Raw genomic sequence first — 60948 nt, forward strand, 5'->3', positions numbered from 1 at the left:
AGAATAGAATAGAATAGAATAGAATAGGAATAGAATAGAATAGGAATAGGAATAGGAATAGGAATAGAATATAAATACTTTACATCTTATTAAACAGTAGTGTGAAGTTTTATAATTCAAAGACAATCCTAATTAATTCATGAAAAAAGTGTTTTATATAAGTCTTACATTTCTTTCCTGGTGCACAAATATTCAGCTCCAGTGTTATTAAGGTGTCACTTTTTGGCTGGACAGACTGCAAAAACTTTACTTAAGGCGGAAGAAAATAGACTTAGCAACAGCTCTCTTAGGTTTTTGCACGTGCATTTCATTCAGTGTAAAAAGATGGGCTTGATGAGCAATTTTGAGACTAATTCTACACCCAAGAAACTTCCAATATTTTGTCCTATTGCAGAAAGCAATCTAATGACGAAGCATCTGTGACATATTAAAACCTATTTGTATTAAAGCCATTATTGATGCAGTGGAATTTGTGCTGTTCTATAGTGTATTATGTCGTTATAAAGTTGCCTATTGAAGTACATGGAAAAAAAACATCAAAAAGATATTTTCTCATAAGTAACCAAAATTGTTCTAGACAATCACAAGTCATCCAATAAACCACTCTCTCAACAAAATTCAACAATGTCTGAGTATTTCTTTCATAAACATGAATAATTATGAAGAAAGACAAAAAAAATCTTCTCACACTACACTTTAATTCACATTGACATAAAAACAATAACAGAGTGGTTGTTTCACAAACAAATGGAAAACACAAATGTGGGCTTTCCCCATATTTTTGTTTGTGGAAAAGCCTGTTTGTCCTCAATATGTCACATTCTTTGCCATCAGTGGTCCAACACACCACATGGCCTTGACCTAATGTTGTGGGTTGTCAAGCATATTTGACAAATACACATTTCACACAAACCAGTCACACTGATACATTTCTGCAAGCAATTTCCAGGGAACGTTGAGATAGTCTTGAGAATTTCAGCTTTAATCATATTGTGATGTTGTGCAACACTTACGCACGCACACACACACAGAATCTCATATGAACACAAAAATGCAACCAAATATACCATTTCCCACCCTTAAGGAAGTAAGTACCACATAAGACAATAATGCAGTAAACAGGAAGCATGGGCGTAAGAAAATGCATTCTGCAGCAGCTCCAGTCTGTCCTCAGCACGGCGTCTATTTCTGGTAAGACTGTGAAAACAGTCGGCAGGCTATCGCTGCGTAAAAAGAAAAACAAGAAAGAAATGTGAGAAATCCCCGGAAAAATTTGACTTCTGGTTTTGCAGTTGGATAAAATTGCATTATACATTCAAAGAAATGAAAAGTCTAATGAGTGACAGTAGATATGTAAATGGGTTGTTTCTTAGCTCAGTAAAGGCCATAATGAAAGACGCTTTCCTCTTTATTGTCCACAGCTGTCTTGTTGAGTCACTGGCACTAGAGATTGGTGGAGTGTGCAGCTTTTTCTATCTTTCTTTCATTTTTTTTTTTTTTGTTGTTAATTTCAGACATGGCACTTTGCCCGCTTTTGGTTCCTGTCATTATCTGTGCTTTGTGTCTCAGTAAAGGCCACATGGATATAATGAAAAGGCAACTCTTTTCCATTAAATTAATACCCTCATCAAGTGGGCTCCTGTCAGCAAAGCTGAATCCGTACCCAACTCGTCTCTGTGTTTCGAGACGGGCTGGAATTTTAATTGTTTCACGGGAATCGGCTAGTTAGGCATCCGAACAGGACAGCGTTCCCTGGAAGATGATGAGCAGATAGAAGCAGAGGAGTTTGGAAATGTTGGTCAATAATCCTGGACAGACCCCGGCTTTGGAAAGTTTTGCTTTGTTGTAGATGAACTACAAAGGACGGATATATAGGGGCCAGGACTTGAAAGAAGAGGTTAAAATGAGAATGAGAAGGGGGTTGGTTCCTACTTGGGAAGTTTGTTAAAGGAAAGATGCATCCTTTTCAGTCTCAGGGAGATTAGACATTTTCTTCAAGTGACAAAACACCTTATTAACCTCCACCTGACCTCTGGGGATTGACCTTTGACTTGTGACCTCGACACCGCTGCGCTTTGCTCCTTTTGGGAGTCATCGGCATGAGACTTTTCATCCCAAGCAACATTTGTAAGCAAAAGAGAGAGAGAATGTGACGATTTTCTGGGTGGATATGGGCCAGGAGATTCGGGGGGCATATGAGTGATGGGGCTGTTCAACCAAGAGAAGAGTTTAATTAGAGACACAGCACCTCTGATAATCCACTCTCTACCATTCATAAAAAGAATGAGGCGGGAGGGATGGGCAAAGAGAGATGAGAAGTTTTAACAAGAGGTCAGAGAAACTTTGGCTTGGAACATGGGCCTTCATCAAATCCACTGGTAAATCCGCAGATTAGTCAGTTCTATTGTTTTCAGGAAGTCTGCTCCCACCAACCCAGAATGCAGCAGGAGGATTTAGGAACTTTGCAAGAGATCCAAGCCACTGCACCGCATGGCAGAGTGTGTGTGTGTGTGTGTGTGTGTGTGTGTGTGTGTGTGTGTGTGTGTGTGTGTGTGTGTGTGTGTGTGTGTGTGTGTGTGTGTGTGTGTGTGTGTGTGTGTGTGTGTGTGTGTGTGTGTGTGTTCACGTGTAGCCATGTGTGCAAGCGGTGGCTGCACGTGTGCATTGGGGGATGATACGGCGAGGAAGGCGCTGTCAGGAAGACTTGAGCTCAAACACGACGCTCTCGCCAAAGAATTCCAACGATGGCTCATGACTTTCTGGCCACTAGAAGAAATGCAGGGCCACTTTCCCACTGTGACCCCTCCATAGATAATATGTACTTTGGAAACTGTCATCCCTCAAGTTTTTATTAAACCATATTTGATATTTACATGGCCTGCTGAGCTGTTTCTTACTGAGTCAATTTGGTCAAAATGTGAAATTCTCCCCTTTGAATAAACACCACGTTTCTTCCCTGCAGAGTCACTTTACCACAACCAAAGTCACTGGCATTTGATTCAGAGCTCTGGTCAAAACACTTGTGGACGGCAACAGAAGTCAATAGACTGTGAATCAAACATTCAGCTCGTGCGATCTGACAGCGGCCTTTTCTCCATCCTTTCTCTTCATCTCCATTACCTGTTACTTTCACAGAGTGCCTCCTCTGCTATTCAACCTGGGTGTGGGGGGGGGGCATTGGAGTGATGACAAGGAAAGCGAATCATTGAGTGTGCAACGACAACACTGAATCTGTCTTAGCACACCCCTGCGCCGATTTAAAGCAGTCCTCTTTCAACTCTGAACGCAGGATGTAGACGAGAAAACGCGTTAGGAAAATAGACAGGGAGCAGAGGAACAAAAGGCAAATGATTTATTATAGCTTTCAGCAGAAATACCAGCACCGGAGTGCACGCCCTCAGGTGCTTTTCTGGCAGGGTAGAGACGAGGGTAAGAGCGTCGGTGCTGAGAGACGCACTGGAATGAGGAGCCTGGGAGTCTTCGGCTGCTGGTAAGCAGAGAAGATGTTGGTTGGCTCTCCCTGCAGGTGGGGATTTCAAGGAAAACTGAAGGAAAGGTGCTCCAGCTAATGAGGAGGAGCTGGAAAATGCGTTCTGCCAAAGGTGCCTCAGTGGTTTTCTTAAAAACCACGACCCGCCGGCTGGTGGCTTCAGCTTCTGTCTGCTGTCACTGAGAACTGGAAAGTACAAGAAAAACCTTGACACCTGCGGAGAAGAACAAGACTGAAGTAGAGACAGAGGTTGATTTTTCCAGCGAGGAAACTTCACCAAGATGAATGAAGCAAATTCAAGTGTTTTCTTTTTTTATTTCCACATATTGTTTTACAGTAATAGTGAAAACGTGACTGTGTCATATGCAGATGAACAAAAACTAGTCCAAATAGTCAAAAGGACAACGATTGTTGCGTTCACTCAAACTATATTATGAAAGATACTATATAATACTGACATTTTATCCATCGGCTGTCATCTTATTGATAACAGAAATTCAATTTTTATCACCTGCATACAAAATCTACTTACATAGCATTTTTTTTGAAAAGCAATAAGGTATGTGTTAAAAACAAAAGTCTAATTTGTTTTGTATGCAAACATAAGAGAGGATGAACTGGATTTGTAAAAAAAAATAAACAAAAAAACAACATCTAAAAATGTGAGGGGCTTATATATATATGTAAACCAATCACATTGTATTTTATCTTTACATATTTTACTCTTTGACGCCAGAAGCAACGTATTTCAATCCAAACTCATTTCAGTAGATGAATGAATGAATTAATAAATAGACTTACGTATGTTTACGCAACTAAATCATGTTTATTCTTTCTTTTTTTTTTTTAAACATCTAGTGTTGACAAGAATGTGTTGTTTAAATATAAAACCAGGATTGAGGTTAGTGTTCGTGCTCACAGCTACATGTTTAGCACTGAGGTGATACCAAAGACTTGAGTTTTCTTCAGTGATATATAAACTGTTTGTTGCATTTTTTTGTTTTTGCACACAAAGTGCTCCTATCCGTGCCTCCTTCCCACAGGTTTTTAAACTTTCCATCCACCCCGCCACGCTCTCATCCGTCTCATGCGTCGCATTTCCTCACGGAGCTTTGTTGCCTGACGTCTGATTCATTGATATGATCGCAACTCTTAGGAACTCTTACAGGTGCCCAAACATTCTATGTTGGAGTGTAAAATTAAAGCACAATTAAATTTGGAATTTTCTTTCTAATGTGCTGTTTTCCACAGTTCCAGCCTTAATATGTCAATCAAAGGGTTTGAATAATAATTGATATGGCAGCAGCAGATAAAAATGATTTTAATGGAGAAAGATTGTGGGACGTAAAATGTCACATGACATGTTTTAGAAAAAATACTCATGAGCCCAATTACCACAACATACTCTCTATTACAGTAATACAAGTGTAATCTGATATTCCCACCCATACTGATGTGCTGTTGGCGTCATGTCTGTGAGAACCTGGGCCAGTCGCGATCCTGATGTGCATGGTTTATATATTTAGTCCGATCTTAAAATTTGTGTCCCGTTTGCACAAAATAAGTATTTGAAACTAATTGATAGATACTGAACTGCTTTGATTAGCTACTATTATACAAATGACAACAACTTTACAGGGACTGAGGTTTTCACAAGCTTGTCGCCCCGTGTTGTCATAACTAAGGACTGTCTCACTCTGTCTTACTAACTCTTTAGAGCAACATGAAAAATATCAAACTCTTAAGTGTTAACTTTCACATAGTTTTTTTCCAAAATGCCTGAGATGGCAATCCTCAGTAAACATTAGAGTACCTTTCTTAGAGTTGTCTACATGTTAGTAGTTTATCATAGCTGCTCTTTGTTGTCAGTAGGTTAAAAATGTGTTTCTTTCAACAACTGGCCTCCTAAATTCTGCATGACTGCCCAGACGTTGTCTTTGCCTCATTTAAACTTGTGCAGTGGAGCACTTAGACTTGAAAATATCAGACTTGATTAATGACAGATAAACTTAAACAGACCAAAATAACATGCATGTTGTGGGCGCTCCTGGTCCTGGAAAACCACTGCCCGGGATGTTTTCAATAGCTTCCTGCTCCAACACGTGAAAAAAGAAAAAAAAAGGTTTTGTCAAAGGCTCTGCAGGACATCTGATATCAACCTCTGACAATCAGGTGTGTTAGAGAGGAACAACATGTAACACAGCATCGCTCAGGTGGCCACCTCTGCTGAATAACACAATGACGTTAATATTGCCTTGCGGCCCTGTTTTGGGAGTTTTCCTTGCTTCTTCATCTGGGTGGAATTTCTATTTTCTATCTCTGCCCAATAGTTCTGTACATTTTATAATGATTGAAATCAAGAAAAAAAATGTTGAGTAACTTGCACAATACCGCAATTAAATGCAGCCCTATTATGCTGTCAACCACTGTTCTCTCAGGAGAGGGCTTGTAGTCATTCACACATCATCACACTATGGGCCTGATTTACTATGAGCCTATATAAAGCCTGCTAAATTCAATACTCACGCAGATAGATTGCATTTTCGGTTTCCTTGTGTTTTGCGGCTGATCAGCTAAGAGTCACACAATGAGTAACATCGTGAGTATTCAAAATGAGAACTTTGCATGCATTAGGCCCTGTTCTCATGAAAACAATCAGATGCGAACAGTATCAGTTTTGTGTTTGTTTGCTTGAGTACACCATGGAGTGATTAGATAGAGTTGAACGTGTTGGTGCAGGAAGTTATTGGAGCGTTGCAGCAAATAAATCTGATAAAGACAAAGTCGAAGCAATGAAGAGGAAAGAAAACCAGATTAGGAAAATAGTACCAACCTAATTAGGGGTGCAGCATTGAAAATATCTTGAAATAAAATATGCAAATGGGAGTCTTGTGAGCGAGCTGAAAAACATGCTACAATAACAGCAGGATCATTGCCAAAGGGTGAGTCAATTTGCACCTCCCTTTCACATGCAAACATACAATAGTCTATTAGTATAAACTCCTCCAACAATTTTGGACGATCTGGTACACATGTACAATAGTCAATATTTATGAAGGCAAGGGCGTTAAATCAAGAATGTTTGTGAATTTTTGCTCATACATTTGCATTTGTACACCTGGGCCAGGCCCTATAGGTGCAGAAAAATAAAAGTCATTTCTTCTCTTTGCTGTCTACTATCAATGCGACAATTTGAACAAAACAAACAAACAAAAAAAACATGTTTCTTTTCTAAACCTTCACAAAGGCTGTGTTCAACCTGCTACAAATCCACAAAATTATTTGATTGTCCATTTTGTGGTCATGGTAGATGATCTCTAACAATGGAGAAACCAGGGTGATTCAGAAACCGCTTTCTGAGTAAAGTGTCCATGATTAACTTTGAACTGAGTTGTGAAAAAGGAATGGGTGAACTAAATGTGGGGTTACCAAAAAAAAAAAAAACTTACTTCTGGTATTTATATAACTTATTTAATAGTTTGTTCTACCAAAGGGAGAGCTGAGCATCGAGAGTCGATACGATGGGAATGCAAGATTATACCTAATGTTCGTGCGTTGTGATTTATTACGAAATGAATTATTCTGTAAATATTACAGGGCAGCATGATGGAGCAGTGGTTCGCGCTGTTGCCTCGCACCATCAAGGTCTGGGTTTCTCTCCCATCAGCAATAGTCCAATGACATGTATGATAATATATGATCTGTTAATAAATGATGCTAAACCTGCTACCACTGAATGTGGTAACCACATGTGATGGACTGCTGACTTTTCCAAAGGGGAACCATCACAACACAGTCCAACACAGGATAAACTGAGTAGAAAAGATGGATGAATGGAAAACGGTGTTATTAAATCAGTGGCGTTTATCAATTTATTTGGCACTGACTTTATGAAGATCAATTCATCGGAATAAATGTTATTGTAATTGTGACAATAATACATTCATTTGAGATATGTAGATTATAATGCATTTACATATACACAATTAAACATTTACTCACTCAAGCACACACACACACACACACACACAACACAAAATGAAGTTGCAGTCTGGTAATAACCAACTTCATACAAAGAAAATCTATCAATTTTCACTAAATATAGTAATGCAACTGTGTAAAAACACACCGCAAGCCAAAAATATCATCTTGTACTAAAGAATAAGAAAATATAGCAGTTGAGAAATACCTCTCAGCCATTATTCAACATGAATCAAATCCCATAAGAAACTTTCCGTATATATCATTTTCCCCCCATTTTGCTCATATTTTTTCTGCTAACTTTCTTAGTCATAACCCAAACCCCAACCAACCCCTGAACACAAATTGACAAAAGCACCATAATGGTTTAAAACAAGAATAGTTTGGAGTGTAGCTGATCCATTCGCTTGCTAAAACATGTAATATTCTGAACAAGTTCTTTTGTGTGCACTTTTATAGTAAAAACTGATGGCTGTGAAGACAGTTAACATTTTTGGAAACAGCAAACAATCTGAAGGAAATGTTTCAGCTGGTGGGAAACAAGTAACCCTTGTTGATATTATAATGACATATACTACTTACAGTTAGGTAGGAGGACAGTCATCACCCCTGCTCCCAGTTGTTCCCCCCTTACCTCCCCAAACACACACACACACACACACACACACACACACACACACACACACACACACACACACACACACACACACACACACACACACACACACACACACACACACAAAGCATCTTCATCTAAATCGAAATGTAGGTGCGGAGGTGGCTTATGAGGTCAGTCTCCACCTGGAAGGTTCTAGGACATTGTGAACAGGACCGTGGCGCCAGATCAGCTGATTCGCTGCTCGTAGAATGGTGCTTATGTGCTGTGCACTTTATCCTGGCTGTGTCGATGTGCGGGACTTAGTAGGTTCTAGCTCCCTTGTGGACTGCTCCACACCAGGATGTTCGGTAATGGGCCAGTGTTTCCCAAGAGGTGTGGTCGATACCAAAGTCCTTCAGGGAGGCTTTCAGAGTGTCCATTAATCTCTTCTTCTGGCCACCTTGTGAGAGAGCGCCTGTCTGCAATTTTCCATAGAAGTAGTGCTTTGAAAGGTGCTCGTCTTGCATTCTGCTGACATGGCATAAGCATAATGCAAAGCATTGTGAAGATACTGCAAATGTCTGTCCAATCTCTGTGTCGAAAACTCTATCCTGCCATTTCACCTTGAGTAGCCTGCGAAGGCAGTTGATGTGGAAACAGTTCAGCTTCTTTGCGTGCCTTTGGTACACAGTCCAGGTTTCAGTTGCTTACAGCAGTGTGGTGAGGACTATAGCTCTGTGGACCTTTAGTTTCGTTGATGGACTCATCCCCTTACATTCCCACACCAACGAGCGCGCCCGGCCAAAGGCAGAACTGACTTTAGCAATTAATACGCTGTCCCTGGATGTGGCTGATACAACACTTCGGTCTTTTTGGTACTGATCATTAGTCCGAAGTTGCAGGCAGTGGAGAACAAGTCCATTGAACTCTGCATGTCGTCAGCGCTACCCGTGTTAAGGGCCCAATCATCGGCAAACATGAGGTCTCAAGGTTTGTCAACATGAACATTGGTCTTGGCCTGGAGATGTAACAAGTTGAAAAGTCTTCCATCTGTTCTGTACCTTAAACCAATTCCCGGGTCGGAGTCCTGGTAAGGATCTGTTAGCATCGCCGTAAACAGCATGCTGAACAGTGTTGGGGCCGTTTGGGACTGGGAAGGCACTGGATGCCTCTCCGTCATGGAGGACTTCGGCCTGCATTCCACCATGGAATTGGTGGACCTGTGGGTGCCTGTGAGCCTGGTCACAGGGCAGCAAAACCCAAGCTTTACAACTTCGAATCCTTCAGATGGCAGAAGTGTTGTAAAAGTCATGTGTGCAACAATGCTTCTCACGTTGCTAGCAGAGAGGGGCTGGCTGTTTCACTGGAGCCGGTCCGGCGACTAGTCGTAGAGTTTTTGTTATGCTGGCCCCGCTCTGGACTGCATGAGCGTGGATGCCAAGAGCACACAGCCTGGATATTCACTTCTTCACCAGAGAAATTATATCTTCAAGACCAAGGAACACCCCAGACAGGTCAGGGAGAAAGTTGTGGAGTCACGGAGCACCGTGCAATTCATCATCTGAAACTAGAAATGAAATGGCACAACTCCAAACCGACCAAGATATAACTGTTCATATACTGTTCATCCCCATCCAATTTCAGCTTGAGCTGTTTTGGAAAGACAAAAATTGCACACCAAAAAATTAATCTCTAAATGCGCAAAGCTGGTAAGAATATACCCCAAACATATTGACTCAGGGGTATGAATACCTTTGCACGCCACATTTTGAAAACAAGGTATAATTTTCCTTCCAATTCACAATTGTGCATCATATTGTCTTGGTCTATCAAAAACAATCCCAATGAAATACATTTACATTTGTGCTTTTAATGTGGCAAACTGTGGAAAAGTTCAACGGGAATGAATACTTTTGAAAGCCACTGAGAAATGGGACCTTTCCCAATAGTCACTATACCAGTTCCCTGCTGCACAGCAGGGCATTAATGACATAAGAACAAAAGGGTTCAATCTCTTGTCGGTTGCTCACCATGAAAAAGATTAAGTATGAAACTGTCAATTAAAAACACACACATTAAGAATAATAAGAATAAGAAGTCCAGTTCTGATCAATGACAAGTTACTTTTCTTACTTTCTTGCATTGTTTATTACGGCAAGCTGAGATTTGTTGATGACCCTGCCGTGTTTCATGAGTACTCGTACTTTATTTATAGCTTTCATTGAGGCGAGCTGCAAGAACATCTTCCTTAAAAGGCTGGAAAACTAAATGTACTGCAGTTAACTAAGCCAAACAGAGGTGCCCACAATACAAAGAATTGGTCAGGTTGACTAAACAAACCAGGGTTTTTTGTTTGGGTTTTTTTCATAATGTCACAGATGCCAAGTTACTCATTTGTGATGTCTGCAGTTGTGTCTGTGTATTTTTCAGTGTAAATCTGAGATGAAGAAAGACTCAAAACACTTCCTGCAAAGGAAATAAACACCATTTTAATTGCCTGCAATTTGTTGTCCTCTCATGCACTGAAGCAGGAGCAAAAGTACCAAGAGCTTCGCTTTAATTCATTCATTCATTCATCGAGTCACAAGTTAACATCCACTCTCTGTATTCATTTTCACACACATCTCACCAGTGTCAAGTCCTGCTGCAGTTCTAAAAACGTCATTGGCAACTTGAAGGAAAAGCAAATATTTAACCAAAACTTAAAAATAATTTTCCACCTCACTAAGAGGACCACACACACATACACACAGACACGCTCACACCAACACATGTGCATGCATGCGTGTTAAACTCTCCTCTCTTCCCCTCGCAGACACACGCACACACACACACACACACGCACACACACACACACACACACACACACACACACACACACACACACACACACACACACAGGTTTCTACTTTCCATCAAAGCCACATCCTGAATGTCCTTCCTCAGGAGAGAAGATTTACACTGTGGTCGTCCTTCAGGTAAACCATGAGAGCCCTGCGCTGAAGCTTCAACTCTCTAAAACCCCTGATTTTTGACTCATTTTATAGTAAAATGGAAAGAATGAAAAAGTTGAATATCAACGCTTGAATATGAAATCGAGTAGTTTTCCTGAAAGTTTACACTCGTGTCCACAACGCTGCGAGCCATTAATTTCACACATTGAAAATACACTCTGATTAATGGTTATAAGAGGCATTCAAAAAGCACTGTAGTCCATATCATGTGATTTACATACTGTATATTCTTTGGTCGAACTCCCTCAATGTCTCCGAGGAAAGTTGATTGGGGTTTGAAAAGGGCAGCCAAGGCCAGGCCGGTGGAGGAAGCACTGCATATGATCCAGGTTACTTGGCCTCTGTCGTTGTGGCTTGACTCAGCTGTGCAAGCGAAACGCACAAAGTGGAAAAATATTTTCCATAGGCTGGGTTGTTTCAAGAGTTCGAGGAAAAAAAGAAATCTGTGTCAGCAGAGAATTCTACTTTCTATAGGAGAGTTCAATGTGTTAGAAAGCTACTCAACCCCGTAAAACCGCTAATCTCAGCACGATAGAGTCAATAAATTATTTTGAAATCCGTGTTACAGTCGCTGTTACGTGGGTTTAAGTTATATGTTACTTTGCTGCATAACATAGACAGAGATGCTCTCTTTCTTTTGTGTTAGAAAAGGTAAAGACCATCTCTTCTCCCCGAATTCCTGTTTTCTGGTCAGGAGGTCCCATCAACAAAACAGGAAGTGACTCGGTTGTGTTAACAAAAACCTGAAAGCCAGCATTAAGCAAATATTAGTTTCTTAGCTTGCCAGCTGCTTCAAATGTTTAATTGATGTGCTTTGATCGTTTGTACTGATTTGTCAATCTAACTTTTTGATATGGAAAAATTTGTATTTCTTTCATAGTTTATTCAGGAAAAACTTTGTGTTAATTGCGGTCATACCAAGAAATAGAAACAATATTTTCACACCAGTTCAATTTGTAAAATTCAAACAATCAATAAGACAGACAGAGAGAAAATAAGTATAAAACATAAAAGCAGACGCGCTATGCGCAATGATTGGCAAATGCCTTTGAAGATAGAAAAATTGACAATTGAGCTCTTGTGTATTTTGTTTCATCCATTTTTTTTTCAATTTCAACCTTGTCATTAAACTCAACTCATGCTGACAGTGATGCAATTTTTCCGATCACACAGTGACAGTTTGTTGGAATGATTGGCACTCAATAAACACCCCGTACCTATCGCAGGGTACACCAGTCCACGACACATGATGCTGTAGCTTCGTGCAGCCAGTCCAGTGTCAGCTTACACATCATCAGCATTCCTGAAGTCTTGCCCAGTGCAAAGGTCTATTTACACTGCCATAATAACACAATTGTTCAAATGGGCTGTATGAAATATGAAATGAAACGAGAGAGGAATGGAATCCGGTCTGATATGCTTGGTTTCAGAGAGGAAAGAATCGGCTGTCTCGCCTTGTTTACCATACGCCGGCAAAATAAATCATAATGCTGACAAATGTACATTTCTTTCCAATCTATGAACATACAATGCGTTTGTGTGGTTTCTTGTCATTGGGCACCTTGTCAGATCCAATTATGTAGAGCAGACGTTCCTCTTACAAATAAACAATACTGAACAGACGGAGCAACGGATTCATGGTGAAACTGTTGCACTTTGGGCAGCATTTAATGTTGTTTACTTTGTAATGTAGTGAGTGTGAGTACAGCATGTTACCATAACATGTCCAATATCTGGCAGTTCTCCTAACCTTGGAAATAATACATGGGCTAACGAGCCAGCATGTCTGTGTCTCATGCTCATTGTAGGACTTCATGATTAGAGTTCATACAGTAAAGGCACGTTCCTTTACAGTGGATATTAGATCTAGTTACATAACGCTCCACCGTGGTATCTGGCAGATTTGTCCTCGATTTTCTTTCGCACTTTCCTTTCAGAAGAAAGGCAAAATACATTATTGGCAAAAACAATAAGGGCCAAAGCGCCAAACACACACACTACTTAGGTTTTGAATACTTTTTTTCCCAAACTGATATGCCTTTGTAAAACATTATCAACACATAAAGTATACTAGTAAGAACGCATTGAGCATCAAGGCTTCCAGACATCATCCATCTACAGTGCAGTTCTCCAAGAAACTCCATCTGAGAGCAAAAGGCAGGGGGAAGTGTTTTAGTTTGTGGCATTTCTTTTAAGCAGGAGATAAAAATCAGAGCTTTATTGGAGCAGAATAGTGACTGGCTGTTTCCTGCAGTAACATACTAAGAATTTAAAACTCACATTAATATAAATGTCTCTTAAACTTATTCCTTCACTAATAGACGATGTCATTATTTTACAATATCAATATTAAGTTATGTGGTGTACTGTGAGGATAGTCAGAACCAGTGGTGGTTTACATTTAAGCTCCATTTATTTTCTTGTAATATTTTTTCATTGTATTACCCTAAAAAACTTCTGTAAATGTCACTCTAAATCCTTATTACGCCTGCCATTACTCAACATCTTCCTACGAGGCTGAATGATTACAGATAGTTTTACAATAGGTGATGCTAAGCCAAGCAATATGTCACGTAATATACAAAACAGCAGCGTGCGCCAAGCAAAAACCATGTTATTGTCCATCTGTGGTGAGAGTGCCGGCTTCCCATGAAACAAGGCTCCAGGGGCCAAATGTTGCTGGATTTGTGGCCAGGGCCACACTGCAGTTTGGCCATCACGTGTCATAGATCTGCTTGGTCCCCTGATGGTGGAACAGCGTGTCCTGAGCTGGACTGAAAGGGAAAGCTTCCTGAGGTCAGAGGAATATAATGCACTAGCTGGCTCTCAAATAAAACTGGTTTGTTTTCCTTGAAATAAAAAAAAAAAAAAAAAAAAGGTTGAGGTTTTTGGGTTTCAGTCCTTCACCCCCTCACCACAGCACCTCCTCTCCTCTCCGTTTGTTACAATAGAGGCTTTATGATGTGTGCATTTTGACCTTTTTGATTTTTACACAAGGTGGTGATTGGCAGAAAACTTGTTTCATCGTGACTGGAGCTCTGGTTTGGCCTTCCTATTAAATGTCAACTGTGTATAAATAGTGTGAACATAGTGCCATTGTTGAAAAGGTTTTGGCATTAGGATTATTATACAGAATAAACAGCAATTATACATTGTGTTTGAAAATATAATTTACATGGACAACCAATTGATCACCAGCCATTGGAAAAGCACACCGATCCTTCTCATATTGTTTCTGCATTTTTTTTATTAAGCTTTTTTCTTTTTTTTTCCCCTAACTTGGACAGCTTCCCTTTTTGCAAAAGATTGCAATTTTACAAAAGTGGGTCATTTAACTTTGACATAAACAAATTAGCATCCGCTGAAGAGTGAAGCAGAAAAGTCATTTTCGGTTTTCATGAGCAGTGTGGTCAAAAAAAGAAAATGGAGAGAGAAAACCATAATCTTGTTTTATAAGGTCATACACGGGTAGACACGGTTGTTGTTGTTGTTGTTGTTGTTGTTGTTGTTGTTGTTGTTGTTGTCGTCGTTGTATTCTTTCAAGTTATAATGCAGTCAGTGGCTGGAAAAAGCCAAACATGGAAAACAAGCGTCTCTCATGTCAGAGTGAGCGATTAGGTTCAAATGTGAATGTACTCACTTCACCTGGAGATAGCCTGAATCCCAAAATAGTTACAGCACATTGGTTGTAATGGTCAGCAATGGTCAGTAATGGCCGGTGGTTTGGCAGCGCTTCCTGTCCACACACATAGTGTATAATTGAGACTTCCTCAACACGTTGAAAACCACTCCACTCTCAACAAAAGTCCCATCCCCCCACACACGTTCACTCTCTCCACCCCCCACCATCTCATTCTGCTTATATTCTTCCTAGTTTATCCCATCCTCTATCTCACTCTTTCCCTCTCTATACTGACCTTCCCAGGCTGGCCTGTGTCTTTATATTTCAGGCTTTGAGGCTACATCTGAAACAAAAGCAAAATTATGGGTCTGGTTTGGCTTGAGGAGAGCACAGTGACCCCGGCATGTGGTTTTCATAGGCCAGACCAGAGAGAGGTGAGGTGGGGAGAAGAATTTGTGTGAATCTCGCTGTGTATTTGAAGAAAACCCTCACCACAGCTAATTTGAATGTGTCATTAGCAAGGGGGGTGGGGGGGTCTAAACATGGGCAGGCCATCGATAGAGTCAAACACACAACTTACTGAAGACACCGCTTGTTTTCCTCATGTTGTTTAAGGATTTGGTTGGGGGGGGGGGGGGGGGGGGGGGGGGGGGGGGGTGTACAGGGACCATATCCTGAAGAGTAAACACAGTACTTATCACATCATAAATCTCCTCACCTCTTCATCACTTTTCCACAAAATGAAACTTACATTCGGTCAAGCTTCTTTAAATCCTGTCAACTGTAGCTCGGGTCAGAACAGTGAGGAACACTGCAGTTGTTAAAGGAGAAACCCCATTGATGCATACTCTTGTCGCAAGGCAAACACTTTGGAACTTATTTACTTCCTCTCTGAGATGGCCAGTACTGCATCCAGTTGTTATCAGACATAAAAAATACTGGCGCAGTGACAACAATCTGAGACGTGTGGTGTATTTTGAGATGGATCACCCTGAAGTCAAACAATGAATGAATAAAGCTCACAGTGTCTTCCTGTGTCTCTGAGAGTTTCCTACAGTGGGCCTGCATCGTACTGTGTGGTCTCAAACCCTATTTAGACCTAGTGGGTGACCACTGTACAATTAGGTATGCCATGTTTCACAGCAGCAGCAGAAAGTGGAATTCCTGTCAATGGAGCAGACCTTCTCATGTTTACTGCTCACATTTTCTTCCTACCATTTGTGGAACTTCACCCAAACTGATGGCTTATGGCTGATTGTATCATGCAGTAAAAAAAACACAATTATAAAAACCCCACAAGAAATTCTGTTTATGTTACTGCAGATCTTCCAAAGGAACAACTTACTATATGCAAGGATGAAAACTGATGCTCCAGATGGCAAATTCAGAGCTGACAATGATATATGTTTCTTGGCTACGTGTGTTTAACGCAGCTAATTCAAGGATGACACAGGTTCATGTGTGTGAGAGAGAAATCCCCATCTTGTTTTCTTTTTTTTTGTAAAGGTTATACTGGATTTAGGAACAGCACAATATACAGTTATCATCTACTTTCATCTATAAAGATGACACGTAAAAAAACAAAAACAAAAAATGTCCTGAAATGTCCATAAGATTAGATTTTTTTTTTTTTAAAGAAGAAAAAAAAAATCTATCGAGGGAGAATTACATCAAGCATTTGAGAAGACAGTGTCACCATTAGCCAGTCTTGCGGTCTTCTGGTTAGCACTTTTGTGGAAAAGCAAAATGCCAAGTATGCCGTGTGTTTACAGATTTCAGTCAGTGACTGCTGATAGATGACAGCTGGGGACATCCCCAAAGACAGACCAAACTCTTGATTTTCAGGATTGCATGTGCAGTTTGGGGGAAATATGGACAACAATGGAGAGAAATCACATTATGGTTTTAATCCCCTGTGCCAAATGATGCCATGCTTCATTCATGATGGTGGAAAGGAGACTTAAAGCATCAAAGTATAGAGGGAGGTCTTACAGCCATGACGGTCTCAAGAAAAACCAGCACAAAGCCACAACTCTGAACACATATGCGAAAATCATTATAGAATAAGACCCCTTACCACTGAAAGCATGCTCTAACAAGAAATCGCTCCATGCTGCTTGTTGAGTGGTGTTGGTGGGAGGTTTGTTGACAGACCCCTGTGTGAACTACCCTTGCTTCATCACCCTGTATTCCTATTGCCCATCATCCAGATTAAGTGACAGAAGTTGCCACCATAGCTCAGCAAAAGCCAAGCAAGTACAGCGGCTTTTCAGGAATCCACAATGCGATCAGACTGGGCCCTCTTGCTTTTTTTCTGTGATTACCAAATACCACACACACAGTTCATTTCAAACCAGAACTGGCATCCATAAATGGTAGAAACCATTGGCTTATTGTTCACGAGCTCGTTTTCAAATATAAATGGCAAATCTTAAATCTGCCTACAAGTGGTCAATCAAAAGTGGGAACCCTGACAGACTGTTGAGATCATCACGTAATCCATTGCAAATAATTCTTCTCTTGAAACACGCACTCAATGCTCCTTAATCAGATATCTGCAAATCTGTTCTTCTGAGTTCAAAATATAGTCTCAGCCTTTGTACTCAAAAAAAATGGATGGCTTACCGGCGGGCCCATCTGTCATGCCATTGTGATGAAAAGTTTGACTGGTGGTCACTGTCAGTTACGCCTTCTTCCCACACTTGGTGCTCGTGCAAGTGGGCACTGGCCAGACGTGTTCTGGGCAAAGTGCTGTGTGTGGTCCATGGAGCTCCCACGACAGCTCAGTGTTGTCCAAGGGAAAGCCAATGCCAAATCCACAATGTACGTAAAAACGTAATAGCATTTCCTCAAATTTGGGAAATCACATTTTGAAGATTATACAAGAAGATATCAATCCTCAGAAAAGTTGCTGTAATTTTGTTAAATTTTTTACCCATTAGTATCTAAATGTGGGTGTCTTTTAAAGTATTGTTTGTTTTATTTTAGTTTTTTCATGAGCGGAAATGGACATTATAGGATTCTACCATTATGATAAAAAGAAAAAAAAACATTAATTTACTGTAATGATAAGACAAAACCATCAAGCAAAGGATCATGGTGCCATTTTATGAGCTGAAATATTTCCAGCCCATTGTCATGTCTGAAAGGAGATGGTAAAGTCAGCTTCATTTTGTGTGCTCCTCGACACACAGCCGGTCTGCTCTTAATTGTGGTGGGCAGAACATCAGCAAGACTCATTCTATTCTTCATTTCATCCCACAGACATACGAGAAAATGGCTAGAGTAGTTTCTGCTAGCTACATTTTCCACGGGAAACGGCCACAAGCCCAAAAAAAGCAAAGCACAATGTCATCACCCAGGAATCCAAGAAATACCAGAAAGTCTGAGTTTTATTACAAAAATCATCTGTGAGCACAAACAAATGTGGAGCACAAACATGCCTATTAATTGGAAAGGCAGATGGTCCCATTGCGGGCGGGACAGCAATGAGCAGGGACTGTGGAAAACAAAGCATCCGTGGTGACCATTACCCTTCATTTCTGTCGCTCCAGGGTCTGAGATTGGAAGCCACGAGGCTCAAACAGAAATCATCGTTGTTGCCTGTGAAAGACACACAGACAGACCAATTCACAGGAAAAAGTTGTAATGGGTTTCCCCAGGGGTGTAATGGGGAAGGGGGGGGGGGGGGGGGGGGGCACTTCATCACTTCACTTCATCATCCCTGTTGTGTTTGTCCTCTGCTAGTTCTTTTTCTTCTTTTTAAATCATGAGGAATGAAGTCATTTCCACACTGTCCTGATTTCTCTAACTCAAAGAAATATCGGTAGAGCAGCCGTTTAAAACAATGACACTATAATAAACACAGCAAAGGCTTTGGATGGACTTTTAGGATCATCATCATGTAAAAGTTAACTTCTTGGTCACTGTAACTTGAGGAGTTGCACTGGGTGTGATATAAGTGATTCAAACAACATATATGGACATGTTTTCTGTCGTTGGGGTAGTACTGATGTGTTCGAAGTAACTAAATCCCCCCTAAAGATGTCTGTCCTCTCAGACATGGTAACTGGATCTCTGTTTAATAGTTTGCTGCAGCAAGGGACTGACTGAGTGGTTTCCATTCCGTTGGGCTGTAACCGATTGTCCCAGTGACCACAACAAAGGACAAAAAAAGAAGGCGGGTGAGGGGATAGAGAACAACCCGGGGCTCACCATGGACTGGAGAATCCTGAGATCAATGAGTCAATGGCTTTCAGAGTTTCCTCCGGCTTAACTACAGTTTAATCCTGGCCTTATCTGCTCTGTTGCATCTGCTTCATCCTCAACCCACAAGTCATAGCTGTGTAATACACACACACACACGCACACACACACACATACACACACACACAGGATATGATGCTTAACAATCTACTTCATTTATCAAGACATGAGAGGAACCAGAAAAAGACATCATCACGGTGGTCTCCAGACAATGGAGGCCATACGTTCATTAGGGAGATGTGTGGTAGAGTTGGGTATTGTGCTCAATCCGGTTGCTATAAAGACAGCGGACCAATGGCATCCATAATAGAGGGTAAGCATTAACCAATCCTACACCGATTGACCTATAGCCCCAATACAGGGAATACTTTGATAGATTTTCCTTCAAGCGGTGAAATTGTTAAGGCAGAAAAAGCTATTTTGAACATGCCAATTATCAAAATTTACATTTAGTCACAACAAAAACGCTTTATGCCAGTTTGTCAGATCCAGATACCTTCCATTCATTGTCATAGATTAATCACCTTTCTCTCAGCACAGTTCCTGAAAGCCCAAATCATGACAAAGTCATGAACAGAGCGAACGGCAGCATTGAGCATGCAGAGATTCAACAGTTTTCAAAGGAAAGCAGGCAAACACATTTTCACAGTCACCAAATTAAAAATATGCCTTTTGACGCCTTGAGTCTTTTTCCCCGGGATGATGTCGAAGAACAATTGAATAATTAATTCTCTGAATCTCTGTTCCTAAAATATGAGTGTATCCAGAGACAGTGGTTTGGGAACAATGACATACAGATGTGCTCTGGACAACTAAGCTTTGCCATTACAAACCCATAAATAGTATTTCTATCTTAAATACTTTTTCTCTCGCTGAGCTCACGCACAAAACTCTTGTAGATTTTACATTGTCTCAAAGCAGCTAATTTATAATTCCAGACTTTAGTCAGACTGGGACTGTTTGAGAAAGAGCATTGCAACAGGCTTCTTTTTGTTATATTCCAATCTGTTTAAGACATTTGGGAGGTGATTATGGCAATTCCAGCATGTAGGAATTTCTTATATTCTGTAGGTCAAGTACAGCTGATACGTAGGTCATTGGTAGTTAAAGTTCAATTCATTAAGAGATTATGTTGCGCAGTTCAGGGGATGAATTACAGGGTGTGACTGTGACCGCTGCAACTGCTGACGCTATAACGCCAGACTGAAAGTGAAAAGTAAGTTCTCCGTGATGACATACATGACACCTCACATCAAAACATATGATACTTAATGATTCCCCTCAAAGAAATGCCAAAATCCTCTGAAAACGCCCCATGTTTGTGGAGGAAATCTCCTCTCCTGATCCGCCCCTCCTTATCTGGTCACTCCTCTGAGACCCATTTGCAACTGAGCTGGTGCAACGCGTCCGCTGAGGGGTGACAGTTGGGTGTATGTGTTCAGCCACAGACAAAACAATGCTTTGGCTGATGCGGCAGACTTGCAGCTCATTTTCAAGTTCAGTGAAAGCTCAAACATCTGAGGTCTTAAGGCCATTTGTGTCAGAGAAGCTTTTCAGAGACAGGATGTGAGATCATGGTCTCTGTTGGTGGATAGACCTAAAGCCCTGGAAGGCCGATCCTCTCAAATTAACCCACATTTTTAAAGTGCAGACAGATATACTTAGTGACGTAGGTTTGCATATGAGACAAGTATTCTTGCTCAATATGTGCATTGCCTTTTCTGCATTAGACAATCTTAAAAATAACATGGAGTAGCCAAAGTACAATCACCTCTTATTGACGTGTGAGTATTTGCTGATTGTATTTGAGAGCAATATATGAATAGCATTACATCAGTATAACCACTAAACAGTAAACAGAATAGTATGTAGGCGACATACTCAGGGTAAAATAAATGCTATAAAATAAACATCTTCAAAAACTATTTCAAAATGCCAATGACAACTTACATCTTTATCTCTTTATTTCTTTACAACCTGCATCTTTTACACCTGTGGATTATTAGTGGATAATTGGATCGTCTCTCCACCAGAAGGTTGCAGGTTTTATCCTCCATCTCCTTGTTCATATGAAGTGTTTTTGAGCAACACTGAAGTGCAAATTGCTTGCAATGGATGGCTGAAACACCTTGCATGGCAGTTGTCACCATTGGTTTTTTGAGTATGTGTGTGAATGGGTGAATGTGACAAACAAAATAAAGAATATAAATGATATCCATTTAGTCTTTACACCTGTGGGTTTTGCACCAGATGACCTTTCAAAGTCAGCTTTACTGTATCACACAATCACTTTTAACTGCAGGTGTGGGAGGCTGTGGCTTAACTTGGTGAGGCAGATTGCCACTCTGTCACAAAATTAGCATTTCCCATCCTAATCTCTGCACGGTGATGTGTCATTCTGTCACTTGGCAAAACAGGTTTCTCATATCCTTGCATTGTTGTTTTGGGGCTTAAATATGCATATGTTTGAATGAGCAAATCTGACTGATAATGCAAAGCAATACTTTCCAACATTAGGTCCACTTAAAGGTTGCCAGACATCATGGGGGCCTAGAGGCTTTGCCTGCATGGAATCAAACTAGCGAAAGTTTAATAAAACCTAAATAAAACACTTTTTAGAATCTAGAGAAGGCCTAAGGGTTCCTTGCACAAGCACCGTGATGACAGTGGGTTTGGTTACCAACGTCCAGTAGGGGGGGATAGATTGCTGGAGAGGTGAAAGTGAAGCTATTATATGAATGAAGCCTATTTTACCATTCAAATTTGTGTGTGTGTGTGTGTGTGTGTGTGTGTGTGTGTGTGTGTGTGTGTGTGTGTGTGTGTGTGTGTGTGTGTGTGTGTGTGTGTGTGTGTGTGTGTGTGTGTGTGTGTGTGTGTGTGTGTGTGTGTGTGTGTGTGTGTGTGTTTTTGTGCACACAAAGTATACATTTATTTTAATGACGCAACAGTCCATGGAATTTGGCCAAATCTGACACAAATAAAAATCGCCTGCTTCATCAAATAGAAAAACATGTCTTTACCAGTCTAAGGTGAAGACTATTTTAGGTAGCCATCACACCACGGTCGCATGTGGTTGCATTTGTTTTCCTTCCCTCTCCATGACATGCATCTACTTAAGCGTTACGGACGTCACAATATGTTCTGAGCTGCTTGTAACAACAAAGAGACCGCTCAGTGAATTTTCATGAGTACAGCCTCCGTCTATATTCCCCGATGTGATTGATCCCCTGTGTACTCTGGCAGCCGTCGGAGTTCAGTAGTGGTTGTAAATGGTTCTGTTAAAGATCTGTAAGTTATGGAGGGGCACACTTGTGTGTTTTGTGTTTTTCTTTGGGTCAAGGTGGAGCCGCCACATAATTGGTGGACTGTCTATCACACTAAACCTCAAAGGGTTTAATTGATTTAAAGGCCGGCAATGATAGGAGTCCCATATCAAAAAGACTGCACACAAATGTGGAATGAAATATATTATTGCAAGTCCAGTCTTTTATGATCCTATTTGGGGTGAAAGTCTCTGAAGACGTATCTGTAACGTTCACATCAGATTTCCACATTGTTTTCTTGCAATCCAACACTCTGTTAAGCTTGAGTCAGAGTCAAGTCTCTCTGGAGAGTATTCAACATTGATGAGCATAAATTATATTCAGAAGACTCCGATTGTATTGTTTGTCCTGCAGAATAAAAGGCCGCATTAAAGGGGGATTTTGTTTTACTAAAAGGTGAAAAATGGGAGAAAATAAAAACACTGGGGAGGCTTTAATGTCAGGTAGTGATCATTGTTTGAGACTCAATGCTTAAAACTGGCAGTGCAGGGTTCTGTTGTATGTGTCTGCCATCTATTGGACTTAAAAGAAACATCACTTGACAAATTCATATGATATATCTTATATAGAAATGTGCTTATCAGCTGTAGTTCTTCATAATTTGTTTTCGGTTTATTCAAATTTAGAACATCATGAATAACAACTGGCATGAGTTTGCAATGAGCGGGCATCAGCACAAGACATCGTCCCTCTCCTATTTCCAATGCACAAACAACATTATATTGGTGGGGAGAAAATATTCTACAAAGTTGGGAATCTGAGCGGGCGAGTTGGGGGGGGTGGGAGCAAAACCAGAGTATGTTGGTAGTGCCCATCTAAAAGAAACATTTTTGTGTTTATGGCAATGGGGAACTGTGGTTTGTAAAATAGAGGAAAAAAATAAATATCCCCAAATGTATTAAAAGAACTCACTTATATCCTATAACATGTGTTGCGGTGGGAACCGGGGTAGGACGCCAGGAAAAAAGAGGGAGTGGGTGAGCGCAGGAGTCAGCCGAGCACGTGCCTCCTGAGGTCCGCTGGTCTCTGTCTGGGATCAGCCTGCCTCACCAGCCCCTGGGCTAGACTTCCATCATCCCCGTACCCTGTCTACTCCGGGCCAGACACCACCATGACCACTTGTATTGAGAGGCCTGACCGCTATTGTGCCACAGTAGAGTACACAAACAAACTGCACAGACACACACCGGTCTGCGCCCCTGCCATTACATCGACTCATCAAGCCCACTGGGTTTAGTCATACCAAAGGCTTCCAGTGCAAGCAGCTCCTTCTTGGCTTTGGATGGAGAATCTGGCAAAAGATATTTGCTCATTTGTCCCCACACATGTATGTGGTTTGGTAACGCTGCTAGGGACTGCTGCCCTAGTCTTTCTTACAGTTGAGCTTCAGCGCCAGCCAGGCCTTTCCTGGATAATGTCCTCCCACACAGTCTGACTATCCAGCTTTTTGTTGTTCAAATTCAGCTGTTTACGTCCTTACAATGTGTTTTCTCTGTGTGTTTTGGCATGCTGCATAGACGAGCCAAATATGTGGGCATTGTTTCATCTTGCAAACTACTTAAAGTCAGTTTGAAGTGTTTCTGTGATTGAAATAGACTCTGTTTCTCATCTGACACACTGCTAAATTACACTAGATTGGTGCAAGTACAAAGTACTGGGGTTTTTTTTCTCTCTCTCTTTTCTTCTTTAATCTTGGACAAAAAAAGTTGCTTCACTTTATTCTACTTTTTACCAAATTGTAGTCATTTGATATGGTCCTGAACCTATTCTCACCTTATCTGCTATGAATTTGTAGAGTTTTCATGACCTCCACGGGCCAAAGCTGTGTAGAGAGGGAATAGGAGGCGAATCAATGGATCCATATATAAGTTTGGTTACTCGCTGTTTTATTTTAGCCAGAGGTCTACTGTTGTCGAGTACATCTGTCAGGTACTTTACTTGAGTAATTATTTTTCTGAAGACTTACACATATTTGTACCTTCTACTCTTTAGAGTCTCAAACGTCTAAGAAGATGAGTCGACCACGGAGAACACCAGTGAGTTTGTGATGCGGAAACACACACCAGCAGCAACATAAGAAATGATCAAATATTTTGGATTTAAAGGGTGTTTTATAAGTTGAAGTGCTCACAGTAACTTTACAATGAGTGAGTTATATAAGGTGGTTGACATATTGCTGACAATAGTCTTACTTCCATGTTATAATCCTAATTTTACATTAGTTTTTTTAATGCCTTTTATTTTACCCTCAAATAATTAGATTTGTTATGTCTTAATCACAACACTGAATCCGAGGGCAATATATTTTCTTAGAATAGAATATTTATTAATCTTGATATCTGCAATCTTTATGACAGAAAGAAGGCAGGTTGGACGAAGGTATATTGCTGCTCCATCCTCATCCTACCTTCATCCTGACATCCCAACACATCTGTTCTTTCTGGAATAATCTGACCAAATACCTTCAATCATTTTTCCCTCCTTCTCATCAGGTGATTTTGAGAGATGTTTTTTATTTATTGTTGTTAAATATATTATTCGTGAATCTCAGCCGACTGGATGAGCTCTCTAAAGGTAATAGCAGAGCATTTGGACTCAGCTGTGTTCATGCTGCTGAAATGAGGCATTGTGTTTTATGAAGGTTAGGAATTCACTTCTTTTAATGTTCGTACTCGAGTACATTTCAGTACATGCTCTCTGTGATCTGACTGTTATGCGGGTAAATGTGAATGAGCGGAATCAGTGATTCTCCACAGACATGGTGCTTTCTTTTTCACACAGCTAGAAAACAAGTACCAAACACAGTGACACACACACACACACACACACTGCATTTCTTCCCTCCTTTCATGTCAACCACAGAGTTGACCCGCTGGCCTGTATTTCCTCTGAAGAGGATATCCCCCTTCAGAAGAGCCTTAAAATCCATCAGAGCAGACGAGTGCCGACCCCGATGTGTGCGCCCCCTCCTCTGTTGACTTTGAAGAGCTGGGAGGCTTTGGCAGGGCCCAGCCACAGTGATGATTGCAGTCTCATAGTTTGGCTGCTACCAACATGTTCCCAGCTATCTCTCTCTATCTGACGGCCCCCATGTTTGATGGAAAGTGAGGTTCTGGTTCGCTGATAAATGTAATTAGGAGTATGGTTGCTGGCACCCATGCCCGTGGTCTTTAACTGCTGCTACCACCTCATTTCCCTCCGCAGTTACTCTACCAACAAGGGATACACATGAAACTCCTACCTTTCCATCTTTCAAACTGACAAAAACACCCCGAGCAGGTTGCCTTTTGATTAGGTCCGTATGCCATATTTTAAAGTAGAGATTTCCTTTTGTTCTATGTGAGTGCAGCCAGAGGACAAGCTGGTAATATACCTCTCAGCTCCCGCTTGACAGAGATCACTGGGTGAAAGAAATAAACTGAATGTTACATTAGAAGCTGACTTTTCACAGGCAACCACCAGCCAAAGTAAACCAGCAAAGATAATTCTGTCAACAGGCCTCTGTTTGTTAGCCAGTATTGACAAGTCTAAATGATTAAAATCAGCTTTCTTCTTGTGACTTTTTATGACTCGGGGCATTGCAAAAGCCATTATCTTTTAAGAACCATGGTACACCAAGTAAAATGATACTCATGGGATGGAAACATAGTTCACACATGTTTGCACTTTAAAGGACAATCTTTAGCGTAGCGTATTGCTGTTTGTTCACTATTCCAGACATGCAATAGTCCTTGTAGAGGGAGAAAAACTGAGATAGAGACATTTACAAATTATCCAAATGTGGCACCATTACTGACAGATGTAGAGCCACGTGATTGTAATTTGTTTTCATATCTATCAAATGTGAGGCTCTGCACTGAGAGATTGTTGGCATCAAATAATATAAATGCCAGGAGATGGAGAAATAATGGGGCACGATGAGTAGTCAAACTGTGGTGTGAGAGGAACCTGTGGAAAACCAAGAAATATAATACTTTTCCTCCAGAGTGAGTGCTGCACATAGCTGTGGTCTCTGTTACAGATCCATCAGCTGTTGTATCTCTTCACCTGCAGGACATACGCACAGCTCCAATAGCAAGCTGCCATCCGTTTTTCCTCTTGAAAATCACAAACATTGAAACCGAGGTCAAACATAGACATACTTGGAAGAAACAGAAACACAAATACTGTAACTAAAATAGTGTTTATTCCATAGAAAATATACCTCATCCAATGCACACAGTAATAAAGAAAAAGTGGAAATAAGACAAAAAGGTACATGCCGTCAAAAGATTATTGCTGAATGTGATCATAATATTCCTTAATGACCTCTCTATATGCATGCACTTTCGTTATGACTTAAAAGATTACGTTTCTCCACATTTGTGCACCTTTTGGTCGAGCTCGTCATCACAAAACAAAGTATCATGATCTTAAAAGCAGCGGGTGGCTTTTCCTCTCGGCAACTATCAAAAGTAACATTGCCAAGAACACAACATTAAAAATTCAACACTGACTGGTGTAACAAAACCAATGTGTACAGTGTTGACAATGGCTGTCTTAATATGGTGTCATGTAAATCTGCCGTCAGCCTTTCAGAACCAAAACTCTGAGACGAAGACGTGGACGTTGATGATGTTGTGGCCAGAGTCGCCTTGAGTTGACAGGTTGCGCATCGACAGTTTCAGCACTGTTGTCACAGGACCGATCAGTGGCTTCATCTGACGAACAACACCTGAAGGAGACAAAGATTCCTGGTCATAGTTTGAGGGGGAAAATAGTACCTTAAACAACAACGTATGTGATCAACAAAACAAATGGTCTGTAGCTGTACTGCTTAGTTCTTCTAGTTGAAATGAGAACCTTGTCTATTATGGAAAACAGTGTCAGAGTGAGGTTGTTGTGTTTGCTATCGCAGCCCTGCAGGGCTCTGCTATTTCCACTAGCTTAGCATTTTTCCTTGGCTGGGCAGACAGGCCAGATAAGTTACTGAACACGTTGTCACTGTATGTGTGTCTGAGACGCCTCCATTAGAGATATTTGAATGATTATCGGACAGTTTTGACGTGCATAGTTACAGCAGCAGACTCTAGTTCCTGACACAAACAAGATGAACTGTAACTTTTGTGAAGCAGTAGAATGTTTTGGGAGGAATTGTATGTTTATGAAATTGTGCATAGACTGTTTTGCATCTCATCAGATACGCTTTTCTCGATATAGTTAGTTATGCTATTCATTATATAATGACTCTCTAATAAAACACTTCTGTGAAATGTGTTTAGTGAAGAACTCACGAGAAGCATGTAAAGAGTGTTTGTGCAGCAAGGGTGGTGCAGGTAAATTTGTGAATTATTGGTATTTTGTGTTTCAGTTGTTTGTCAACTAACTGAAACACAAATTAATGTGATTTTTAACTTTTCTTAGCATCACACTGAAGTGACATGAGTGCTGTTATTTAACCCCTGTAGTCTCAAAGCATAGCACTGTTGTAATACTTTATTTTCTGGACAATCTGAGGTATTTCTGCCTCTTTCTTAAAGGTATCTATCAATCCATAATTTAGTAGGTATTAAATAGTGGCCATAATGTCACCAAACAGTGTTTCTTCGGCATGTTTCGTGAAAATTATTACCTAAATACATTAAATCTGTACTGGAGTTATTACACTAGTTATTAAAATTTTTTAAAAATCTGATATTCTCCATTTGTATCTTCCATTTTGGTTTAACAACACTGACTCTGGGCACGACATAGTGCAGCTAAACACATCCAGAGTCGTTGGTGTGGACGGAGTGAATGGTGTTGTGTTAATAATCGACAGACAGTGTTGTCAACAGATTTCATTGAGACATTTCTTCTGTTACCGCTTAACACAAAGCAATATCTCTGGACAATGATTTGAGGAAATGATCTTGTTCCAAATCCCACAGGGTGTGCAGTGGTGGCACAGTGGTCAGCACTGACGCCTCACAGCTCGCAGCCTGGCTGACTGTGTGGAGTTTATAAGAGCTCCCTGTGACTGCATGGGTTTTATTCAACTTCCTCATTCCACAGTGGAAATACGTGTCTGCTGAGGACCCACAACTGGTTGTAGGCTGTGAGTATTTGGCTTACATTACTGTTTGTTAGCGTTTCAGCTTCTAAAACCTCTACTAAATTCCCCAAAATAAATTTAATTAAATTTAAAAATGGCATCCTAGTGCCCCTAGTCATAAAATGGAGTACTGTGGGTGGTTCATCATTATTTAAAAAAATCTATCTAAAAATCATCAATCAAACATTATGCAGAAAATAAAGAAATTATAACCAATTCAATTAACAGGGTGAATTTAATGAATCATAGTTCATTCTTGGTATTTCTATTTATAATGTGGTTTTTGCTACCACTAAAACGTTAACTCTGGTGTACCTCAGAATAGAAGAGTATGGGAAATTACATTCATAAATAATGAATAAAATGTTTAAAACAAATCATAATACATCTTTCTGCTATTATATAATAAGAAAATAATACATTTGAAATGTGAAGAATAGTAACATTTACAACCCCAATTTCAAAATGGTTTGGACAATGTAATTCAATATATAAGGGACTGATTGATGCATTGTCAATTCATTTATTTTCAGGGGTATTGAAATACTTTTAGTTATAGTAATGGTTATTGACATGGGCAAACATCACAGTGCAAAGCATTATTGGACTGATCCACTGGCAGAATTGAATGATATAAGTCCACACATCAATCTGATCACTTTAAATAATCAATCAATCAATCAATCGAATCACTTCATCCAGTATTCATGATGGTACAATCTGAACCATGTAAACAGATACATCGTGATGTGCTCTCAGGTATCCCACAGTGTCAACTGCTACAGTTCTTCAAGTATTTGGATGAAGTGTGGGGGGTAATAAGCTGAAGGACTGGCCGTGGCAAACATCATGAACAATGGCAATGTCATGGTTAAAACATGTGGAAGAGTCGGCATGGTGAAAAAGGGGCATTACTGAATTCCCATGGAATTCACTGCTTTTTAAGTGAACGTGCGATTAAAGTGGTAAAATGTCAGTGTTTATACAGGCTGTTAGTGAGCCTTTCCCTGGTGAGATGTCAGCTCCGCTCTGCTTAAACAGCTATTGCAGCACAATCAGTCCACTGTCCTCCTATCACACCTTCCACCAGCCTCTGTCTTTTTCCCACATCCTTGAGGGTTTTTTTTTTTTTTAAGTGTTCGAGCTTTTAATAGGATGACTCAAGAGTTTTAACTCAGCACGGATCGCGATGATGACAGATCACTACCTCCATCAGTCTAAATTATGAGTCTCGTTTTTGTGGTACTTGTAAGAAAGCAGTAAAAGCCATTTGGTTGTCATTCACTACAGGACGAATGATGATCCATTACACACCATTTGCTGGGTTCTTTGGGACACTGGCATTATAATATCACAGCCCCCCACCCCCCATTCATTCATTTTCTCTTTTTCTTCCTCCCCTCGCTTCCCTTCCTGATGGGGGCCTGGTGTTTGTGGCACCATCACTGTGGCCCACAAGGGTAAATGAGTCCCATGTGTTTGATGGAGGGGAGCAGTCGCAGTCACGCGATACAGCCGTGGAGGCATTCCTCCAGGAAACCATCTTTAACTCTGGGAGGGGCCGGCTATAGGAACTTAAACTTGTATGTCTCTCTTTCTCTCTGTCACTTTATTTTGCTCTCTCGTCTCTCTCCGAGTTAAAACTGTGGGTACACAGCAAACACGAGAAGATCTTGGCGATAAGAACTCGTAGGAGTGCGTAGTGGGGCCCTGTTCTAACGACATTGCCCCCTTGTTTTGGTGTTTTGGGAGTCTGTTGCATAGTGACACTGAACTTGTATGGGCCTGAGATTTTATTGTTTCCCAACCATGAGCACTGTCAGAGTCAATAAAACCTTTTGTTTAAATTTGAAAATGAATAACTGACATGGAAAAAGTCATTAAATACTGAGTCGGAAGATGAATTTCAGACATAAGCCAGTCACAACGGCCCGTAATGCCAGGCTGACCAATGTTGGGTTCACTATTTGTCCCTGTACTGTAAACCAAACAGTCAGTTTAAAAGCATCTGTGTGGTGTCGAGCCAACACACAGCGAAGATGAGTAAGATATCTTAACGAGCACATAATGGACCACCGCTAAGACAGATGGGATGAAGTTCACATGAAGTCTTTTCTTCAGTGAACAGTTATGGTGGCCTATACCTAATGAGGACAAAACACTTTATGATCAGTCTCAATGGAGAGGATGTTTTCCTATGGGATGTTCTTTGAATTGTTTCTCTAGAAAGAAGCTCAAGAGTCCTACCACAAAAATAAATTGCATCTACACTGACATTTATGGGGATATCTAAACGGGGCAATATGTGGAATGTGTTTGAGGTCCATTAGTGTTTTGTGAATTTGTTTGTGGTCTAATTAGCACATGCTGAAGACACAAATGTATTCTTAACAACACAAACTTTGTTAAACTGCCAATAGCTCCTCCAAATCCTTTTTTTTTTTTTTCTGAATTCACTCATTTTCTATTTGAAACATAAATATATTCCTAAATTGTGCTTGAAGATGCTGTCTGTTATTATATCTAATCCGTAAAACGTTCAGAAGGATCCCAGGGCTTTTTGGCATTGTAGAAAACACTGCATCAATTGAAACTGTTTTATTGAACTTCTATCTAATGTTTCTTTTTTTTTTTTGCACAGCCTTGAGGACAAGTAAAGGATAATTATGTTACTACACTATGGGCCCGATTCTGCATGAAAGAGCTTGATACTAAAGTCATATTACATGACCTCTTGGAAGCGTCAGTGAAATCCTAACATGATGACTCTGTGTTTCCGTGAGCTTCCCATCAAAAGCGCAGTGGTATCCTCAATGAGGGGAAAGCATCAGCTAACAGCTGGGCCTCAATGTACTCACAGTGAACCTGAGGTGAAACCACAACCACATACTCATCTTTAACATTTCATCCTGGCGGGAAGGCAAAAAGCCAACAGCCTCATAACAGGTTGACTTTGATTGGCCACCGTACCACCTGAGATTCATATAAATAAACACAGAGAAGTTTGCGAAATGACAGCTGACAATTTGCCCTGTGACTTGGTTGCAAAGGTCGTGTTTTCTGACGCCGGGCATACTTAACCAGGAGCTCCAGTTGGAGTAGTACTCCAAACGTTTTCGGCGTCCTTCCAATTCACTGAGGTATCAGCCACAGGGTGCAAAGGTGACACCATGAGCCGAAGCAGCCACCATCAAACAAACAGCTGTACAATCTGTCCTTTTTCCAAAACATCCTACCACACAATAAAGTAGCCCTATAAGTAGAAAACAGCCTTAAATAAATGCATGCTAGTAGCACAGACACTGCCACAAAACAAAGTGAAGCAAATGCCAGCAGGCATTTGTCATCCTTCATGGCCACGAGGTCTGCAATATTGAAGGGTTACATGTAAACAGTACAATTTCTGGGTTTTCTGGTTTCTACAACTCAGCGAGGAAGTGTATGACAAAATCCAAAATGAACGGGTTTAACACCAGAGACAAATGAAAAGTATGCATTGGCCTCACCACAGCATTGTATAATGACATGCTGGTTGTGGTGCTATGCATGCTCACTGCAGTGAAACCGTTGGAGACAATCCAGGTGGTGCACAAAGTTCCAGTGAGCAGAAAGGGTACAGGAGGGCATCTTTAAGCGTCATTACAGCCAAAACTGTGATGTGTTTTGTAATGTTTGCTGATGCGCACATACTGAAGGGCATCAAGAGTTTAGCACCGTTGGCATAAACATATACAGAAAGAGGAGGGGTTTCGTATTTATTAACTCTGTTTTTAAGTGCCTGAAAAAGTTTCTCCTAAAAGTCCATAAAAGCAAGAAAACGTGCCAAAGAAATTGATAAGTAGCTCCCCTGTGTCCCTATTAGTAAAGCAACCATTTTAGCTTTTGATAGCCTCCAGTGTGACTGAAATTGCCTGGCATAACAACAACCGTATGAAGATCCAACCCCTCTGGGATAAGATTCTGTGTGTAAAGGCCGGTCCACGGATGGCCGGTCCACGGATGGCCGATCAGGTCAGGGTATCCAAACACAACACTGTGCAGTCCAAAGGCAGGGTGGGATCCAAGTGCACCCAGATCTGAGGGGCCATCTGATATTTCAAGGTCAATTAACAGTCAGTCATCGTTAGTGATCAGTCAAACGGCCCATGGGTCATTGTTGGACAGCGTCAGTCGCTGGGCACTGACATCACTCTGAAGTAGCTTTGCGGACTCGGTTGGTTCTTTTTTGGGACTTTTTCTTTTACCAGTTGTGGGACAGAACAGCTGAGATGACATAACATGCACCATTGTCTTTACCGCAACCTTTGCTCTATTTTACAAGTGACCTTTCAAAGCCAAGAGCCACAACTAAGACGCATAAAATAGACTAAGTGGAAAGGATATGAGTTAAAAAATGACTTTGTTTGTGATGTAAATCAGGCTTCTTTATCATAGTCTAATTCTCCATTTATGTTTACTGATTTTGATTACATTTAAAGCGACATTTTGTATTTATTTTGGCATGTGACTTTATGAACATTCACTAAAAAACAATATAAATTTTGTGAAATGAGTTGTAAACTAAACAACGTTACATTTTCATGTGCCTCAAAGCAAAGATTAACGACACATATAAATTAAGAAGATCGCCAGACCGAGGAGGATAAGTGTATCATGATGAATTATTGAGACAGTTTTATTGCAAGTAATATGTTCTATATGTGTTCTCACCAGCCTCCTATTGACTGTGTATGCGATGTGTCTCTGTGAGCCTGACATCTCGGCATCACTATCTCTTCATCGGTACATTTGACTGTGGTGGACCACCCGAGGGGGAGTGTTGCGTGCTTGACTGGGGTCTCTGGGTCGGAGAAGACCCTGTTTTGATTAGCTGCGCTAATCTCCAGACAAGGATTCCTCATGGGCTTGGCGCACTCTGGTGGGCCGGCCGCCGCTGCGTCGTGATTCATCTCCATGACAGCTCCTCAAACGAGAGGAGCTTGTTGTCAGCTTATCTCCATGGCTGTCCTCAGCTCCTCAGCGGCGCAGCCACAAGCCTGAGCCACAAGCTCCACTGGCTCGGGGAGTATAGTCATGTCTCACACAGTGGGCTCACATTCCACCGGCCTCTGTGGATGGCTGCACCAAAGACTGCAACTACCTGCACTGAGACAAACTGTCTATTTTGTCTTTATTTATCCATCTGCCTGCTGCCAGATTTGTGCCAGTAGCAGTGCAAAAAATATTTATTCTTTGGGACTGGATATAAACCGCAAAGCCATATTTTCCACCTGCATTTAAAAAATGACTGGAATTTAGCTGCGGCGTCTTAGACTCGCAGTTCTTCCAGAGGATAAGATTCATGGGGAGGAGACACTCTATCATCGGTTGCTGTCCAGAAGGGCAAACAGAAATATTTCATAATAATATCTGTTTTTCCAACTCAGATATAAGACAGCAATGATTAGTAGTACATTGAAACCTTCCATCACAAATAATTACTCATGACGAGGAATCTTTCGGACAAAACAGAAAGACGACTAAATGTGTGCTGACGGTTTAATCCGGATTTGGCTTCTTGGGGTATTTAAAGTGAGGAGGATGCACAAGGCAGACAGTGATCAATCCATTTTCTCTACCACTTTATTCATATCCATCTGATCCTGGACAACACTGTGTGAATGCTGGTTGCACTCCATCACATTGTAAACACAGAAAATCCGACATTAACTTTCACATCTTGTGGCAATTTAGGCCCAACAATTAACCTCACATGCAAGTTTTTGGACTATAGGAAGCAACAGGAATACTTAGAGAAACGCCATCCCACGCTTAGGGAGAACATGCAAACTACACAGGTCGTGAAATGACAAATAATTCATGTTCCAGTGTACGTTACGTACTGTATGCTCCCACCACCAGCTAAAGCGATTCTTTTCATTAAGTTGTCCACTTGAAACACCCCCTGCACTGCCTGCCATCAACAGAATTAAGATTGTAACACCTCCTGTAAACAAACTATCTTTAACTATATTCAAGTCAAGTTCAAAGCCAGTAGTTTTTGAGATTGAGATGTTACATCTTTGTAATCTATAAATATCATCCTTGCATCCAAGCAAAGCTGAAGGTGTGCCTGCTAGTGATAACGGAAAAAAAAGGACCTGAATATGACCTCACAGAGAGATAATGAAAGATAGAAACCACAAACATTTTATCAGACTCACTGCATCTTTCAAGCAGAAACCACATCAGAAATCTTCACACCAACTGACAACGTGTCTCAAAAGTCAATGACTGTTTCAGCTGAGGTAACGCATTCCCCTATTGTTTACAAATGTATTGGGAGTAACTGCTGCTGCTTTTGTTTAGATAAATGCCTCAATGGTGGGTTTAATTCGTGTCTACCTGTGGTGATTTTATTTTTTTTTTGGGGGGGGGGGGGGGCTGTGCTACTGTGGTTGTTGTGGGAATCCATAAGTGCGTGATTGGTTCTGATTTTGTTTTCCAAGAGCTGAGCACAGCCTGTGTTTGCACAGACGCAGTAAGATTGTCAGGGTTGTCGTGTAGAAGTGACAGTGCTGGTAAAGCCAGTGATGGATGACCATGTAACTCGGAAAGAGTGGTGTGGCTTATACACTGCGGTGTGCTGTCTGCCAGCACTGTATGCCTGTGTGTCTGTGCAAGTGTGTGTGTCCATGCATACAGTACATGCCTATGTGTGCAAACAACTGGTTTTAAAAAAAGAGAGAGAGAGAGAGAGAGAGAGAGAGAGTAAGTGAACGGAATGGAAAAGACTGTCAGCCAATCAAATCTTTTAAGAATTACTTGTTCAAGTTAACAACGGGTGCTGAGAATTACTAACTGCCTTCATTGTCCCATTCAATAATACAAAATATGGCCAAAAACAATGACCAAAGTTAGCTTGAGTTCACACACTTGTTCATTATTGGAGCCTCAATGTCTGCTACTCTTCACATCCCACCAAGCTGTAATACCGCTGTTGGAGACACTGGAGATCCTGGAAACTAAGCTTCCTTAAGTGACACGTCAGCAAGCCTCACACAATGGTTACACAACAGCAGCATCTGTGGGCCAAAGCACCAGCAGCACAACCCACTAAATAAAACCAAGAAGGCCTTCATTGCACTATGGACGCCACACTTCACAGCGAGTAGTCAGTGACCAAAGGCTCCAGTGCACAGGGCCTCAATTTGGATATGTGATGGGCAACTGGTGCTAACATGCAAGAGCTGCATCCAATAAGCATCCAATGGGTTTGGGAGAGAAGTGGCTCTTCACAAACAGGCCTTTCATGTGGTCGTCAGTTTAAGTGCTCTAATGCTCGGCGAGACACTGAGGCCTAGTGTGGGGAAATGGAACAATACATTTAACCACATGAAGCACAGCGCCCAGGATTACTTCTGCACATATTTTCTCTCTTTCCTTTCTCTCTCTCTCTTTCATTGAATTACTGTCTCCCACTTTGTCTTTCTCTCTCTACGCTTTTATTCTCTATCTCTCTCTTGCACACACACACACACACACACACACACACTACTCCTGCAAAAGAGTGCTGCTATAAACAAGGAATTTCTCCTAAATCCTCTTCATACACATGCACCCAGACACACACAGTAGATGATATATTACAAAACAAGGCTTATCACTCGTACAGAATTACACCATTGTGCATTCCAACTAAAACATACCATTATAAGATGTGCAATATAATTACAACTGCTTTTACAGTGATTTACGAGAATTATTGCTGGTGATAAAGATTTCTCTCCCATGTCTTTGTCTGGACCGGGGTGGATTTGATAAGCACACATCTGTTTCTGCAAGTGCACATGAGAGAAACACTTGCGTGCACCGACAATCCTGCCTTAACTGGTGACAGACACTCTCTTTCTCTCTCTCTCTCTCTCTCTGTCTCTCTCATTCTTGTACAGACAGATGTGCATACTGACAGGCAATCCCTTCATCCATCACTGAGAGGAAGAAGAGGATGTTGAAGAAAAAAAGTGTCCTTCCACTACCACCCTGCCTGCATCTCAGCACACAACCAAAACAGAAACACCTAGGCAGGCCCAGCAATGTGTCATCTTTGCGCTGAGTACACCCTCATCCCTCCTGGGGCCAATGCTGAGTTCAGTGGTCCCACAGGCGAGCAGCAGCATTGGGTCACTACCACACTAAAGATTGGGAATGGCTTCAATGCCAACATGTGTTGTTGTTACACATCACTGGAGCTGCTATCTGCTGCTCCCTCCCTAAGTAGTGCAGAGCTCTTTTTGCATGGTGGTCATCACTGAACAGGTAGTTATAATGAACTGCCTGATGGCTCCAATTGCTCATGCAAACGTGAATATAAATACGCAAGCGTAGATTTCTGGTACAAATTCCTGCACATTCAAGCCGCCATGGCTTATTGTGGAAAGTAATGATCTTTGGGATACGCACAGCCGTGGATAAGTGAATTAAATGGTACTTTTTTGAACCACAAGCTTGTGAAAATTGATGCCAAATATTTGGAGAGACAGAAACAGGCTTTCGTCTGTCTCACAGACCCACTCGTAGGACAGCTCTCCAAAGACGCAAACACACGAGAGCCCCCGTGAAGACGATGACAGCTACATGATGCCACCATGCTGCACAGATCATAACAGGCTGTGTCAGATACACTTAAGTCAAGGAGTGCAGGCATCTCATGGAATATTTTGGTGCCTTTTTTACATTGTCAATGCAGACATGTGAGTTTGATTTGTCACGAAGTAGATTTATACTTAAGAAGGAGAAACAAGAAGAAACGCAAAAACGTAATTTCCAGTCGTGGAAGCTGTTTGATGATAAGGTTTGTATGTTGAAGTGCTATTGTCAAAATTGCACGAGGCTGGTTTATCGGGGCTTTACAAGAGAGAAAAATATTGCACTCACCCACATACATCCCATTCTCTACTCGCTTGACGATGTCGAAAGCATTCTCCACGTTGCCTTCCAGGATGTCAAACTTGACGTCGTAACTGCCTAAGTGATAGGCCCCGTAAGCCGGCACTGTTGTTCTCAGAAAAACAATTTCTGTTGGAAGACAACAATTAGACAGAGAGAGCATTCAGAGTCTAAATCCTCATAATGACACTGGGATTGTACAGTCAAGTCTGTGCCAGCTTCTGCTTTTCTTACTTTTCCTTCTTTCCAAGAGGAAGACAATAATATAGGAGAAGGGTCTGTGTTTGTTGTGCACTGAGAGGGTCATGGAAAGGTTGAAGCTTTTCAGTACTGTTGCCCAGCTAAAGGGCCTCAAGAGCTTTACACCAAAACTGGGGACTTATGAGAAATGACAAGAGCTTTCTCTCTATGACGTTGAGCATGAGTGTGTCTGGCCAGTAGACGGCTTGTCATCTGTCACTGCCTGCAAATGATTATTACGGTTACTTATATGCAACCAGTACAGCTATTACTCTTTGATGAGGGTCAGCCAAACCTGGACTGCACTGAAAAAGAAAAATCACAGAACAGCTAATTTAGCCGTTTAGGTGCAGTCATGCAGATTCTAAAAGTTTTAGTTTTTTTTTTAATATGAAGCCTCATCCTTGACTACGGGTATGAGGATGAGGGGAGTCTACATGTGCCCACTGAATTGGGTGATACAATCAACTCCCACCACACTTTAAACTAAAATAACACACATCCAAAAATAATGGATTCTAAACCAGTGCAGGCTGCCAGCTCTTATGTGATGAGAATAAAACTCCTGCAATTCACTAGAGACTCACATGTCTACTACATGTCAGGCAGCACCTGCCCACGATTAGTGACTATGGTTGAATGCCGCATGTCCTGTTTCAGTCAAAATATCATTGTAAATGGGTGTCATATTTGATGAAAGACATTTTTACTTGTGTGTGCTTCGGGGATTTTTATTGTGATCAATAAGGCAGGTGTTTTTACCTGCCTGAAACAGTCAGATGTGTTTGTATTTGTTACCTTTACATTGCATGTTTAAAAAATATTTCCAATGCTCAAGTGAAAGAATTAGTTTTAACCTAATAATGTATCTATTCTCAAATTATACAAGGAAGTAAACATGCCTCGACCCCTTAAAAAAACTCACCCCTAATATGGTCATATGTGAACTGATTCAAATGGAAAATATAAGAAAAAAGATTGTAATATACAAAGAAGTAATTTCCTGATATTTTGGGGGAAATTTTCCAAAGCTATCTTTGATTATTAGAAAGGCTCAACCCAATTTATTTATTTTTTGCTCAACAGTCACAGTAGATTGTAAACTTCCAAAAGTAACTAGCCACTCAACTTCATGTTCAGTATAGTTATTGTGACTGACTGTTATTTCATGAATCGTTATGAGAGTGGAGCGTTTTTTGCAGTAAGCGAAGATATACCTTCCACATCTATCCAAATCCAGACATGTTGCTGATTGGCTGCTGACATCAGGAAGCGTGCACAAGATTAACCTATGAGAAGAGGATTAAGCAACTGGTTGTGCGGCCAGTGTTCATAGGACTTGTAGTTCCTCACTGCATTGTGACACGGTTGTACATGGTTCCTACTGTGGAAAAGATATCATTTCCACATGCTGTCTTCTCTAGTAATTGTGGCTGAGACTGTTCCCCACCTGCATTTGGCGGGTGTTCCTGTCGAGCCCTGTCTCTATGATGCACTGAGAGCCTGTATGCATTATGGGTTAAAGCAGGTTTCCTGTGTTGTGGTTGTTGTGCATGACTACATGCAATACAAACTGAGATTGAGTTGTACGTACCCTCTGGCCTCGTGAAATCTCTGAAGGTGGGCAAGGAAATAAAGGTGTGGGACACGGAGTGCGTGGGGTCCAGAACACAGGCAATGTCTTTTGGCTGACAGGACTTCATACAGCGAATGGTGTCAGAGCGTTCAAGCCTCGCCGTTCTGAAGAAGAGAGCAAATATACACACACACCCACAAAAACAGAAAGAAAACGCACGTGCTCACACACAGACACACATTCACACAGATGGCCTTTGACCTTTAGGTTCTGTCTATTTAAAGACTTCAGAGACAACCACCTTTGGTTTCTAAAGCTCAGAATAACAGGGCATCGTTGTGTGCAGCCCCTGCAAGAACTCAGTGGGACAACTCCAATGGCCGCTGCACAAACAACAGTTGAACAAGACAGCGGGGGCACTGGATTTAGCACTCAACATCAAAAACAATCAAACTCTATGTGGTTTGGAAGGATAATAAACCAACAATGGCCAAAGCACAAGGGGCAGCCAACATTTTGTTGCTTGTGGAGACTCGCTGCCATTGATGCTTTTCTGACGTGCTATTTCAAGCTGTGTGGGAAATGAATTACTACACTCACAGAGAATGATCCACAACCTGTTCAGGAAAATATTTGGATTTGCTGAGCATCCCCAGCTTCACATCAGATAATCTCTTGAGGAGGATTTATGGGGCACGGGAGTGTTCTAAAAGACTCCTAAATTGTGAGCAACATGACTAGACAACTCCCCAGTGTCTCCCCAGGTCAGCTCTCATCCTATTATTTAGGACTTTGTTTATTCCACAGACTAATCAGTGACAGGTCGGAAGGAATGGAGGGCCTCCGTCTCAAGTTAACGCCACCTGAAGCATCACTATTCACCACCTGTCGGCTTCATAAGACTTTCAGAGGTTTCAAAGGCATTAACAACCACATACATCAGGAGGTCTTTGAAACAATAGGGGTAACTTTTGAAAACCAAATGAAAGCCTCGATTATGACATTCAAGACATTAAACTCAACTTCTGCCTTCATAAAGGAGACAAGTCACTACACGGTTATACTGGGTTATGAAAACATCGAAGTTGCCATGTATAAGTCTAGTTAATGTGCATGGCAGCCATATAGCCACACTGTGAGTCATGAGCCGTGGATATCTGGCGCTCCTCAGGAGACCTATCTGGTGCAGCTCAAAGCCCAGGGCCGGCTTGGGTTGCAGGACTCCTTTCATGGAGAGTGAGAAGAGAAGCCCCTGACAAAAAGTCAAGCCACCACTGGGTAGGGGCTTGTAATTAGCAATTAGCGGGTGGGTCCAAGTTTTGCTATGGCCCAGGCCAAACCCACAAAATGTTCTCCGAGTTTATAATACCATGGCCTGAGCTGCAGAAAGACCCATGCGGGGCTCTGGAGGACGAGGTGAAAGCTGCCGGGCTCGAGAGCAAATTTACGAGAAGATAATGACCCAGGGTGAACTGCCCCTTTACACAGTCACAGGCACTTCAAAGCAGGGCCAGCAACTGAAGGTAATTACAGCTCCCTGTGTGTTGGTGCATCTGCACCAAAAAAAACCTCTCTGTCCTGTGCTTATGCCCAGTGTGTGTGTGTGTGTGTGTGTGTGTTGTGTGTGTGTGTGTGTGTGTGTGTGTGTGTGTGTGTGTGTGTGTGTGTGTGTGTGTGTGTGTGCGTGCGTGCGTGCGTGTGTGATCCACACGCGCAGGAACATATGCATGTCTTCCTCCTCATCTCCCCATGCCTCACGTGGCCCAACCCAGGAGAAAAACCCCAATACTTTCATACCAGAAAGAAAAACAGACTTTTTGGATGAAAGTCGTCTGGTCAAGCGTAGGCCTCTTTTATTTTTTTGGTAATTATTATTTATAGTCGGCACATTGATAACGCCCCAACACAAACACTGCAGGGCATCATTCATTTTGTGCGCGGTGATGTTGCCGTACCACAAATTGTTCAGACCACCGGCCAGAGCCCAGAGCCCCATAACTCAATGTCAAGGGGGAAGAAAAAACTCCAGCACGCCACTATGCTCTTATTTTAAGGAGATCCCCACGAGGGACCAAGTGCATCCTTACTAGCCTGACAGCTCAGGACAGGAGGAACCTAGGACATCTGAATTTACAGTTATTATAAGCCACAGCCCTTGGGCAGCAGCCTCACAGCATGTCAGACTATTTATATTCTCTCCTGCTGGTGCACATTTCCCCCTTCCTTGCCACTGCATCCCATCGCGTGTCACTTACTCAGCCTTCATTTGGATTATCTGTCTGCTTTGGGGTTTACACCCGCAGTATGCAGTGGAAATCTGTGCAGTTCACATTAAGCCCAAAATGTAATGGGAGCTAAAGAGATGTGCATGAAAATAACTGCCACAGAAAGATGTAGCTGTGGTGTGCGCTAACTGACGTCCAGGAAGCAGGGGGAACAATGCATTAGGCCGTGCCTGGTCTATGACTGGAATTTGTTGGTAATATATATCGAGTCAATTTGACTGCTAATTCGAAAACTGTAACGTTTTAAAATGGCCAAAACGAAGCCTTCTTGGCTAATTTGAAATAGACATGAAGTTTACTTATATCTTTAAAATATTACTAATGTGGAAAACCTCAACATTTTTCAGGGAACAATTATAAAACTACTCATAACATTGTTGTACTTAAATATTTTCTGGTCTTATGGCACCACATTTTTTTGATCAGATCACAAACTGTCTTGTAGAGTTTAAATGTATGCATCACTGCATTTCTTTGTTGCTAACACTATTGAAACTATTATATAAGTATGTGAAGGAAATCTTCATGCCTCTGTCTATGATTGGGACCTCACATTCCAGCTGCTCCGTTTGCTGTATTTGATTAAACCTCACAATGCACCATTATCGAGAAAAAAAAAAAAAGAAAACTGGATTTGATTTGCACATGTGTTATTTCTATTTCAGTTTTAATAGAAAACTGTTCATCCAACACATAAACCATAAAGTACTGCAACACGTCAGACTCTATCATGCAACCGTCATCAAATTACACTCAGTTGTAGGCAGACTTGGGTTGTTACCATTTGATGATTTACCCTGACCTACGACGCCACCTGCAGTTCTGTCTATTACAATGCCTTTGCACCAAAATACATTCAGCTGGATCCAGTTTATGCTGCTAAATAATCATCTTTTAACTCCTTGTGTTTAAAGAAAAACAAGTATGAAAAATGCTACAAAACTACAAGTTGTGCTTTTTTATTTCAGATTTTGTGTCATTTATGTATTCATGCTTAAAAATGATGTGTCATGATCAACAAGCATTTGCTTTGGGACTTATATGAGATAATAAAGTGATGCAGATACCAATTCTGGGAACAGATTGGAGAAAAGTGGCCTGGAATAACAGTTGATTTAAAAGCATCTAGAACAGAGGTCAGCAACTTAAACTACCAAGAAAGTCACTTTTACAGAATAAAGTTTGTCTCCAACCGTAAAATATATTCAACTTTCAAAATAAAAACAATACAACTAATTTATGTATAACTTTTAGCATATAGACTTTTGCTATATTCACATAAAACTATAGTTTCTTTTGCATGTAAGAAGTTCCAAGACTTTTAGGCATTTTCACTGTTTTCCTCATTACTAATTTATTGTTTTCCAATTTTCTTTTCATAGGCAAATGAGTTCATTATGTCAAATTAAACTCTGATTGTCTTCCTAAGCTTCGATTTAGCCCAGGTTAACTAACGGAGCAGAGGGGAAAGGTACTGGTCATGCGGAGATGCAAAACATATTACTGATCCATTCTATCATTGTAGAGTCGTCGTAAACCACAAGATAAGAATCACTTCATGAGATTGTGTGAAGAGCAACAAAATTAAAATTAGATTAAAAAAAATTATTATAAAACACAACACTACAGAGGAGCTACTTAAACTCCTGGTTGCAGACCCTTGAACTAGACACACTGGAGATTCAAGAAAATCATGAAGTATATTTGTATTTACAATACAAACTTTGCAGCATATGGTAGTCTAAACTGCATCGCCAAGCTTTACTATAAATGTTAACTACTTTGCATGAATTTCTTTTTTCTCGGTGAGATTTTGCAGTTAATATGACACATCATTTTGAAGACTGTCACATCCTCTGTGAGCCTTTATGTTTATTCTAACAGGGGGTTATAAGGTACTCTGGGCGCATCTTGCATGACAAACACCAGTATTTTAGCCAGGTGTGTGGTCACTGTGCCGTAGCGGCGCAGTTTCAGCTCCACAGACAGGTCAAAGTCCTGTGACCGGTTAATGAGCTTTGCCACCGACATCACGCCACCAGTGGCCATCCGCTCTGTCCTGAAGAACCCGCCCTCGTTGCCAGAAGTGATAGCAATCTGGATGTCGTCGCCAGGCACAGTATTGGAGGGGCCCATGCGGAAGATGTTGGTGAAGACGGGGATGTTGGTGGGGAAGGTGAGGTAATAGTAGGTTATTCTCAGGGGCATGGTCAGGCACTCGACAGACTCATTGCAAAGCAAGCGTTCGCATCGACTGCAAAAAGAAAAGAGTTGGGGTGGGGTGGGGCAGGGCAGGACAAGATGGAACAAAACAAGCACAAAGAGAAAGAAAAAGAGAGACCAGGAGTAAATTCCATGTGTCGTGCATGGCATGCAGTGAAAGAAACATGACTTTCAGCAGCATAATGCCAGTTAGGCCTTCTATGAGATCATGCAAGAAATCCTGCCGCTGGTTCCTCCATACAAGGGTGAGGATGCACAAACTCAACTTGAACATGTGTCAAACCTCAAATTGAAAATGGATTCATATGCATTTCAACAAAACATGCTACAGTCAAATCTACGATGAAGTCATTCCAGCACCGGGCATGCTGGGCATGCAGGGGAATGATCCATGTGGGTGGGTATACATGTTCTGTTGTATGTGAACTCTGATGATGACCATTAAAATATTGTGATGAAGATGTTGCTCTGTGGGTGTGTTATCAATTGTTAATATTAGAATTCTTTATGTACTTTATCACTCATTTTCTAAGCACCGACAACACATTGAAGGTTTTGCACAGTTATGACCACGTAGGGGTGATTTACTAAGATCTTGAACAAAGCTTTACAAATTGCATGTTCGAGCAAATAGATTAACCTTTCTGTTTCATGAACTGTGAATTACACTAGGAGTGACATCAAGCATAAAGAGGAGTATTTAAATGAGGGTTTTACAAGCTTTAATGATCTGCTATAAACAGCGATGGAGTGTAGAGCCACAACAAGCACAAAAATTGATATTATAGTGTTGAAGGAAGTTATCAAACAAATCTGATCATTACTTAAAATAAATCTTTAAAACCCGAAAAAATCCTGAGAATAAAAAAAAAAAACTATCACAAATTCAATTTTTTGCGTCAACAGAGGAAATAGCTCATAAACCCCACAAACAAAAGTCGTGAGCCAGCTGAAAAAACATCTCTCACCACAATAACTCATAAAGAAGTCATAAAGAACCCTAATGTTTTCAGACGTAGTGTATCCCATTATACAATAATCAAATAACATATATTCCTCCAGGAGACAAGTCTGAAGTTCCACATTTATGATACGGAACAAGCAAAATTCAAGTGTGCATCATTTTGCAACATCTGTCAGACACTATCCATAATGCAAACCATCAGCAGCTCGTCTTCCACGTGTTTGCACCGGTTGTTATTTGTATAAAGCTTCAATAAGTCAGGCCAGTGGTCTCTTCATCAAAATGTGTGTGACACATAGACACAGATCAGATACTCACGTCTCTCCGACACGACGGTAGTTGTTTGGACACTCGAAGGACAGACATCGGAATCCTCCCTGTACGTTGAAGCAGCTCTGATTCTCACCACACGTGTGTGTTGCCGTCACACATTCATCAATATCTACAAGACACAGAGTGTGGAAAAGGTTCTGAGAAAATCAATTGACTAAATAAAAAAAAAAAGTGCTAAAAGTGTCCAGAAGGGCAGCGTACCTTGGCAGCTGCGTCCATTTACTGCCAGGGTGTATCCACTGACAGGACAGGAGCAGTGGAAACTGCCAGGGGTGTTGTGACAGCGATAGGAGCAGATATGGCCTCCTGTCGGTAGGGCACACTCATCGATGTCTGGAAAGACGATTAAAACATACACAGGGTGATTCATTTTATCAATAGAAAAGTAAAGTATACATCAGACATACAGTCCTGTATGGTTTTAACATAAAAGGGATTATAAAAGGAGGATCACTGTCACACGTTTTGCAGAGCTTTACGTTGACACATTCATGAAGTTCGGCTGTGACATTAAATATATACAGAAGTGTGGACCTCCAGGCCTCTTCTTCACATATCAGCACAATTTTATATTGTGGCTAGAACGGCCATGCAGCAGAAAAGATCAATATTTCCATGCATGTTTGCATATTACTTGAGTAGAATTTTACCTTCACAAGTCATGCCATCTATGTCGCTGAGCTGGTAGCCACGGCGGCAGTAACACTGGTAGGAACCGTACACGTTGGCACATTCCTGGCTGCACGGGTTGCTTTCACACTCATTCAAATCTACACAGAGAAAATATGAGATCAGATCACACTGAACCTCATCGTTTCAATTTACAGATGTTTATTTACTGATGGAAGAGTTTACGATTCTAGCAGCGTCTGCTCTTAAGAGCAGATTTGATGAAGCTTTAGTTAGGGCTGTCTCCAGTCACCAAGAAGCATTTCCTTCATTAAAGGTTTAGAGTGCTTTATGACCAGAATTTCTCTTTACCCCTCACTTTAAATATATATGTTGAAATGGCATGTGATTCACTGTATGTCATTCATTTAGTGTGTCCTGTCCTTTCTCTCTGCACCTTCTTTTCTTTCAGGATTGTTGACTGTGAAAGTGCAGGGTTCTTTTTTAAGTGTGCTCCTTATCTAAACAAATCTGCAGAGTGTGGATAGATTTGCCCACTGATATAAAAAAAATAAAAAATTTATTCTCTGCCATGTCCTTTTACTCTTTACGAGTGGCTTGCACATATGGAATTATTAGGTTTTTCTCTGTATTTAAATTTTTTTTTTTTTTAAGTGCCAATGGGACAGCTCAGTTGTATGGGATAAAACTGGAGTGAATTGAAACATTCATATGCAATGTTACCTTAAATCGCCTTGGACCATTTCCCTTTGTGGAGAGCTAAAGACTTCCTTTAATGAAGAATGTATCTCCTTTCTTCACTTAATACACAATCAATATCAGAATCCAGTGCTATTATGTGCATCACTCCTGTAGTCTCTGGTCTTTCCTCTCTGTCCTTTCTCAATGTACCTTCCTCAAGTCTGTAGCATCAGTGTGTCTCATCATTTTCCCCTCCCATCATCCCCAGGCTTTTCATGCACTATGATAGTCGAGTGACCTGTGCAAAGTGTACCCTGCCTTCACTCATAGTCATCTAGGATCGGCTCCAGCATCTCCAGATGGTGACGTTGTCATTTTAAATGCGGCTATATAAACAGAGGGCAATTGCTGTATACTCTGGATACACATTTCATATTAAAATAGATGTCTGTCATAGTGATGGACACACAGGTTGCCAACAACATATCCGTACTGAACTATAATGACTACCATCAGAGATCCAGATGGAGAGTAGAGGAAATAAAAATGGAAATAAGTCCGGGACTTCATACTGAAATCCCTCAGCTGAAACCCTAATCCAGACCAAAAAGCTGTGCAATTCAGAGGAAAAAACAACTGGTTTTATCATTTGAGTGTCTGGGGGTACATGTACCGTATATCTCACCAAAGTGTGTACATGCCACATACTGTTTAAAATCTCTTACCATCACAATTTCTACCGTCACCAGCCAGCTTGAAGCCTGTGGTGCAGATACACTTGTAGGACCCCAGGATGTTCTCACACTTGTGAGCACAGAGACGTCCAGGATAATGCCTGCATTCATTTATATCTACAACACAAAGTCCAAAAGTGTTCTCATTAGAGCCTACAATGTGATGAAATTCACACGAAACAAATCTGAAAAACCATGTGATTATTTGCACACCAAGAACACACTTGGATCTGGATACTTCTGCTCACCTTCACAAAGCCGAGTGATGCTGTTAAAGGTGTAGCCTGTCTCACAGTCACAACGGTAGGAGCCCAGCTGGTTGACACATCCATGACCTTCACAGGCCTTTTCAGGGCCTTTACACTCGTCAATATCTGTGAGAGAGGGAACACAAACAGCCTGACATCCACCTGCAAAGGTTTAGTAAAATGCACATTGTGCAATATATGCGCTTTTCTTACCAATGCAGCGTGTGCCATCCTCACTAAGGTGGTATCCTCTTCCACAGTTCAGAGAGTTTGTCAGGCAGGTGTAGGATCCAGCTGTGTTGATACAGACTTGTCCTCTGAGGCATGGACTAGTCTGGCTAACACATTCATTGATGTCTGAAAACACAGAGACAGATGAACGCATCATGTCATAAGCAGGCTCTCTACACTAAAGGTATCTCCTTTAAACTAACGAATCGCAGGTACACAGCATGACATGTAAATATTATCAGGTGATATTTGGAGTTCCTTCATAACCCTTGAGGATGAATGCTACTTTCTGATGTATTCTGAAATGTGCAATTTAGGTTTCAGTCAGTTTCATATAAACCATGAAGATCTAATGCTGACACATTAGGGGGGGGGGCTCTGTTTTTAACATCTCAAGCAGTTATTGGATGAAAGTTGAAGTACTTTCAATACATTTTATGTCTGATCCATAGTTAGCTGGGATTGGCTCCAGCACCACGTTACCCTGTACAAAATAAAACAATCTAGAAGATCGATGGACAGACGGATGGAAAGATTAATCTGAGAAAACTTATCAATAGAAGCAAAATGTCATCTTGCACTATCAGCTTGATTGTTGTTATATGTCGCCGTTTACTTAAGACACACAATTAATATACAGATTACTTAGTGGTTCCTCTAGTGGGTGAGTAATTACATAAAAGCATCATCTTAAAAGTAGCTTAAATTGTCAAAAAGAATGTTGTTAAGTAGGATGTAGAATATAAAAAAAAAAGATTGAAAGCATTACAAATATTCATATTAATAAATTAGGCTGTACTTTTGGTACGTTTGCTTTCAGCATATGTTTTTGAAAATTGTAATATCACTCATACTTAAGTAAAATTTACAAAAAATGTCTCTACCTCCAAAGTTCTAAATTGCTTCTGTGTGTGCCCACAATTTGAATGTAAACCTTTATTTAGAAAATGCTTGCTTCATATCAACTATTCTTTTGGTTACAATAGAGTAGATATTTTGCAGAGCTACACTAAATTAAATGCAACTAAACAATGCAAATAAATATGGTTAACAGTAGCTAATAGTTTAAGTCGTTTTAGAAAGCAAAGACTTATTTGGGTAGGTTTCACACTACTTTAACTTGTAGTTGACAATTGTTCAAACAATGTAATTGAAAAACTAATTCTGAGTGAAAATATTATCTATCCATCAATAGCAGCACCAAAATGCATTGCAGTGTGACTCCAACATGCTTATGGTTGAGCAGATATTCACCGATGCAGCTGCCGAGGGCGTCCTGGATGAACCCGGGACCGCACTTCACCTTGGGGATGCAGCGAAAAGACCCCTGGGAGTTCTGGCACTGAAGTTCGGGGCCACAGTTGTGGATCCCAGCCTCACACTCATTGATATCTGGAAGAAGCATCACAGTAGAATTGCCCTTTAATACGTAATAAATCACCTGCAAAGTGATGGATTGGGTGCACAGATCTATGTTTAAGCAGAGACTTCACGTAGGACTACAGTGAAACTGACCTTTGCAGTTGTTGGTGTCAGTGAGTTCATAGCCAGTCCCACAGCTGACCTCTCTCTGGCAACGAAACGAGCCCTCCGTGTTGATACAGCGCTCTCCGGCACGACAGTTACTGACTCCCAGCAAACACTCGTTGATGTCTGTAAGAAGCGAAGGGGAGAAGCTTTTCACGTCAGTCTGATCAACTACCGCCACCCTGTTAAAGCTACAGTATTGTTACATCAGGCTCGGCCACATATATTCCATTAGCCTTACTTTAAACTGTGTATGTAATGCGAGGGGAAGCAAAGGAGAAGAAAGGTAATTTACCTTCACAGCTGATCCCATCTGGTTTGAGTTTGTGGCCTTTGAAGCAGGCACAAGTGTTGTTCCCCTCGCAGACATGAGCACATTTCCCTAAGAGGCAACAGAAACGCCTTAATAACCCATTGCTGCACTTTTTAAGTGTGAATAAGTCAAATGTTTATTAGGTTTGCTAGTGTAACTTACCATTGCATGAATCACTCAACACTGAATTATCTCCATTCTCGTTTACGTGTTCCTTGATTACCACTGTGTAAGAGAGAAAGAGTGAAAGCTTACTCACATGTAAAGTATATTTGTGTGAGAAAGCAATGGTCAGCACTGCTTCCTTTGTACACCATTATTGAAATGACATTATTTTAACTTTTATTGAATAATATATATTAAATGTGATTCCATTGGCAGTACAGTCTTCAATAAATGACAGGTGATTTTGTGGCTAAGCACAAAGTATGATTGGTGGGACAGTCTGTCAATAAGCCAGATGGCAATAATATCCTGTTGCAGTGATTAGTGTTTAATATTACTGGTTCAATTCTGGACTTCTGGTGACTCTTATTTCCCCGTGGCGTGATAATGTGTGTCTGTGAGATTGTCTGCATCTCTGAGACGGACTGGCAATCTGTTCAGGGTTTCTCCTGCTTTCATCCAAGTTTGACGCACTCTAGACCACACACATTAAAGCTGGGGCATAAAATATGGGTGATTAATATTTAAATGCTTAAAGGTGTATAAATTCAAATAAATGTTGTCCTTTTTAATATTTTAAGGAAAAAAGTGAAGGCTCTCAACGAGAATGAAGAGATTTTGTGAAATCTCATGCAATGATCATGTGATTTCACCAGAGGGCAGCATGGGCGTAACACCATTTGATTTCCTCTCCTGGGTTTTTTCATACAGCCTATTTTTAATCCCTCTGTAGAATAGAAAAAAAAATGCATCTCTAAACATTGTTTAGCGAAAAGGCCACTATGACTGTATTTTATTACCCACATTCACTTTGCAACGTGATTGCCGGCTGAGTTTGGTTCTCTGACTCTCCGTGCACACAGCAGGCACGAGACACCAGGCCACACTGGTAGCCCATGGAGAGGCTGTGATCACAGGGCAAGCCCTGCTCCTGGGCCGCCTTCCCCACAAGGCAACAGTCACAGCACATCTACAGAAAACAGACACCATACATGAAATAGCATTGCAAATCCTGACATTTTACACGGAGCACAGACAAGGGGGGGGGGGGTGGACCCTGTAAGGAATTCATGTTCCTGCAGAGGTAAAGCCCAAAATATCGACCAGGAGGAAGAGACGGAGAGTGGCATGTTTTTCGGGAGAACAAGAGACAGTATTTCAGACTGAGGAATGTTTCAGAATGGACACACTGTCGAGCTCTCAATCAGCTGCATGGAGTGGGAAACACTGAGCAGTCACACTGACTGACAGCCCTCAGACGCACAGACAAATAAGGGTAGAAAGGCAGTAAGAAAACATAAAGACAATGATGCGATGACATCATCCCCGCTGGCTGCTGCTCACCTAATCAATCATTATGACAGCATGAGATTGTCAGTCAGGTGGGAGAGAGGCGCAGAGCTCTTGGGGAGGGGGATGGGCACAGTTATTTTCACCTCCAGAGAGGAGGTAAACCTAAAATGTGACAGCGTGCAGTGCAAACTGCTGCACTAATAGTGAAGTAGCAGTTGTGGCTGAAGCCTGTGTTTAGTGTGTTTGTGTGTTTGTGTGTGGGTACAGCATGCTGGGCTGGCCTTCAAGTCTGTCCTTGAACACTTCTGGAGAGGAAAACTTTGAAAAGGTTGTGGAAAACCATGCTGAATGTTTTCTCTCAGCCAGCCGGATCAACTTAGATTGTGTTTGTTTACCTCAGAGAAGTAGTTTAAATTCACACAAATAATGTAGTGAATTGGAAGGAGAAATGATAAGTTAGAAAACTACTTTTATGATACCAACAAAATGAAAGTGTGACATTTGAAAGACATATTGTAGTTCAAATAGGCCTTCAGAAAGATAGAAACTCATCAGCAATCTTTATCTTTGATTGTTTCATTCAGTTCAGTGTCTCCACTCTCAAGCTCTAGACTACAGTCTGCACCTACATCCCACTATGGGCCGTCAAGACGGCATGATGATGTAGAGCTCGTAGTAAAAGGCCTAAAAGCAACACTGTGTAGGAAATATAGCTTGCTCCCTTTCTTGTCTTTCCTGCCTGCGCTTTTAATATAAAGTTGAAGGATTGTGAGAATGGGCCTGGATTAGAAAGATGGAGACAAAGCCAAACTGGCTCTGTCCAAAAGGAGCATTACACAAACAATAAAATGAGTCACGTCTCTCATGTTTCCAGTTACTACTGGAGAGATGGTACATGATGTTTCATGACTACAGGATATCTCCTAATAGAATAGAATAGAATAGAATAGAATAGAATAGAATAGAATAGAATAGAATAGAATAGAATAGAAGAGAAGAGCTTCTTTGCTATTTGCACAGGTCCAAGGCGACATACAATTACAGTGCATTGCTCTTTAGCTATATAAAAACTAAATGTATAAAAGTATATAGAAAAGTAAGAAACAAAATCCAAATACAATATTAAACACTCCTGCTAAAAAAACAAAAAGTATGTAAAAGTGCAAAAGAAGATGGAAGGATTATGGTAATGCAAAAAAAACCCCAAAAACAACTCACATATTATTGCATAAAGATGCCAAACCGTGAATTGTAGATGCGACAGACAGAGATATTCCTAAAGCTCTACCGACCGGCCCAGCCAGACTAGCCGTTCCAGTGCTTTCAGGAAGTCAAAGATGTATTCAAATTAACCCCACAAAATCTGAAGATTATACAATTTCATCCAGTTATTTGAAGATAACTTACTGAAGGTAACGAGAACTGCTATCATTCCGAAATACAGAGCAGAGATGATTTTATGTATTTTGAGTGTATTCGTCATGAAAACATGTAACCAAGGAGGGCTTTCAACAGTCATTGTCCCAACCCAAATTTGGATTTCCAACCTCTCAGTGCCACTTATGGATAAAAAAACAAAACAAGAGAAACAAAAAGCCAAACTTTAGGCTTGGAAAATGGCAGTCAATAAACAAACGGCTGACATTATTGTGGTTACAGCCACGACTTTTTCCTTAATTCTTGGTAGAATATGGCACACGCAGTAAGGGCGGAAATCCCATTTCATTGTGAGGAGGGAGGTAATACACAGAAAATAAAATTCTCAGGAGCAATTTTTGTAGGGCTTAAAAAGGTTGCCCTGAAATATACAGCAGGGTATTTAATTTCCAATGTGTTTAGGCAATGATGTTGAGAACAGCATCTCTTATCAGGACAATGACAGCTTTATGACGAGTTCAAAATATGTTCAACAAAGCATCAAATATGTTCTAAGATCTAATCTGACATGATGATATGTCTCTGATACGGATTTATCTCTGTCACAATGCTTCATATTAACATAAATATCTAAATAAATACAAGCTTTTACACACAATAACCCCTTTAATGAGCAAACACTCTGCATTGCAGTCTTCGTAAAGTGTCTTTCCGCATCTGCTGTTTCCTGGCAACTGGCTGCGTCATAACCCAAGTGTGACTTTGACCACAACCTTTTTTTCTAATTTTATCCAAATCAGAGGATCAAGAACAGATACATTTTTTGGGGGGCGAAATGTTTCTGTTAAGCTAAGTTAAGTGAAGCAGAGCATTGCCGGCATCTTCACGAGCATACACTAAGATCCAATATCTGAGGAAATCATAGACTAGTTAGGTGGTCTTCCTGACATCACTGGGGTTTTGTTGCTTCACGGAAACCTTTGATAGCATAAACATAGTGAAAACAAAGTTGACTTTCCCATGACTTCATCCAATTAAAGTGAGTGAAACCATCTCAACTATATAAATCTTTTATCCATCTTACGTGCGCAATTTAGACAACACCTGCATTTTACTGTTGCTCAAGTAAAGACAAGCTGCCCCAGTGACAATTATCTCGTCCTGTGAGAATGACAACTGCTGAGCATTCATCTTCAAAAAGTGTTGATGTGCAATATGTTATAAAAAAAAAATAATTAAACAGGCCCCAAAATATTCCTTGAGAGGACGGGGGCTGAGAAAGTGCTTGGCTGTGCGCCTGGGAAGGATTCAACAGTTGAACCTGAATTTATAATCTATCTGACAAGAGCCAGCTCCACTCTTCCCTGGAGTGACGTGTCTCATCCTGCATTGAGGCATATGCCATCACAATCATCAATCACTCACCTCCAAACTGATGTACTGTACAGATTACCAGGCTTTGTTCCACTCAGTGACTTAAACCTAAGTTTAGCAGGTGCGTATGTATGTAGGTGTGCACACAGTTTCAGGTACCTTTGTAATCTTGGTCTCGCAGGAGTTGGCAAGTAAGGAGTAACAGACGCCTTGGTGTTTGGCCACGTTGATACCAGTGGTGCACATGTTATCCTCCAGCACGGTTACACAGCACTGCTCCTGCACAATCCTGTCAGCGAGGAGGAGTGGAAAACACAGGTGTTGAATTTAAGCTCGACTCTAGCAATGATCTCCTTGTGGCACAGCAGCTCTGCCTTCAAGATTTACCCTATTAAAATCAGCCTCAGGCGAGGCTGGCGGGCGTCTCATGTCACTCAAAAAAAATGCATGGCTGAGTGGGCATGAGTGGGCTAAGTAAGTCCTGAGTGGATTGAGGGCGAGGCACTGGAGGCTTGTTGTGTGTTGTGATGCTGACCTCACTGGCCTAAATTGGATCGAGCAGCACTCCCTGAAGCCCTTGGTTCATTGTTTTCGGAGCCAAGTTAAATCAACATTTTAGTCCCGAGGAGTACGTTTGTCCAACTTCACATCTTCTCACTAACTAAAACAAACCAGTCCCTTCACAATAAGGGTGCTGCATTGGATAGGAATGAAGTAGAGTTGGCGACCCAAGTGGGTGATGAGCACCGCGTGGAGTTCGTTTGCAGTCTCTGACATCACCAGGGCAGAACCACTCGGAAATCAGTGCTGACATGTTACAGACTAAATGAGCTTTAACATGCATCCGTTGACGTGGGAAATAAGGATCATGGAATACTTGATGACACCGTGACGTCTGTTTAAAGGTCAAAAGCAGTGTGTTTGGGTAAAAACAGCTATTTTTCTTTTCAAAATATCTGCAATAATTCCTGTTCAGATCAGATTTTATTGTATCTGGTAGAATCCGCTGTGTCTGTGTTTTAATCCAATCAGTTAAGGCAGGAAGACTGTTTCTGTCTGGTCTAGGTCTCTGTCTTACTGCAGCTTTACAAGACAGAAAACATAAAAAAGACACCACTCCACCCCCTACTTCTCTCTCTCTCTCATTTCCAACAAACCTCTTTATCAATCCTTACCAGAATTTTCTTTCCACATAAACTACTCTGAAGCTTCAACCCATCTTAAGGCCCACACCTCCTCTGCAGAACCTTTTAAGGGCAAAGTCACGCTCCTGTTTTTTTTGTGTCCTCTCCCCACTCTTCCCCTGCCCTTCTTTTTTATTTCATTGGTGGCTAAAGTAATCGTTCAGATTTCCTGTTATTGCCTCTCTCTCCATCCTCCCTCTAATGTCGAGTTTCACCTCTACGGTATTTCCTGGGATTATAAAACAACCCCTTTTCTGACCCCCCCTCAACCCATTTTCAGCCTCCGAATACACCCATCTTCCCCCACAAATCCCTGCCCTTTTCCTCTCTTCCCCTCGCTCTATAATTTAGACAAATTTGGGATCACTTCGAGTGGCTACGGCAAATGTGTTTGCCATCAGTGTTCACAGCCGATCTCCCTGGCTTATGATCCCTGAACCTGTGGCAGCACACCTTCTAGGGTTACCAGCAGGCCTGTTATTATCCCATCACTATTAGTGTTTCCTGCTCTCACGTGAAGTGAATAATGTGCCTAGAGATTTATGGGAGTAAGGTAAAGCAATCTCTCACTGAGACCCTACAGACATTTCCCTCGTACACAACGCAGCCCAAATCCCTCGGGCCCGATATTGCAGGAGCTTCTGTGGTGTAGATAGAAAGAGTAGTGCTGTGACAAAGGATGCCGTATTTAATGAATTGTAAATCTGAACAAGCCCAGAGTGAGTATTCGATTCACTGAAATGTTATAGGGTGTTCAATAACTGACAGCAAAGGACCAAGGAGCACCTGCTTACCTGCACGTGGTCGACGAGGATATAAGAGGGAGAGTCGTGCAGTCTTCATTATCATTGCCATGCTTCTGGCCACCTTTACAGCAGTCCTCCAGGGAGACCAGTGGTGTTTCTATACACACACACACACACACACACACACACACACACACACACACACACACACACACACACACACACACACACACACACACACACACACACACACACACACACACACACACACACACACACACACACACACACAGGAAGGAATTATTTATTTGTAGCCAGGATGTGATTTGTGTAGAAGCCTGAGAGGGGTGTACATGCCTTAAAAGCCCCATGTCCTCTAATGTCTTACAAGAAATCCCAATGAAAAACAACTAAACTGGACAAAAATGTAATAAAAATAAATACTTATTTCATTTATAAACTGCCAGTTGTGCAGGTGTAATAAAAAAAATAGTGATCAAAGGGAACAACCAAGTGTAACAGGTTACACACTAACTACAACAAAAAAAAAAAAACCCAGTAGTGCTTTCTATTGCCTCTGAATCTAAGACGAATGACATACATTTCTAAAGTGAATTTCCTGAGGACGCCCAGCATCAACATCCTATTTCATTTGCTTTGTGGCATGTGGGACCTCAGAGTTCAGTTTCTAGGTTGAGTTTTACTTTTGATGCGTAAGAGTTGGCAGCTCTTTACTCTCTTTACATGCTTTGTATGACATAGATTAGACATTAGACAACAGACATTAGATTAATCCCAGTTGGATGGAGCTTGTGCAGACCCATCTGGAACATTGCTGCCTCTGTATCGAACACCTGCCTGAGCTGACAACATACTTGGTTTGAAACCGGTTGCTTACCATTTCCCATCATAGCACTACACAATGAATGTAATAGTCAGGAACAAAGTTCTGCAGAGACGTTTTGACCAAGATGTGAGAAAAACAAGTGGATTGAGACATCGGTCTTCCTCTTTATATAAAGCCTGTTTTCCCTCAAATTAAATCAGAAAGACTAAATGACAATTATTCTCTGAAGCAATTTGACTTGCATCCTGGAAAAAAAACTAAATTTTAAAAATGTGTCTGAGAATTTAAACAGCCTTAGGGTATTGTTTCGCCAAAGACAATGAATGATGGCCGTGTTGTTGCAGACACGAGAGAGAGGCTTTCTGACTGGAGCCCAACCAACCCTGGGGTGATCTGGCTGTTTATCCATGTGGATTAGAGATTGTGGAATGCCTCAACTCTGTAAACAATCAGGAGTCGCAATCACATCAAGCACATTCATTCGCCTGTGGTTTTTGTGATCTGCCAAACGTGAAATAGCTTTGGCAGATTGACTTCTTGGGCTTTTCCTTTTTTTTTTTTTACGGCTTGAACCAGAATCAGTACGCCAAATTGCCATTAGAAATATGTCGCCTAAGAGCAGAGAGCAAAAAGGCATGACAGACTCACTGTGAACTGTGACAGAATACCAGAATTCTAATATGACAATATTGATTGTGAAAAACACATCTGTTGAGACTAAACATTTGCAGCGAGAGGTGTGGAAGGAGCGAGAAACTTTGCCAAATAGGATAGATTAGGGAGGGAGGACAAGTGTCTGGAGCAGAACTCATCAGAGCTTCGCTGTCTTCTCCTGGAGGGGCAGGAGGAATTTTACTATAACCATTAAATCAAGAATGTCAGTCTGAGATGGAAGAAGGAATAGCCATTATTCTGGATAAATTGTGGAGCAACAGAATGTACGTATTTAAATGTGGGTGCCAGAGAATAGGGGTTCGGGGGAATTCCTTTTTTGGAGTATTGAATGTGTGGTGGTGGTGTGAGGGGTTGCCTCAGCCTCTCACACTATAACAAAATCTCTAACTCCCTATGGGCACGGTACAACAGCACAGAGTTTGTCAATATACACAAGCAGGACAATATCGGTTCAAATGTATTAAAGAAAGTGAGTCTATTAAAGAAATCGCAAAAACAACAAACTGCAGCTTCTAAAGGATGCTTAATCTGGTGGAACTGGGTGAATACGAATAAGGGAGTTATTACTGCATTAGCTGACTCACGACTGAAATCTGTAAGTTTGGCACATCCGTAAATCCTCGGGCCAATAAACCTTGTAGCAGCTGGATGAAACAAAATGGTATTTTAAAAGCTGTTGACATTGAAATACTCAGCATGCCCCGTTTCTCTTTTTCTGTTGGATGTTCCAATAAAATCAGCAATAAATATTTAGCTGGTATTGTTAATCACAAAGTTGCACTAATAATTCGGATAAAGTTACTGACTTTAAAACTTGGTCGTGGGGTTTTCTTCTTTCTTTCTTTTTTTTTTTTACTTATTTGACCCCTTCCAGTAAGTGGCATCCTTTTGCCAAAACACGTGATTTGCATTAAAACTCAAAAGACATCCAGAAAGTGCCTTTCCAGATTCCACAGAATTACTAATGTTAACTTCTTTCTCGCCAATGAAATACATAATGTATTTCAATTGACAGAAATAGTTGGTCACTAACTCACAACTCTTCCCACTGATTCATGCAGGACCTTTCTACCCCACAGTAGCTCTGTGCTGATAAATGACTTGATTCTTCGAAGAATCATGGTCATTTCGGTGCCACCACCGTCTGGCGCTTTGCAAAACCCAAATTGAAAGAACAGAACCGTGTGGCTTCTTGCGTTTTATCAAAAGAAGCAGACCAGGCGCAGCCATGCTCCGGTTTAGATGCAGTCTGCCGTGTGTCTCTGTCTCCGTGATGTATTGTCTGCCTGGAAAGGTCTACTTTTCATTTTGGATGACGTTGCTGCTCGGGCCATTCTGTCTTGGCAGAGGAGCACATGGCTTGCCTGCGTCTAGACAACTCATGTAAACAAGGCTTAATGAGCCTGATGGTGGAGCTCCGCCCAGATGGAGTAGCTGGCCTGGACCACACATCATAACAAAAGTTTTCTATTTCTTTTATAAGCAGCACTCTTGGTTTTTAGTGGATTTATTTATTTTTTTATTCAACTATCAAACTATCTACCTTTATGTCTGTTAACCAAACAGGGAAACATCCATTTTAAACAGTTTTGGATTCAAAACTCAACACTCTTCCCAGACCTCGGATCAAATCTCATGCTATTAACTCTAAGATTGCACACAAGGATAATCTTAGACCAAGCAGCATATTCGTAGCTATTGTAGGATTTCCTAGGGACTTTCACATTTTCCTATTAAAGTGTGCTGGGATCCATTGGCAAGAAAACCATTATCAGAGGAATCCTGGGTGCACACTTTCACTTTGTGTCACCTTATGTCCTCCTATAAAGAGCTGCAATTGTCAGACCTGTTACACCTACGGTTGTTCATTAGAAGTTATTTATTTATTTTCATTACATTTCCATAAAATAAAGCTAATATCATAAATAATTGATATAGAGTCTTTCATTCCTGATTACTTAGGAGAATAAAACATCTTTTTTTTTTTTATTGCAAACTGGTAAGAGAAGATTTATAGCTATAGGACATGTGGAAATGTTAGTGTAATTCCCAAACAACTTAATGGCACACTACCCGGTAACTCTTTGAGCTGACACTTCCCTGAATTTTCTTCCAAACTGACCTGGGATGCAACCCCTGACAAAGAATGCAGGAAAGTTCCCCTGCTGACTGTGAAAACAGCCCCATGTGTGGCAGCATTTGGATATGGCTCATCTTGGGCCTTGGTGACCCTGCTGTGGGCACTAAAGTGTAAATCACACCCTTCTGTCTGGACCCTCTTGTCCCGGTGAGACAGTGGCTGTTCCTGACATCTCGTCACAGCATACCAAGAACCATGGCCTTTGACTCGCAGGGCAGAAAGTACAGAAAACTGGGGTGGCTGTGAGAACTCCCACCTCACAGCTCATGAGAAAATGGCACTTCAACACTTGTCATGTGATGTGACAGCTTCTTTTTTTCACTGAACAGATCAAAGTGTGCCCAAAAACCAAACATGATGAATAAGAGGGAGGTAACATTTCAGATTACACTTTGTGGAGGTATGCAACTGTTGGTTTTTCTGGAGTTTAATGTGTGGATTCGGCGCAAAAAAATGACTTTTTTCAAGGGGTTTTCAAAGTTTGGGGCAGGCCTCCCCTGAGAAGGGGGGGCGCCAGAGTGCTTTGAGGGGAAGCAGTGACTGGGAAAGTTTGGGGGTCAGGAGGGTGCCTTTTCCCAGAAATGTATTTTACTTCGAATTTCAAAAACTATCATTTTATTAAAACACACGTTCATGGAAACAGTTACAACAGTTGTAGACTATATAGAGAGAGTATATATTTTATTATCATCCAATAATACAATACCATCTCATTGATTGACAAACAGGACTCTGCCATTCAATGGAAAATTATTGCTTGGAATGAGACAAACCTGGTTTGGTGTAAGAGTTTGGGGGGGGGGGGGGGGGGGCTTTAGGCTCATTACACTGCATTATAACCTGTTGTGCATTAAAAGGTACAACATAAAGAAAAATCAATATACTTACCTGACTTTTTGATCTGCATAAGGAAATTATGGGGACTGTTAACCCTCCTGCCTTTCTAACTCTCTGAAGTACCTGCTTTTTGTAAGCTGAGCTTGAACCACATGCCCCAACTAGTCCTCAGATTAATGAATCACTTCCTTTGGAAATCTTTTTTTTTATTTTTTTTTTTTTATCCTTATTGCTAAGACAGAACAAAAGACAGAATCATTTAAAAAAAAAAAAAAAAGTAGTTGGAGATACATTTTTATCTAGTCTATTATGATATGCACTCATCTTTGGGCTGCGCAGTTGGTTGGATGTGCAGAAAGGTAACTTACCTTGGCCAGAGAGAACTGCGAGCAGGGCGCACAGCAGCAGTGCGCACAGAGCCATGGGAGGAGGAGAGCTTCACCCACAAACTGCAGGGGAAAAGAGGTGTCCGACAACAAGGCTTCTTGTGCAGGATGTGCGGATGAACGACGGCAATGCTGCTCCAAACCGAAAAATAAAAAATAAAAAAATTAGGAGAAGAGAGGAGAGGAGAGAGAGAAAGACTTGTGTCCGCGGAAAAGACGCGTGCGTGATGGAGCGGAGAGTCGTGGTGGCAGCGTGAGAGAGAGGGGGAACGCACGGGCGTCTAATTATGGCACCATGAGGGGCGGGCGTGCTGGGGCCACTACAAGCCACTCAAGACTCATCAAAAACTTTTTTTTTTTTTCTTCTACATTCGAATGGCAATAGTCATCAGTGTAATTACAGTATATTCAGTTGCTAAAATAGTTTTCTCTTCTGACTTCTTACCAAAAGTAATTTCTTTGTGATTTATGACCAGGCTCCTAGAAAAAATGTTTGCACCAAACGCATATCCTTCTAAAATATTTCATTTGACGGACATATTCATGCGTGCTGGAAAGCATTGGACCTAAAATACTACCTTGGGAGATGTGGGCTGTTGTGTGTGTGTGTGTGTGTGTGTGTGTGTGTGTGTGTGTGTGTGTGT

At 41.2% G+C, this 60948-nt stretch overlaps 1 protein-coding gene across 2 annotated transcripts; it reads right to left on the reverse strand.

The window, feature by feature from the left end:
- Positions 1 to 26458: 26458 nt before the first annotated feature.
- fbln1 (fibulin 1) lies at positions 26459 to 60552 on the reverse strand. Of its 2 annotated transcripts, XM_080474412.1 has the most exons (17): positions 60287 to 60552; positions 55468 to 55576; positions 53649 to 53778; positions 50250 to 50415; positions 49443 to 49505; positions 49263 to 49349; positions 48956 to 49093; positions 48695 to 48832; positions 47423 to 47566; positions 47210 to 47335; positions 46953 to 47078; positions 45567 to 45686; positions 45118 to 45249; positions 44902 to 45025; positions 39130 to 39275; positions 37284 to 37424; positions 26459 to 27008 (listed from the first exon to the last, which is right to left on the reverse strand). In XM_080474412.1, exons 1-17 carry the CDS (start codon positions 60339 to 60341, stop codon positions 26869 to 26871), a joined length of 2085 nt encoding a protein of 694 aa, XP_080330538.1. In that variant the 5' UTR covers positions 60342 to 60552; the 3' UTR covers positions 26459 to 26868. The 2 variants fall into 2 exon arrangements, with proteins under 2 accessions (XP_080330538.1, XP_080330539.1); XM_080474413.1 differs by lacking the exons at positions 26459 to 27008; positions 37284 to 37424; positions 39130 to 39275 and adding an exon at positions 42033 to 43650 and having other exon boundaries at positions 60287 to 60464.
- Between the last annotated feature and the right edge of the window lie 396 nt (positions 60553 to 60948).

Source organism: Lipophrys pholis (assembly GCF_963383615.2).
Source record: "Lipophrys pholis genome assembly, chromosome: 11".
Classification (NCBI taxonomy): Eukaryota; Metazoa; Chordata; class Actinopteri; order Blenniiformes; family Blenniidae; genus Lipophrys; species Lipophrys pholis.

Excerpts from the sequence above, each read along its gene's own strand:
- fbln1 (XM_080474412.1), bottom strand. The coding sequence starts at position 60,341 with ATGGCTCTGTGCGCACTGCTGCTGTGCGCCCTGCTCGCAGTTCTCTCT. Across the intron at positions 49,094-49,262 it reads AGATGGGATCAGCTGTGAAG|ACATCAACGAGTGTTTGCTG; the intron begins GTAAATTACCTT and ends CGCTTCTTACAG. Across the intron at positions 48,833-48,955 it reads TGACACCAACAACTGCAAAG|ATATCAATGAGTGTGAGGCT; the intron begins GTCAGTTTCACT and ends TGCTTCTTCCAG.